Source organism: Leucopleurus acutus (assembly GCF_964270905.1).
Source record: "Leucopleurus acutus genome assembly, chromosome: 19".
NCBI classification, from domain to species: Eukaryota; Metazoa; Chordata; class Mammalia; order Artiodactyla; family Delphinidae; genus Leucopleurus; species Leucopleurus acutus.
Window position 1 is genome coordinate 57613808 of NC_139161.1, and position 71910 is coordinate 57685717.

At 48.8% G+C, this 71910-nt stretch overlaps 1 protein-coding gene across 3 annotated transcripts; it reads right to left on the bottom strand.

Moving 5' to 3' along the window:
• Positions 1-21844: 21844 nt before the first annotated feature.
• PMP22 (peripheral myelin protein 22) lies at positions 21845-44769 on the bottom strand (the record flags this gene model as incomplete). Of its 3 annotated transcripts, XM_082861479.1 has the most annotated exons (4): positions 21845-22103; positions 30030-30170; positions 43351-43450; positions 44692-44769. In XM_082861479.1, 4 exons carry the CDS (start codon positions 44767-44769, stop codon positions 21940-21942), a joined length of 483 nt encoding a protein of 160 aa, XP_082717605.1. In that variant the 3' UTR covers positions 21845-21939. The 3 variants fall into 3 exon arrangements, with proteins under 3 accessions (XP_082717605.1, XP_082717606.1, XP_082717607.1); XM_082861480.1 differs by lacking the exon at positions 43351-43450 and having other exon boundaries at positions 30030-30159; XM_082861481.1 differs by lacking the exon at positions 30030-30170.
• Between the last annotated feature and the right edge of the window lie 27141 nt (positions 44770-71910).

Genomic DNA, 71910 nt, shown 5'->3' on the forward strand with positions numbered 1-71910 from the left:
AATCCGCTTGTCTGATGATGGGTGGGGCTGGGTTCCCTCCCTGTTGGTTGTTTGGCCTGAGGCGATCCAGCACTGGAGCCTACCAGGCTCTTTGGTGGGGCTAATGGCGGACTCTGGGAGGGCTCACGCCAAGGAGTACTTCCCAGAACTTCTGCTGCCAGTGTCCTTGTCCCCGTGGTGAGCCACAGCCACCCCCACCTCTGCAGGAGACCCTCCAACACTAGTGGTAGGTCTGGCTCAGTCTCCTATGGGGTCACTGCTCCTTCCCCTGGGTCCTGATGCGCACCCTACTTTGTGTGTGCCCTCCAAGAGTGGAGTCTCTGTTTCCCCCAGTCCTGTTGAAGTCCTGCAGTCAAATCCTGGTAGGCTTAAAAGTCTCATTTTCTGGGAATTCTTCCTCCCATTGCCAGACTCCCAGGTTGGGAAGCCTGACGTGGGGCTCAGAACCTTCACTCCAGTGGGTGGACTTCTGTGGTATAAGTGTTCTCCAGTCTGTGAGTCACCCATCCAGCAGTTATGGGATTTGATTTTATTGTGATTGCGCCCCTCCTACCGTTTCATTGCGGCTTCTCCTTTGTCTTTGGATGTGGGTATCTTTTTTGGTGAGTTCCAGTGTCTTCCTGTCGATGATTATTCAGCAGTTAGTTGTGATTCGATGCTCTCGCAAGAGGGAGTGAGCACACGTCCTTCTACTCCGCCATCTTGAACCAATCTCTAAACATTCTTTTTGATATTCTTTTCCGTTATAGTTTATCACAGGATATTGAATATAGTTCCCTGTGCTATACGGTAGGACCTTATTGTTTATCCATTCTATATATAATAGTTTGCATCTGCTAATCCCAACCTCCCACTCCATCCTTCCCCCACCCCTCCTCCTTCTTGGCAACCACAAGTCTGTTGTCTATGTCTGTGAGTCTGTTTCTGTTTTGTAAATAAGTTCATTTGTGTCATATTTTAGATCCCACATATAAGTGATATCACATGGTATTTATCTTTCTCTGACTGACTTCACTTAGTATGATAATCTCTAGTTGTATCCATATTGCTGCAAATGGCATTATTTCATTCTTTTTATGGCTGAGTAGTATTCCATTGTATATACGTACCACATCTTCTTTATCCATGCATCTGTCGATGGACATTTAGGTTCTTGCCATGTCTTAGCTGTTGTGAATAGTGCTGCTGCGAACATTGGATCTGACCACCCTCTCCTTCATGGCTTTCCTAGCAGCCCCTAGAGCGCTTACTGCACTGTGCGATCACATCTATCTGAGCGCTCATCTGTCCAGTTGCCTGTCTGCCCCTCTTGACTATAAAGTCCTCGAGGAGATCAGCACCACTGGTGCCTGGTGTCCTCTCTCATTCAATAAAAAACGAGGGAATGAATGAATGAAATGCATCCACTTCCTTCCAAATGCAGCTCCTCCTCACTTCTCTGTATTTTTTTTTTTTTTTTTTTTTTGCAGTACGCGAGCCTCTCACTGTTGTGGCCTCTCCCGTTGCGGAGCACAGGCTCCAGACGCGCAGGCTCAGCGGCCATGGCTCATGGGCCCAGCCGCTCCACGGCACGTGGGATCCTCCCGGACCGGGGCACGAACCCGTGTCCCCTGCATCGGCAGGCGGACTCTCAACCACTGCGCCACCAGGGAAGCCCTCTCTGTATTGTTTAAACTAATGATGCCAAAAGCTTTCCCCATCACTCTGGCTGGACGGCATCGCCTCACCAAACACCATCAAAGCCTTTCCTCTTACTGTGTTGTGTCTCTCCTGTGGGGTAGTTCGACACCACCGTTGAGGAATGAACTCTGACTGCTTTTCGCAGGACGGGGGTCCTCCAGGAAAGAGCGAGCCTCCTTCAGATTCTCTCCTCCCGGGTACCTGGCCTCCTGGAGGTCTGGCTTGATTCAACTTTAGGAAAATAAAGACATGTGACCCCGCATGTATGCTCCAATATCTGAAAGCAATCATCGTTTACAATTTTCTTGTCCTTTCCTTCCACCAGCATCCTGGTTTAGACCCTGGCCTCACGTTCAGACTGTGTAAACAATCTCCTTACCATACATCAGAGGATCTCCCATGGAAAGGGAGTTGGAAATCAGATTGATACCACACGCCCTCTCCTGGATCCCTCCGAGTCCCCGAGCTGTAAAGTGACTTGGGCGATACCAGAGCCTCACGCAGACCCTGGGCTCCTGGGCCCTCAGAGCCCTTCGGGGGTCTTTTATTCTCAAACTCACCCTCTCATCTCTTAAGACCACTTTACAACCTGTCTCTTTCCGATGTTAAGAAGCAGAACTAGGCTCTTTCAAGAACAGAGGAAATTGCACATTTTTAAAACATCAGATTGTGAACTGTGCTGAAGTAAACGCTTCCATTTCCTATAAATCTGTTTCCACTCAGTCCAGCCAGGCCGGGCCTCCCGGGCGCAGTCGGTGGCCGCGCGTACCACCCAGTGGACACAGCCTGGTACTACACCTGTGGGGGAAAAAGACCCTGGCCAACATCTGACTGCAATTTCCTTAAGGCTATTTTCACCGATGAATTTCGACCCACGTTCTTCTGTGTGTCAGTGAGCTGAGCAGATCAGCTAGACTTGAGCGGTGTTGCCACTGGGATATGATGGAATTTCAGGAGAAAATAGGGAAATCCTGCTAGCACTCATGACTGTTCATTTCCCTTTAAAACATGGAGCAGGGGAGGGTCTTTAGAAAAGGCAATTGAGAATTTGCTCATTATTAACCAATGGTACTTAGAACCTACTATGTAGTGACGATCTGCTGACACCTACCTCTAAGTCCCAGACTCCTAGACCTTCATGCACGGTTCACCATTTCTCCTAGCCAGATTTTTGTAATACAACCAGCATTCCTGATTCTCGGATAAACAGAGAAAAAAGAGTTCAAGAAGCCCCTCAGTGACTCACAGAATCTCAGAGGTTCACACTAATAGACACAGGCCTACCTGATGGTCTACAGTGGCTGTAGCACCTTCTAGAAATTCAAGAAATTTAATTTGTAGATGTTATGAAAATACAGGAAATGAAAATACACTTTAAATGACCGTCCTCACCCTTCTCAAGCTGTGAGCTAATAATTATAAAAAAATGAACCGTAAGTCAGACACAGGACACCTATGAATAAATTTAAAAGTCTCCCCCAAATCACTCCAGTTAGCCTATATCTACCCATACTCTTCGTTGTGGGGATTATATCTACCCCACAACTACCGAGCCTGCACTCTAGTGCCCACGAGCCACAAATACTGAAGCCCGCACACCTAGAGCCCGTGTTCCACAACAAGAGAAACCACCGCAATGAGAAGCCCTCGAACTGCAACGAAGAGCAGCCCCCGCTCGCCACAACTAGAGAAAGCCCACGCGCAGCAACGAAGACCCAACGCAGCCAAAAATAAATACATAAATAAAAATTATTTTAAAAAATCGATCATGGCAGAGCAAATTATTTTTTTTTAAAAAGTTTTCTGTGTTAGTCAGAAATGGCCATTTGCTCACGTAAGTGGCTGTAATAATCCATCAGTGAGGACACTTTCTTCCGAAAGTATGAAAAATGGCTGAAAAGACAAGATCATTTGTTATGTCAAACAACAGGACTTGAAAGCAAGACTTGTTCAAAGTAGGTTCAACTTGTCCTCAAAGACCAGGTCTTGTTATTTTCCTACCCCAGCTAGACTCATGGTCACAAAAAAGCACAGGCATCGCTTGTAGACACAAAATCCTACAGAAAGGGCGGGGCCTCTGCGCCGGCGTCTCTTTTACTACAAGAGACCCCGCTCCCAGCAGCCTTCTCCCCGGGCCCCACCAGCCGGTCTTAGCTGCAAGGGAGGTGGGAAAAGACTCAGCAAGCTTCATGCTCAGCCCTCTTCTGGGAGGGGGTCCTGCCGGGAGGCATCGGGGGATGGGTGGCTAAATGACCATTTGGTTCTGGTTCTAGTTTTTTCTCTTTTCTTCTTTCATCCCCACGTGCTCAGCATTACAGCATGAGCCCCTTCCCCACAGCATACAAGGAGCATCTTACTCTCTATCCCACCTTACCCCCCCCACACACAAACACAGACACACACACACAGAGCTTCCCTGCATTCATTCAGCCAACAAACATATGCTGTGTCTATGACGGGCCAGACACTTAGCTAGATGCTGGAGACACAGGTGAACAAGGTAGGCGTGGTCTCTACCCTCTGGGAACGTCTGCTCCGGGCAAGGAGCTCCCCAGACCGTAAGGGAAGGGACCGGCAGGTACGACGGACGCTGAGGGACCAGCAGGGTGGCACCCAGAGGCTAGGTGGGCTGTGGGGCTCCCTGGGCCTCCCCCTCCGCCGACCCTGGCCTGTGGCACCCCAGCCGTGAGCTCGGTGGCTCTGAGCACTCGGGCAGCCGGCCTGCCCAGGGCAGTGCAGACGAGGGCCAGGAACCTGTGGGTGACCTTTAGGGGAGCGGGACGGATGGCGGGTCAACAGATAAACTTGGAGGGTGGAAGAGATGAGTGGGAAGTGAGGCGTGGGGAGGGTGGGAGGGAGTACAGAGGGACGAGACTTTCTAAGAAGAACAGTGTTTCCAATCAGTGTTTCTATCAGGTTAACTTTAATTCTGTGTTGACACTGGGTTTTGGCCACAAGGAAGAGAGAAGGGCAGGAAGCAGCCCTGGGCTCTGATGGAGCGGCCTGTCAGTCATCACCTGGACCCGAAGACAGAGGGCCTGGTCTTGGTCTCCCGTCCCTGCAGCCAGAGCTCTTTTCCCTTGGGATTTGCAGGAAAGAGGACCCACCTGTTGCCATGATGCCCCCCGCCCCCGATCACAGACACCATACAGGGAGTACGTGAGGTGTTCCAAGGACACCTGTGGCCCGGAATGATGACTTTAGGAGTAATAAACAGGGAGGCCCTTGGCCCTAAGCACATCCTACCTCAACTTGCAGATGGAGTCACAGCGTTCATTACTTAACGAGAAGCAAGAACTAAAGACACCAGAGTCTGAACAAGGTCCCACGGGAGAAGCTGGGGTGCTGGGCCTGGACACCTGGTCGGGGGAAGGGCCTAGGGCGGGGGATGGGTAGTCCCCAAGGGTGAGCTTTCGGGTACAGAAAAGTACAAACCTCAGCCATCAGTCAAAGTAGCGCTGTCCTCAGCCAGTAAGGCTTTGCAGAGAGAGAGAGAGAGGTTCAGGTCTGTTCCAGGACCATAGGGCTGGAACTGGGAACCAAGGGGAGGAAGGAGGGCTTGAGTCGTATTTAAATGGGATGCTTGCAAGGCAGCGGAAATAGGCTTTTCCTCTAGGCTTTTTGGTTTTCGGCTGGGTCTCTGTAACAACAGACAGATTGACAAGAGAACAGGATCCACATGCGTTTACCGTGAGCTGTATGGGACACAGGAGCTTTCAGAAGTGAAGACCCCAAGGAGTGGTACAGCCTGAGCGTTTCTGTGCCAGTTCTGATGAAAAGTGGAGGGTCCCGGGAAGACGTGATGGGACCACGGGTATGAGCTACAAGGGACGAACTGGGGGGGTTGGCAAGGCTGTTCCTTCAGATTCCTCAGTTCCGTCCATCTTCGCAGACGAGGACCCTCCTCTCCTCCGGGTACCGGGAGGGCACCTCGCACATGCTTCAGGGGAAGGTCGGAAAGCCCCTCCTGTACCTGCCGTTTCCCAAATGCCTTTGGTCAAAAATATTGCATACGCCCAGCGGCCATGTTTTGGGGTCGCATGTCCTGAACCTCGTCTTGTGTATCCACAGCGAACTATTAGAAACAGGTGCCAGGAACAATTCAGCATCCATTGCCCGTTGCTGTCTTGGTTTCACCGAGGTTTTACCTTTGGGTAAATTATTTCACTTCTCTGCAGCTCATAGATCATCTACAAAGACCTACTGCAGAGCACAGGGAACTCTACTCAATATTCTGCAATAACCTATACGGGAAAAGAACCTGAAAAAGAATGGATATATGTATAAGTGAATCACTTTGCTGTACACCCGACACGAACACAACGTTGTAAATCCACTGTACTCTAATATAAAATAAAAATTAAATTAAAAATAAGTAAATAAAATAAAATAAAACGAGGCTACAGGTATTCACCTCGTGAGGTCATGTACGAGCCCTCGCCTGGGTTACACGTGGTGCGTGATTTGAAGGAACCCTTGCAGGTGTCAACTTTAAAAAAAATGCACAACGTGAGAGTTGTGAGTTAAGTTTTATTGGGGGCAAAATGAGGACTGTAGCCGAGGAGACAGGATCTCAGAGAGCTCTGAGGAACTGTTCCAGAGAGGCAGCGGGGAAGGTCAGGATAGATGTGATTTGGGCGAAGGGGGGAGGGGAGTCCATGCAATCGAGCACATGTTATTCTGCAGCAGGTTTCTGCTAGTCACGAGGAGCAGTCGTCACCATGAAGGTGCTTTTCTAGATCCGAGGAGATACAAGAACTGGGCTCATAAAATCAGCTCCTGAAAATATTTAACTCTCTGAAGACCTGTTCTGCCAGTTTTTCCCAGAGCACAGAGCGCCTCAATTCTGCTCTCCACCCTGAACTCCTTTTGGGGGGGGGGGGGGTGTTGAAAGTCAGCAGCTGCAGAGCACATGATTTAACCCTGGTAGAGGTAGATGGCAAGGGCCAATTGTAGTTGACACAGGTATGGAGGTTGGGGGGCAGTGGGATGTGGTCACTGCTGCTCTGAGAGATGTTGGACTTTTTGCCTGAATACCCCCTTTTTTTTTGCTTTTGTCTTCAGCTCTGGACCTTTCACAGATTTCTCCTGGGTTTGAAGTCTCTCAGCTGGTCCTCTGCTAAGGATGTGACCCCAAGTGGTTCTTTATGATCCCTTGTCATTAATGGCCTCACGCAGGTCAGCGTTCTCCACACCTCACTGAGCAGTTTCTCCTGTCTCTTCCTTAAGGAAGAAATAAGGTTTTCAAATTCGCCTGAACATGTAAAGGGACAGATCGGACCTCTAGGGAATCCCCTAATTGGCAGCTCAGCCCAGGTCCCTCCCCTGTCACTCCCAGGGGACTGCAGCCCATCTGCCCCTGCATCCTCCAGAAGCTGCTTCGGCGGCTGAGTTGGCTTCTGCACGCCTGTACCGCTCTGAACGTACCTGTAGACAGAATGTCTATCTCAAAACGGAGATCATCAATGTTCCCCTCTGTGAGAGGCCTCCCAAACTTTCCCGATGAATGAATCCTATTGTGTGTGCATCTATGTACTATACATGAACATAGAGGGCTCCCTAGTGTTTGACGAATGAAGTATGCATTATATATTATAGCTTTATAAAATTGCATAATACACAAGTATATAATAGAAATGGTTAACAATGAACTATAGGTCTCCCCATAAGTTTGAGAGTTCCTTCAGGATAAAGGGTGTCTTTTCCATGTCTCTGTGCCTTATAACTAAGACTAAATAAATGCTAATTACAGGAATGAATCTATTACACACTTGCTGTGGAAATAGACACCTATTGTTACAAACTTTTTTAATTTAAAAATATTTTTATAAAGTAGTAAAGCCATTTGTTGCCTATAATTAAGTCTTGGTTGGGTGACATGGGACTTAGCATAAGTGACTCCATTTTGGGCCTGTTGTCTTGTTTTTAACAGAATAGACAAAAATACAATCACTTAAATAGGAAGAGGTGACATATATAAATAATGTACAGTTAATATTTGCTTTGAAATTTAAAATTCATTGGTACGGAGGATGTGTCTCACTATGCAAATGACTGACGTAACTTTGCATTTGGACCAAAACATCGAGGCGCTGGATCAACTTGGCTCTCTCTCGAGAGCGTTCAGCGACCGTGCATTTCGTACGGGTCCTCGGAGCTCCTTTCTATCTGCCAGGTTGGATGGTGCCTGATTCGTGAACTGTTGAATAAAGTCAATGAGATCTTCAAAACTAACTCAGTTGAATTTTGTTTTTTAACATTTCCCTCCTCCTGGGTTTGAGGTGGTTAAGAAGGAAGATGGGGAAAGGGGTGAAGGACCCGACAACCAGAGTGGGCTTTTAAAGGGATCCTTCCTTTGCGCCATTTTCTGGCTGAAGGTGAATTGTGTGTCTAATGTCAATAGAAGTGAAACAGGAAAGAAAATGCACTGGAACCATTATTATTATTAGTGTTGTTGTTGTTGTTGTTGTTGTTTTGGCGGTACGCGGGCCTCTCACTGTTGTGGCCTCTCCCGTTGCGGAGCACAGGCTCCGGATGCGCAGGCTCAGCGGCCATGGCTCACGGGCCCAGCCGCTCCGCGGCATGTGGGATCTTCCCGGACCGGGGCACGAACCCGTGTCCCCTGCATCGGCAGGCGGACTCTCAACCACTGCGCCACCAGGGAAGCCCTGTTGTTATTATTATTATTTCCATCTGATTTCTACTAACCTTCCAATAAGTAGGTATTGTGTAATCCCACTCGTGCTACCTACAGTGGCCATCCTCTTACGGACGTTACTGCTCACAGAATCTTCAGAGAGTGAAATAGCAGGATGCCCAGCTCCTTCTGTGTGAGCATGATGTACTGAATCGATATTTGAATTTTAAAAGTTGGCCGTTTTCAGGGCTCCGTGTTCAAGGCATCTGATGAGAATGACTGTAAAATACACAAAAAGTCTCTGACAATTTCCTCAAGTCTGATCTCGGCACCCAGACAAAATGCTCATGACAGGTCCACATTATTTGGTAAAACGCTTGAAAACCAAGAGCTTATCGAGAACGATCCTTCAACCAGCAGTAGTTCTCTCGAGCTGTGAGCGTATCCACATTTGGGTCTTTGCAGGAGAAAAGACAGTAAGAAATGAGGTCAAGCTGGGATTTTCAAGCTAAGTTAGCAGCTCAGAATGAAGGCGTCTGAATCTCTGCCTTTCTGTTGTGTGGAAAATCTGCCAGGGGCTAAACTCTGTTGTTAGATGGGCCTCAATAAGCAAGACAGGTTAGCTGGGGAGGGGAGGGAGGGAAAATGTGGCTTCCTGTGGTTTTCTGAGGGTCACATCAGTCTTAGGAATGAGGGATACTGGGGGCAGCTAAACATATGCAAATAAAATGCAACTTTTCGGAGGGAATTTATTGAGTTCCTTCATTAGCACTGAGGCCAAGGGCGGTCCAGAGCTAATGCAAAGTAGATCTGAGGGTTTCCTTTTGTTTGGTTCAAGGTCCTCCTGGCGGTGGAAGTAATGGGGTGAAAAGGCGGACAGCGCTGTCCTTGAAAGGAAGCAGGACCTGTGAGCAGTCTCAAGTCCTTTTGGCTTGAATACCAGCCTTTGTCTCCAAAGGACCATGGCTTGGGCTCCCCGAGAGTCCCAGTAATGAAGCAGTTGATTAAGACCTCATTAAAAGTTCATTGACATTCATCGCGACCCGAGCCATCACTGCAGCCCAGAGAGATGGAGCAAGAAAGGACTGGGAGCAGCCAGAAGCTTAAACCCTGGGTCTGAATGCCCTCTCTGCCGCGCCATGGCTCTGTGTCCTTGGGTAACCACTTTAGTCTTCTGAGATGCCACTTTCCTCAGCTCGAAGTGACTCCGATTCAACGCTGCCGTCAGCAAGTACTTTGAGAGCTTCAGTCGTTTTGCGCATCTGCGCTCTTACCATCACCCCTTTCCTTCTTCACCTGGTGGCGGGAGCCCCTTTAGGAACAGCCAAGACATTTATTTCTTGCATCGCAGCACTGTGAAGCTTCCTGAGGCAGGAAGACCTCTGAGAGATACAGTCAGGTTATCAGAAAACAAGAGTCTCTGGTCTCTGGCAGGTGCTGACACAATCCACTCGGTCCCCAGGAAGGAGAAAGTGCGGGCAGCTTAAAGCTTCTCTGCCCAAAGGTGTCAGGTGTGCTCTTTTGCCCAAATTCAAGCTCCTGGCCTCAGATCCAGGAACTAGCTAAGCACAACCGCAAATCGCAAAGTGTGTTCTAGGGACCACTTGTTCTAACAGATGTCTGGCCTTCCACCAGGGGGCTGGGGCAGAGAATTCTGCCTGCTTTCCCCAAAAGAGCCCAGGAATCTGCAAGGCCACCTTCTTTTCTTTATTTTTAGTGAAATATAGTTGATTTACAATGTTGTATTAGTTTCAGGTGAACAGCAAAGTGATTCCCTTATACATATATATATACATATATTCTTTGTTCACATTCTCTTCCACTATAGATTATTACAAGATATTGGGCATAGTTCCCTGTTCTATATGGTATGTCCTTGTTGGTTATCTATTTTATATACAGTAGTGTGTATCTGTTCATTCCAAACTTTGAATGTCTCCCTCCCCCACCCCAAGGCCACCTCCTAGACCTTATGGTTCCACGTCAACTTCAACCACTGGACTCAACACGGGCATGTTTTGTTGTGTTTTGTTTGGACTTAGACCTGTTAAAAAATAAAATTTAACTGAGTAAAATTTAAAGATCTTATTGGCTTTACTCAATGATTCCTAAATTGGTCATCATCCAATCCAGCAGAGAGGAGGGAGCTCCGAGGAACTGTACAAAGTCAAAGACTTTTACAGGCAGAAGGAGCGGGAACAGGAAGTTGTACTCGGCCAAAAGCAGGCTGGTTACTGCAAGGTCACTCACTTCCCTTTAGGGGATGCAGGGGTCCACCCGGCAGGTGACCTCACTGGCGCTGATCAGGGGATTCCCGATTCCCTGGTTTAAGATTCCGTTTCTGGGAGAGGCTGAAACTGTAATTAAGTCTTGGTTTCCTGACATGGGGCTCAGCATCAGTGACTCCACTTTGGGGCGGAAATGGCCTCTTCTGCTCTGGGACCCTCCTTCAGCTCCTCTGATGATACTGTAAAAATTTCCATCCCTGACCATCACCTCCAACCTCGAGTACCCTCTCACTCTTCCTTTCTTGCCGATGGTTGAGATCTCTCCTTGTCCTGGCAGGGGAGAGAGTCTTACTTCAGCTCCAATTCTTCTCGTGCTCCGAGAGACGATATATACTTCACGTCTGATTCTTCCGCTTAGAGCCAACTTTCTAAAAAATCAAAGCTTTATTCTCTCTACTCACAGAAGAGCGGTGGCTTTTAATTCTCTATTTGGGCTGCAGATTTCTGAAGGTCTGCTTCAGAGCTCAAAAGGCAATGAATTTTTTTGTTGCTCTCTCTGATTCTTCCCTGCCCAGAGGGCGATTTATAGAGAGTCCCACTGGCTACACGACTGCTTGGTGGTGATGACAGAGCAGTGTCTACAGAAAGAAGGATTAGAGGTAAATGGTGTTGGCATTTTTTTTTTTACTTTTTTTTTACTTTTGTAACTGAGCTCTAATCGACGCATGGCATTGTGTAAGTCTGATGCATTTATATTTTGTCACATGAATACTACAGCAACATTAGCTAACACCTTATCGTGTCATGTAACTACCATTTCTTTTTTGTGTTGAGAACAGTTCAGATCTAGTCTCTTAGCAACTTTGAAGTTTATAATGCAGTATTTTTTACTATCATCGCTATGTTGTGCATTAAATCTCCAAAACTTATTTCTCTACCAGTTGCAATCTGTACCCTTAAATAACGTCTCCCCAAATCCTCCACCCCCAGCCCCTGGGGACCACCAATCCAGTCTCTTGTTACAAGTTCAGTTGTTTTTTTTTTTTAAGTTTCCACATATAAGTGAGATCATATAGTATTTGCTTAAAGACTCGTCTCACTGAGCACAATGCCTTCAAGGTCCATCCATGTTGTTGCAAACGGCAGGATTTCCTTCTTTCTCGTGGCTCAATACTATTCCATTTCATATATACAGACCACATCTTATATATGCATTCATCAGTTGACAGACACTTAGGTTGTTTCCATGTCTTCACTGTTTTGACTGATGCTGCAATGAACGTGGGTCTGCAGATATCCCTTCAGGATAATGATTTCGTTTCCTTGAGATATACACTCAGAAGTGGGAATGCTGGATCATATGGTAGTTCAATTTTTAATTTTTTAAGGAACCTCCATACTGTTTTCTATCATGGCTGCACGAACTTCCATTCCCGTCAACAGTGTAGGAGGGTTCCCTTTTCTCCACACCCTTGATGTTAGCACTTTTTAAAGGCCACTAAATTAACACTGTTCATTCTCCTCCAAAGTGCAGAATGAATAGAAAGATAGAGGAATCAGATGGAGATAAATGTTAGCTTGATTACTGATAAAAACTGGATTGGATGACACGGTCTAGATGCACAGCTAAATGGTCTTGCTAATTTTTTGCCCTTGAATTCAGTAAATTTCCCCCCTGGTCACTGGCCCAGCTTAAAGCCCAGAGGTCTTCCCTGTAATGCTACTCCATGGAGAAGCAGAGGAGGCTTACATTCCATGGAGAAACTCATTCCAAAAGAGACCCATCAGGCCCCGTGTCCTCTTCAACACTCATCAATTAAGTAAGTCATTTCTCCTCCCTTGGGAAGGAGAGAATAAGGAAGGAAAGAGTGGGGATTTTCCTTGAAACATGAAGAATCAAAAACAAAGTGTTCTAAAAATATACATATATGAAATTAGAATAACAGCCAACCCAACTCTAAAGCATTATTTGCTAATAGTATCATTATAAAGTTCTGAATTCAATTTGCTTGTATTTCATTTCAATATTTTTGCATCTCTATTTAGAGGCTAGGTTGTTCTCCACTTGTGTTCTTTGTGCAATGCTTTTCAGGTTGCCCTCAAGGTATTGCAGTACTATGGTGTGTGACAGGACTTCCGCTGGCCCCTCTAGGGCCACCTCCACCTTCCTCCACCTGCTGTCTGCCCTAGGAGGCTGACCCATAGGGACCACATCAATGGACTCCATTGACCTATGGCTTCCAGTTGGGTTTGGCCAATGAGGAGCCAGGAAGGAAATCGGAGGGTGGGAGAAGAAGGGAGTGAGGGCATCTATTCTCCCAGGCCTTCCCTGCGAGTTCACGGGAGGCTGACTGGGTCCAAGGAGCAAAGATCACAACTGCTGCCAGGCCCTCCTGGGAGGTTCTGATAAGACCCTCTCCCCGCCCTTTCAAGCCAAGGGTGGTGAACAGGACTGCACTACCATCTGGTACTTCTGCATCCTTCCCACACCTTAACTGAGCTCTCTTCAAATTAGTCCATGTGAGTGTGAGATCTGTTTCCTGCTGGGAAGCTGATTGATACGTGTGGTTAGGCTAACTTAGTAAAACGAACTGGAAAGCCTTCCATTTTTATCTATGCTCTGGAACACATTAAATAGTGCAAGAATTTTCTAGCCTTTGAAGGTCAAAAAGCTGCTTTTTAGTGCCCCCTTGGCCTCGTAGTTTTGGGATGGGATAGTCCTTTAACAAATGTTTAAACATTTTCTCACGGTGATGGCTTTATTTAGGTCTCTTCCTTGTGTCAAGTTTTGAATTTCCTAGAAAAGCATCCATTTCCGTAACAATTTGCAATGTATTTACATGGAATTGTTTCCAGAATCATCTTTTTATTGTTTGAATCCACCTAGAATCTGGGGTCACCTTCCCCGTCACGCTTCTACTGCGGTGTATTTGTTTTCCCTTATTTGGGTTAAGTTTATCTGGTTGTGTGTGTGTGTGTGATTTGCCCCAGGTCACGCTGGGCATCAAAAGCAGAATCCGTGTTTTCTGGTATCAAGCCAAAATATTTTGCCTGCAAATGACAGTTTTTCCTGAGCCTCTGCCTGCCAGTCGTCCGGGCAAAGAAGCAAAAGCAGCCCCAGATCAACCAGGGTCAATCCCAAAGTGAGAATTTCAGGAATCGAAGGGAGAAGCAAGTGAGTTCTTTCACAGCTCTGCGTCCTTAAAGCCGATTCGTACCTTGATAGAGCCTGTGCCGTAGGTGTTGACTCTCAGCCAGATCAGCAGGCACATGAGAGAGAGGGCAGGAGAACTCCCCACTCTGATCTTCTGGGTGATAATAGTTTTAATTTTCGTCAGCGCAAGACACTGTCCCAAACCAGAAGGGGTTTGCCTAATTCATCATGGTCCCTGGCCACACAATGGGACCCCTGACAAGCAGAACATTGGAGAGTGAGAGAAATGGACATCACGAACGCTCATGAATTGCAAATGTTTCTTCATTAGAGGATGCTCTCTTACTTGGGACCATCTGCTTGATGTAACGGGGCCCGGGTCCTCAGGCTAGAAACATCTGTCACTTTAATCATTTTACCTCTTAATTAAAGCGCAACCAAAAGGAGACCAAACATCGCTATGACCCTGAACAGGTCAGACCTTAGCCATACAGACTGGAGAACGCATCTGCCTGGATAAAGCATGAGTGAGAGCACATAGGTGTGCGGTTCACCCGATGTATGTGCTCCCCACTGAGATCAAACAAATGTGGGCAAATGAATCCCCTTTCCCCATTCACTTCGTGTATCATTTCAAAGACACTCTGTCTTCAAATTGAATTGATCTTCCACCGGTAAGGCCACCTGACCAGTTGTCTGTGAGCTGCTCTGCCCTGCGGCATCTCTGTCAAGTAGTTAATGATCTATAAATAAACACGTTAATACGCAGGGGAGATGCTATTTAAAGGAACCCCATGCTAATACTTTTGCACCACAAAGAATTCTTTTATAATGCAAATAGTCACCCTTTAATTGAGCTATCTTGTAAGTTCAGATTTTCATATGCATTTTCCATGTGTCATCAAAGAAACAATGCGTGGAAACACTCCAGTTCATGCCCAGCAAAGCACTCAATAAGTGGTAGGTGACACCATTATTTCTCACTTTGGGATGTACCCATATTGTTTTGAGCTTAGGTCAAATTGTAAGCACGCCACCGAGATTCTGGGTATACATCTGTCTAACCCGCCTCACTAGTCTGTAGTCTCTCTAAGATTCTAGACGTTTATATTTCTTTTATTTTGTTTCTCATAGAGCTGTCTTGTGCTGAGTTCTGTACTAGTGAAATGTTGATATCAGTTGATACCAGCAAAAAAGTCATATATGCATCTTTTAATACTAAAAATCCTTTCAAAATGCTAAAAAAAATACCTATGTATATATAGTTTTTGGATATATACTCAAAAACACTGGAAACAACCTAAGTGTCCGTCATCGGATGAATGGATAAAGAAGATGTGGCACATATATACAGTGGAATATTACTCAGCCATAAAAGAAACGAAATTGAGTTGTTTGTAGTGAGGTGGATGGACCTAGAGTCTGTCATACAGAGTGAAGTAAGTGAGAAAGAGAAAGACAAATACCGTATGCTAACGCATATATATGGAATCTAAGAAAAAAAAAATGTCATGAAGAACCTAGGGGTAAGACGGGAATAAAGACACAGACCTACTGGAGAACAGACTTGAGGATATGGGGAGGGGGAAGGGTGAGCTGTGACAAAGTGAGAGAGTGGCAAGGACATACATACACTACCAAACATAAAATAGATAGCTAGTGGGAAGCAGCCGCATAGCACAGGGAGATCAGCTCGGTGGTTTGTGACCACCTAGAGGGGTGGGATAGGGAGGGTGGGAGGGCGGGAGATGCAAGAGGGAAGAGATATGGGAACATATGTATATGTATAACTGATTCACTATGTTATAAAGCAGAAACTAACACACCATTGTAAAGCAATTATACTCCAATAGAGATGTTAAAAAAAAAAAAAAAAGAGAGACATGTACCACCATGTTCATTGCAGCACTATTTACAATGGCCAGGACATGGAAGTAAGTGTCCATCGACAGATGAATGGATAAAGAAGATGTGGCACATATATGCAATGGAATATTACTCAGCCATAATAGAAACAGTCCTTTGGTTCATATCTGCCAAAAGAATTCTTGTGCTTAGTACACAAATAGAGCTGGAGTGTGTGGAAGTATAGCTCAGTGGTAGAGCATTTGACTGCAAATAGAGCTGGAGGTGGAAAAATTATGCAAATGAATCCTATTCAAAATCTTTAGTTTCTTAGTTTAACGGAGGTAAAAGGAACATTCTATTCCCCAAGCAGGGGCTCCCTCTGTGGAAATCTACTTTGGAACCCATACATTGTAACTGACTCCTTGAATTACCTACTTGGGAGTGGCGTGAGAAAAGCACCCATAATTTAAAGTTTCAAGACTGACATCCCCTGTCTACGTGGGTAATGAAAGCCTTCCCAGTACTTTTGAAGGTGCGTCACTGATTTCGTAACGTAAAAGAATATTCATCTCCTTCAGGATGAATAGTGCGAATATAGTGCTCTTAGAGAATAGTCTTCTTGTTGTTCTTTTTAATTTGGCAAAGCCATAAAATTATCCTGGGAAATACCTAATGGAAACCAAAGGAGCACAAAGAGTAAAGGGAATGCTTTTTCACTCAGTTAGGAAATGTTTCTTGTCTGCAGTGCTTCAGAGATGTGGACTCACCGTATATTTCTCAGAGATTTAGGTCCTGATAAACAGTGTAGGCGCCTCAAGGTGGTCCCATACCTCTCCCAATCTTAAACCTCCGTGCCTGCCGCATACGGATTGGCCCATTGAAGGTTTTATATTCTAAATCCGAGTGTAGTAATAAAGCTTGGGCATTTTTAGATCTTATTTTTACCTTCTTCTTGGCTCCAGCTGGAATTCCAAAAAGAAAAGGATCAATATCAATCCCAGAGACGATCCACTGGAAATTCTCAATGTGTAGAGTTAAGTTTTAGAGTCCGCTGATTAGATTGTGAAGAGTCTAAACATCACGATCGATTATGTCAAATCAACAGGTCAATCGATTGTGAATTGTCTTACAATGCTCAGCAGTCATTGCACAGAAGTGCACATGACTTCAAAACTGCCAAAAGTGTAGAAAATGAGTCCCCACACAGTCCCCCAACAAAACACGCTGATGTTTTCTGTGTACTAATACGGATGGAGTTCATTCCACACTTCCATCCTCAACACACAACACACAGCCCTCAAAATCAATCTCATTAACACCAAAAATGCCTTAATAAAATACTAGCAAAAATAACCCAACAATATGTCAAAAGAATGCTGCTTTCCAAAAAGTGGACTTTACTCCATTAATAAAATCAGAGTCAATATTAAGAAAACTATTGATAGGATTCACCTTTCTTTTTTAAAGGTATAAAAAAATAAAGTCTTCTTGATAAAGATTGAAAAAAATTGGTAACATTTAATATAAATTCTTGGTTAAAATTCTTATTGAGAATCAGAATTATGTACTTACTGAAATAAATTATTGTTAAATAATTATAAGCACTAGCGTTCCTATTAAATTCAGAAAAAAACTGGAATGATGTCTACTCTCACAGCTATTATTTGGCATGTTCTAGAAGTTTTAGAAAATTAATAAAATTTTAAGAATTAAGAACTGTAAATACGGAAAAGGAAGAAAAGGCACATTATCTCTCTTTTTTTCTGTTCTTGCTATGCTGTGATTATCTATGTGAAAAGCCAAGATAATTAACTAGAGAAATATTGAAAATAATGAGGCAATTCAGTAAAAGAAACGAGTATAAAACTTGAGAAAAATCAATGTTTCCAACATGCCCACAATAACTAGCAATAAAACACCATAGAATAAAAGAAATTCACAAAAGCCATAAAGCATGTAAATGCCTAGAAACAGAGTTAACGTAAAAGTATAGGACCTGCATAATGAAAACAAAAAATGTTACTAAAGTGTGAACAAAGAGTGGAATCATTAGAGTTTATCCAGACTGTGTGCCTGCCCAGGACGTTATCAATGTTCCCCCCAATTGACACTTATACATTTAAATGAACTCTTTCAAAATAAATACTGAATTTTTGCTTTCAAAATAAAAGGGTCTTCTTGTAGAATAGCTCATAGCAGCTTGTAGAATAGATAACTTCTTCCGGCCAAGAACTACTAGAAAATCTGGATTCTAGTTTTTTCATCTGTTTGACAGCATCAAGAGATACCAAGACCTCCAGGACTCAGGCAGCAGATGTGAGAAGAAAACCCCAATGTCCTTTCCTAAATTTCTGTTTTAAAAATTTGCCAATTAATAAGCCACAGACCAAGCGATTGAAAAGCTGTCTTGAAAGCAGTTGCAAAGGGCAGGAAGGCTAAGAGCGTTCTTAGCACCTCGAAAAGTTGGGGAGACAAAACTGAAGTTCAGAGTCGCTAAGATATAAAGGGTTCAAGGTCCTGGAGAGAAGATAATTGCAAAGAAGCCAGCCTGACACCTCCCTGCATTTGCCATTTCATAAACGGTACCCCCCTGAGTGCAAAACACAAAGCAGCTGCTAGGAGGGCAGTTTCGAACCAAAACTCCATTGCTACAAATTCCTAAGATTGCAGTATTTCTCAGAAGAGCTCAAGGACGGAAAATAAATGTCATCAAAACAACCCTCTGGGAAAACCCAAGATTCCGTGAGTGAAGAGCTATGTTAACCGTTCATCTCTAACATCCTGTTTTGCTTTATATCGCTCAGAAGGAATAAGAATCTCATCCCTTTAAAATATACATCTGAAAGCACAAAAAATAAAAGGTGACTACTTTCCAAACAGAAAGAACAGACCCAATGAGAAAATTAGCAAGGGCTAGAGCAAACAGCTGTCCCTTTTCTTTTCTTTTTTAGGAGCTTTATTGAGATATAATTCTCCTACTATCCAATTGACCCATTTAAAATATACAGTTCATTGGTTTTTAGTATATTCGCCTCTGTGAAAAGAGGTACAACCATCATCACAATGTTAGAGCATTTCATCACTCAAAAGGAAACATCATACTTTTTAGCTATTACAGCCCTACATCCTCATCCGCCCTTTCCCAGCTCTAAACAAATCTGTCCCTATCCATTTCCCAGTTCTGGATTTTCATAGAAATTCAGTCGTGTAATATGCAGTCTTTTATGACCGGATTCTTTCACTTAGCATAAGATTTCCTAGGTTCATCCATGTTGTCGCATGTAGCAGTACCTCATTACTTTTTATGGAGAGACCATGTGGATAGACTACATTTTGTTAATTCATTCATCAGCTGATGAACTTTGGGGCTGTTTCCATCTTTTGACTGTTACAAATAATGCTGTCATAAACATCCACGTACAAGTTCCTGCTCAGACACATTTGTTCATGTATCTTGCATAAATACCTAGAAGAGGAATTGCTGGGTCATAGGGTCATAGGGTTGCTATGCTTAACCCTTTGAGGAACGGACAGTATTCTCCAAAGCTGCTGAACCATTTCCATTCCCACCAGCGGTGTATCTGGGCTCCAATCTCTCCACCTCCTCATTAACCTGTGTTATTATCAGACTTTTTGATTTGAGCTTACCTAGTGGGTATGAACTAGTATCTCACTGTGGTTTGTGTTTGCATTTCCCTGATGACCAAAGATGTTGAACATTTTTTCCAGTTGCTTACTGGCCATTTGCATATATACCTTGGACAAAAATCTATTCATGGGCTTCCCTGGTGGCGCAGTGGTTGAGAGTCCGCCTGCCGATGCAGGGGACACGGGTTCGTGCCCCGGTGCGGGAAGATCCCACATGCCGCAGAGCGGCTGGGCCCGTGAGCCATGGCCGCTGAGCCTGCGCGTCCGGAGCCTGTGCTCCACAGCAGGGGAGGCCACAACAGTGAGAGGCCCGCGTACCGCAAAAAAAAAAAAAAAAAAAAAAAAAAAATCTATTCACGTCCTTTGCCCACATCTTAATTGGATTATTTGTCTTTTTAATATTGAGTGTTAGAGTTCTTTATGTATATTCTGAATACAAGTCCTTTTCCAGATATATGATCTGCAAGTATTTTCACACTTAGAATAAACTACGGCAGACGGGTTCCCAGATCAGAAAGACTGGCCCGTGGACGGGAGATCCATGACAACCACTTGCAAAGGAGCTGGTAGCAAGTCCCTGTTTCTACTCAAGATTTTTTAGTTTAACATGCCTCTGTTTGGGGCAGCCCCCATGAGTTACGTGTAGAAAAAGAGCACAGAGTTGGTCCAATTTTTCTGGAGGCAAAGTTGGCCATACCTATTATACTTTTTAAAAATATGCATGCCCTTTGTCTTGGTAATATCCTTACCAGGAATTTAGCACTTGGATGTACTCTTAAAATGCACCAATATTCATGTGTAAGCATGTTCACTGAAGCATTTTGGGTAATAATAAAAACCAGGACACAATCAAAGTGTTTATCATTGAGGGACTGGTCAATAAATGTGCAGCTACACAGTGAAATACTATGCAGATCTGGAAAGACTGAAACAGAGCTCACTAAAAATAGAATAAGGTATATGTTCCTATAGAAAGATCTCCAATTTATATCCTTAGGTGAGAAGAACAGCATGGTGCAGAATAACGTGAGTATTTTTCTCCATTTTGTGTAAATTTTACACATACTTGAATGGATGCATCTGTGTGGGCACTGCATTTTTTCCTGGCAGAAATCATAAACTATGTCTTCTGGTTACCTTTGGCGAGAGACTATGGAAAAGAGGGGGAAAAGAGGCTTTCGCATGTCATGATCCTGGATGTATATTACTTTTTTTAATGCCAAAAGTGTTACCTAAATGGTGAGATTTGGGCCATTTCTGTTCTTCTTTGTTCTTAATTCTTAATTATTTTTAGTTAAATGCTATAAAAGAAACCTTATGAAATAAACATGTGTAGTTTCAAAGTTCAAGCATGTAAAGTGAAATTCCCAGTTTTTTCAATCACCTTGTGGCCATCTGTGCCACTTTACCCAATCTATCCGAGTCAAAACAGAGAAAGCGGGTCTCTGCTGGAAACCTTGGAAGGGAGAAGCGTTTCCATCACGGATGTCCAAAGACGCCAGAGCAACCCAGATCATCTGCCCAACAGCGGCTCTGTGACCCTCTTCCCTCTGGCTCCGACACGCACCTCGCACCCTCACCCACAAAAACCCACAAGAGCTCAGTGAGTTACTCTGATGTTTATTTTAAGGCATCTTAGTCCACACAGTTGGTATAAAATCAGAAAAAGCTAAGCAAAAAATATAAAAAAAAAAAAAAAAGGTCTGGAGTCTTAGCATCAGAAGGGCACCGTATATACATCTACAGTTGGTGGCCAGTACGAGTCATTGCCAGACAGTCCTTGGAGTCAGAGGACAGTCTAGACCATGCTGCATCCCAGGAACCACTGTCCCAGGGGGTCTAGAAGCTTGTCCTGATGCTCCGACCATAAGGAAAACATGGGAGTGATAAAGGCGGTGGTTTGTTATTCATTATAGTAATAACAGCAGCCTAGCTAGGTACAAATGTGGTTATAAACCATTTATCTTACACAGAATTATTCAGGTCTCCGTTCGACTTCATGCTGTAAAATGGTTAATTGAATTTCCAGTGAGGCGTTTAGACGATTAGTGATCACAAGGAATGGTAAATACATAGCACCACTTCGTAGGTTTGCTGTCACCAACTTCTCACCTAGATGCGTGACCGGGACACCCCCCTTCAAGGGCAAGTATTCCAAAGCCACAAGCCGTGATCCTCCGAGGGCTCCAGTTTGGGGGTTCTGTCCGAGTGCAGGTAAGGCTGCACACAGAGGCGTGGGCAGTGCATGTCTGTGTGTGACGCACTGGGTCACCCACAGTAAAAGGGCTTTGGGCCATTTGGGGTTTCTATCCACACTTTGGTTTTCTAAATGAGGTGGAGTGGGAGGGAGGCATCTTCTTTCAGACGAAAGGGAAGGGGCAAGATGGACTTATTTTATTTCTGGGCAAAACAAACAAAAACAAACAAACAAAAAAACTGAGCTTGATTATACGGTTAGGATGTCAAGTTCCTTAGCTACTTTAAGGTTCAACCCAAGGCTGATGGTCAACACATAAAGCAAACAATACTATGTACATATATGTAAAAAGTGTTATAAATAGGTTTTATAAACCGTCGATATTATATACATCTTCAATCAACACTAACCACCCCCCGCACCTGCTCTCTGTTTGGTTTGGTTTGAGTTTGGGTTTTTTGGCTAGCTCCTTTTTTTTTCCTGGCTTCTGGTTTACTTCCTCCCTCCCTGCGTGCGCTCAGACCCTCGGACGTCCTGTCCCGGTGCCTCATTCACGTTTCCGCAAGATCACATAGATGACGCCGCTGAGGAGGGCCAGCGGGAAGGCCACCCAAGCCAGGATGTAGGCAAAGCCGTAGGAGTTCTCCGAGTTGAGATGCCATTCCGGGTGCCTGACCGTGTAGATGGATGCCGCGCTCATCACACACAGACCTGGGAAGGAGAGGGACCAGCTGGGGGCAGGAGGGGTCATGGAGCGGGGACCCTGCACCACCCCCAAACCAGACTCCATGGGACCCGGAGCACCTGCCCCACCCACCCTGCTCTCCTCCCAGACTCGACCCCACCTCACACAAACACACACACACACACACACACCAGGGCACCCTTTTCTCTTTCTTAGGGAGAAGGATACGGGCTGCAGGAAGAGAGGGCACGTCCATCTCAGGCAGGAATCTGCCACCAGATCCAGAACTGACAGGAGGGGCTCAAAGGTACCGGAACCCAGGAAACGATCTGCTCTCTGCGTCCAATCTATGTGACCCAGACCATGGCTTCCAAGGTCTCCCCTCCTCTTTCCTCCTCATTCCCTTTAACCGTCACCCATTGCCAGTTGACACGAGGGGCCCAGCGAGAATTCGGGTGGCAAGAGAAGCCCACCTATGTCTTTGCAAGGACAGCTGGGTGTGGGAGCCCCTGGAAGCCTGTACACCACTCCACAGATGGGTGGCGGCATCCTCTGAAATCAGGGAAGGTGACACCTCACCGTTATCTGAGCGGCACTCACGCCGAGCACAGGGGCGGAACTCCACGATGACCTCCTCAGCAGGATCGCTACATCAGAGACCAAGCAAGCAACGCCCACGGGCACCACTAGGCAGACAGAGAACACGTGGAGAGGAAAGGGAGGAAGGACGCTGCAGAGAGAGGAGGTGGTCACGGCCAAGCTGCGTGGTGCCTGGTCCCTTTCAACTGTTCTTGGTCCCCCAAGGTTGGTCTAAAGCCCAAACAAAGGTGAAAGGGTATCAGATCTGCAGGCAGGTCAGGCAACCCCTTCCTTGTCTACCACAGAGCCTTGGTGGAGGGACAAGAAAATCCTCCACCTGAGATCCCACAAAGCAGGCAAGTTCAAGCGTGACGGTCCATGCCCACGGTGACGGTCAGCATCCCTGCAGGGAGGAGTCCAGTGACGTGAGCACCCCAGCCCAGAGCGGCACAAAGCCTGCTCTGTCCGCTCCTGAACACAGGGGCTTTGACAGGCTCTGACTGACTCTATTATAAGTCCAGAACGCATGTGGGATGCCTGTGGGTCCAGAGCCCCCCAAGGCCCGGACCACCTACATCTAACCTCACTGCTATTTGGGTTATTTAACTGGACACTGCGACTCTGTTTGAACAAAGTGCAGAAGTGGGACTGTGTAACATTCACTGCCCCGATAAGATTGTCCTTCTGCAAGTCAGAGAGAGAAAACACCCACTCCATTGGCCCCCATCGAGAGAGCCACACAACAGTCTTGGGACCACAGGGGCATCAGCTCCAGGACCTGCCACCTACAGATAGCCCGGGGGACGGGAAGACATCTGTTTCCGCGGGGAAGTCATAGCTGGCCAACGGTCACAGGAGGGAAACTGCGGTTTTGATCTGCTGGACCTCAAGGTCTATAGCTCACCTCTCCAAAGTGCTAATTCTTGCCTGTCTCTTAGGCTATATCTGACCTACCTAATGATGGCAGAGCCTCAAAGGCGAGGCAAGAGCAAGGGAGAGAGTGAGATGTAAGCAGAGCATCTGAAGGGCAAGACAGTGTCCATCATCTTCCAAATGGGGCGTGTGTCTAGCCAGCAACAGCATGAGAAATGTAGTGATAGCTGCGTGGACCAGCTGTGTCCAGATTTCCCCAGCAAAGAGAAAATAGCAAAGAAAAAACACGTTGTCTATGACCTGGGGGGAGCGAGAGAGACAGGACACACAAGTGCAGTGACTAACTCAGTGGCTTAATTATATGACATTCGCCCTGGGAGAATCTCAGAAGTAAAGGGATTTATGCTTCACTTCAAGAATCCACACGCTTGTACACTTGCAAAGTCAACAAGAGGATACACACTTTATAATTACTGTTGTCGGGAGACTGATGCTTTAGGGAATGTATCATTACAAGGCTGTCTGTATGCAAAGCAAGAGACGTGCCCCGGAATACAGAGCAGGTAGTGAGTCCCGAAATGTCAAACACTTCTCCCAATAACGGGACTGTGATTCGCGTTCTTGGCCACCAGTAGGTGGAGATGCGTTTTTGAAGGTCTCCGTGGAGAAGGTAAGTGAGGCCACCGACTACATGCAGGTGTGCTGCCCTCCCCAGAGATGAGCAGGGAGGGGCCTGCGTCTGGGAGCAAAGGTCAGCTGTACGTGGAAAGGCACTGACCCTGTCCAGACAACACAGAAATGCTGGCCACTCAAGACTTCCCAAGAGATCCCCCCTGCCTCAGCATGGCTGGGTCCGCATCACTAGACATGCTCCCCGAAGACCAGGCCTCGAGCCCCCTTTAATGGTGACAGCAGCCACAGGTGAACAATCAGAGCCCGGCATCTTTAGAAGGGAGTCCCCAAGAGACCAAAGGCAGAGGAAGGAAGGGAGGGGGTCCTCTAGGCTTCCTCATCTCCATTCTGTTCGGTTCAGTCAACATGGAATGAGCACCTGGCATGTGTGGGTACCATTCTGGACGCTGAGTGCACCGAGATCCACAAGACGTGGTCCCCACCTTCAAGGTGAGTGTCATCCGGAAACAGACACGGCAGTAGAGACTTCCAAGAGAGTAGGATGTGATTCCAAGGAAAGGAGAGAGAAACACACCGGATGCCCTGAGAGCACAGATCGATCAGGGGCCTGGGGAATCCTGAAAGGGGACACGGGGCTTGACCGGGGTCTGAAGGATGTGGAAGAGGTGGCCAGGTGCTGAAAGGTGTGAAGGAAATCCCAGGTAGAAGGGCGACCACGAGCGCGGCAAGGAGGACGGAGGGCCCCGTGGACACCACCAGCGGGTCCCACTCAGAGTCTCTGTGATGGAGGCTGGAAGAGAGGGCCGCCGGGGCACTTGACGAGGTTGTGGAGGGAAGCACAGCTTTTGTGGAGGAGAAACAGGATCAGAGGTGTGTCCAGAAAGACCGCCCCAGATTTAGAGGTGGGGACAAGATCGGGGACAGGAAGGTGCGTGAGTTGGTTTTTGCCCAGCAATGGTGTTTGCAAGTGAAAGAAAAGAAATGAGCACAATGTCTAGGTGTGATGCCACACAACGGAGGAGCCGGTGGGGGACTGGGGTGGGGGTGGGCGGCTCTGGCATGACTGCCTGGTGGGTTAACTTAGGGAACTTGGGGAAATGGTCTTGCAAGCTGAGGAAGTACAGTTTCAAGGAGAGAGACGGCAACAGTATCGAAAGCAGGGGAGGGCGTCAGCAAATGGTCATCCGTGTACATCCATGACCTCTGCCAAAGCAGCCCAGTTAGAGCCTGGAGCGAAGCCAGGAGCCTGGGTGGGGCTGGCTAGGGAGTGAGCACTGGGGGAGCCCGCCGAGATGGGCAGTGGGAGTGCCTCCCTGGAGCTCGTTTTGTGAGCGAGGCCCCTGTCTCTCCCCACCTCACCCTTCAGGCCACAAGGTAGAGAAGGAAGAGGCTGGAAGGTCCATTACCCGGAGAGCACTGGGCTCTCTGTCCCACCCACACCGAGCCTCCTCTGTGGCGCCAGCCCCCTTTCCATTCTCAGCCTCCGTGTGATTCCTGCAGCCTTGCAAATCGCCCACAGCATTACTAGATGCCCATCTGGGCCCAGCCAGGGCAACATCTGGGATGATTCGCCCAGAACCGGTGTTTCTTAACGTGGTCTCCGACTTAAGCTGTCTTGGAACCACTCAGAACAGGGAGGGCACTGGGCTTTTATTCCTCCCCCAGATTTTCATTCGAAATGCTCTCTACCCACCTCAGCGTGTATGAAAGAAAAGGAACAAAACAAACAGAAAAAGTAAAAGTCGCTTTTAAAAGGAGTTTCCTACCATCCTTGCTGTTCCTCGTAATCACAATAAACACAAATTGCAGAAACTACACAGGTGGCCTGAGTTTAATTCTGCCAAGGGAACACATTACCCAGTCACCCAACAAGTGGGACATTCAGGGCATTCTAGGAGGTGTGCGTGGAGCTCGCCACTGGGTGTGACTCGTGAAATAAATCAAAACATAGTCTGTATCTCCGTGATGCTGTCCCATCCTGTGCCACTCAACCCAACAGAGCCGGGGCCAGGGTAAGCACTGTCTGGGAACAGATGGCTGCAGGTCCTGAAAATAAGAATGACTCCAAAATCCAGATACAGGATCAGGACGGTCCTTCTCTAAGAAGAGGGTTTAGAAGAATTGATGGCTCGTGGATAGGATGAGCTCTGTAAATCATCCTAGAAGAACTTACAGTGGGATTAGGGCAGGTTAATGGCTGCAACAGTGGTGCCCAACTCTGGATGGACATCAGAGTCACCAGGGGGCAGCCCTGCCCAAGAACTCTTTTTTTTTTTTTTTTTGCGGTATGCGGGCCTCTCACTGTTGTGGCCTCTCCCGTTGCGGAGCACAGGCTCCGGACGCGCAGGCTCAGCGGCCATGGCTCATGGGCCCAGCCGCTCCGCGGCATGTGGGATCTTCCCGGACCAGGGCACGAACCCGTATCCCCTGCATCGGCAGGCGGACTCTCAACCACTGCGCCACCAGGGAAGCCCCCAAGAACTCTTAAATGAGACTCTCTGGGGATGAAGCCTGAGCACCAGCGTTTTTTAAAAGCACCCCCTTTCTCACAAAAGGTGATTCTGGTCTGCAGCTGAGATTGAGGAGCACCCAACTAGATGACGGAGCCTCTCAAAACATCTTCAAGAAGCAGCCAACCTGGGCTTCCCTTGTGGCGCAGTGGTTGAGAGTCCGCCTGCCGATGCAGGGGACGCAGGTTCGTGCCCCCGGTCCGGGAAGATCCCACATGCCGCAGAGCGGCTGGGCCCGTGAGCCACAACTACTGAGCCTGCACGTCCGGAGCCTGTGCTCCGCAACGGGAGAGGCCACAGCAGTGAGAGGCCCACGTACCGCAAAAAAAAAAAAAAGAAGCAGCCAACCTAAGAAGTATGTAATCAAGGAAAGACAGTTCTTAAAGGTGAGACTCGCAGCTTATTATAAATGGAGAAGAGATGATGCAGTGAGACAGGCAGCCCCACAAGCACAGGCAAGTCAGTCATCTAGAGCCAGGCAGAGACGGCTCCCAAGTCTGCAATCAGCCAAAGAGCCCCACACGCCTTTCACCTGCCCTTCCTGCATGCTCACGCGTGTGTTTAAAAAGTCCACAGCAGGGCCCTCCAGAAGGAAGCTACGCAGAGACGATCCGGCCCTGACAGCCCCTGGGACACTCAGCATAGTTTGGAGGCTTCCACACAACAGGCTTCAGTGTTTGAAGAAGCATCTGCCCTGCGTGGATCCCAGATACGGTGGCCACAACCCACTTGTAGATTGCACATCCCATGATGGAAGGGCTCCTCCCTTCCTTCCTTCCTTCCTTCCTTCCTTCTTTCCTCCCTCCCTCCCTCCCTCCTTTCTACTCTCCTTTTTGTTTTCTGATTGTTTTTGCTTTTCTGATTTGTTCCTTGATATTAAGGGGTAATTTCTCATCCCCAACAACCCTTCCCTAACTGTCTCTCTAGTTACCGAATCCTTCATAGGCTGTGAGATAGGAAACACACATGAGCAGGGTTGTCAGACACTGAAGTTTGGAAATCTCTAAGGGAAGTCCCCACTCTCTTAAATCCCAAGTTTAGTGGGAAGACCCTACAGCAAGTTCAAATACAACATTCTAGAGAGCTGAGGTTTCTAGAAGACTAGCTTTCTCAGGTCCTTTTGACCGGACGGAACAAGCACAGAACATTCTTAGGACGTACAAAGTACAACCGCTACTCTGGATCAACACTTCAACCTCCAGACAATTTCCTATTCACAGATGGACCGCTAAACTGACAAACCGATAACCGAAAACTGGGTCTCGTGAGAGATAAGAAGCTAGATTTGAAGGGTGATAACGCAAGAACAAACCATGTGCTTCTATATTCGGAGGTTTTCAAGGCAGAGTTCTAGAAGGCTTGGACTGAGTTTGGAGAAGAATCCAAACAGTGAAACGAGGAGGGATGAGTAAACAAACTTTGGAAGATTAGCAAATTCTCAGTACCTAAGAGCGTTTGGGTTGAACGAAGTACTTATCTCTGGACTTTGGTTTTTGACCGAAAATGACCTTGCTAAAAAGACAATGGTAGAGAATTTTAAGCTAAAATATCTCAGTTGGAAAAATGAAGATGAGGCACTCCCTGCCCTGAGATGTCCCTTCAAAAGTAAGTTCGCTCTGTCCAATGTTTCCAGTCTGACTAGTCCTGGTGGTATAGACTCATTCATCACAGATGTTTGGGAACTTGAGAATCATAAATGGGGTAGATTTGAACTCATCTTCCACGGTCAATCAGGTTCAATGAAAGATCATATCAAAAGCAGAGTTTCTGCCTTGGATGTTGTGTTCCTTAAAAACTCGGGTGGATTCTGAATCTATAAATATATTCAGTCCACGTGGGATGGGAAGAAATGGGGGCACCCGGTGTCCTTGCATGAGCTACGTGTTCATTTAGCCCTCCCAGTCTCAGTTTCTTTATCAGTAAAATAACGAGTGTGTATAGATCAAATATAAGTATTTTATATCACTTTTTCTTGAGGATATAATCATTGATACCATGGACAGGATCACCATTGATATCAAACTGCAAACAGGGAGCCTAAAAGGAAATCCCAGAATATATTCTAGTTTTCTGTGCTACTTCTGGACATGGGGTGAATAATGATCACTGCTCCTAATGTACTCAGAAATGATATCTCACTGAAGAATTGGTAATTTAGCAAAGCTGGCAACACTCCCAGAAGCTTGGCTGATATAATAAAACCTTGATAAAATCAAGTAGCAAAGCACTGTTTGGTTTTGAAATTCCAAACTGTGCACATTGACATGTTGTATTTAGGAATCTGATGAGAAATGGTTCTCTAGTTTACTTACTTTATCCAGTAAAGCATAAGTCTCTGGCTTCTAGAAAAGGGTCATCGACATTCAACGTCAGGTTGTGTCTTGCCATACAAACCTATGTAAGCCATGAGCTCTGCCTGCCCATCCATCCACCCGTCTATCCATCCATCCATCCAGGACTTGTGCGCTGTTTTCAACCCTCCAATGACTGCTCATGAGTCATGGTGGTGCTTCAGCAACTAAACAAGAGATGCTACACCCCTGCCCACTCAGGGGCCAGAACTGAGAACATTTCACAGTCCCCAGACGTACTCTGGCACATACAGATTTTAAGAGTTATTAGCCTGGACTGTAGAATCCACCACACCTGCTTCCTATGTCTCTCCAGTGCTCTGCTGACTCAGTCCACTGGCCATCAACGGACAGAAGGATAAAAGGAAACAAAGTGAGACAACGGCCAGAATCCAGAGACAAGAGCTGAAAGGCGTCACGTCTAGGACTCTGCACACGGTGCGTGTCGATAACCTGGAACCGATGGTGTGTTACACATGCCGAAAGGAAGACACCAGTAAGTCGGAGGCTGGTGGACTCCAGGGGCCAGAGTAAAGGAGAGTAAGAATTTGTCAGGTGACTCCATCACTGCTTAGAGGTAGGCGACAGGTACCTGAGAGCAACCTCGGCAGCAGATCGGGGCCATTTCTGTGCTTAAGCAGGGATGGTCCCGGGGCATAATGTGAGCTACAGAAATCCACCCTCAAGACTGGCCTGTGCTCTACCGACATCCTCAGCATTTACCTCTGATGCTATGTCCAAACTGTAGCTCCGCCCCAGGTTAGGGACCCTCCTTCCAGAACCCCTAGCCCTGTTTCCAATGCACCCCGTTCCATGGAGAAGTGGAGAGTTCCCAGATTCACACACACACACACACACACACACACACACACACCTGTGCTGTATGATATCCATCCACGGGGAGGACTCCTGCACGCCAGTCATTCTGAGCCACGCCCTTCTGACGGATCGTGCTGCAGTCTGGGGGTGCCCAGCCCCCTCATGGACTCAGTCATCTCCGACTTACCAGCAAGGATCTGGAAGACTCCGGTGATGTAAAACCGGCCCCCCTTGGTGAGGGTGAAGAGCTGGCAGAAGAACAGGAACAGGGACAGAACGCTGAAGATGATGGACAGGATCATGGTGGCCTGGACAGACTGCAGCCATTCTGAGGGAGGAGACACTGGGTTAGGAAAAGCCCGGGCGCGGGGCGCTGGGCGCGGGGAGGCGGGGCTCTGCCGCGGGGGCGGGGCCCGGGGCACCAGGACAGCTGAAAGCCACTCCCCACCCACCCCCACCCCCCGCCCCGGGCAGCAGCCGCATCCCTCCTGTGAACAGAAGTCGGACTATTCACCTTCCCGCTCTTAAAAGTCACTTTATTTCCTGCTTTCTTTTGGAGGGGAAAAAAAAGGTATTAAAACGTGTTTAATTGTAGACGTTTTAAGAAAAGGCTCTAAGACACTACCTAGTCCCACCGCAAGGAGTTAAACTCCAGTTAAAATACATTGAACTCCCTTCCAGTCTTCTAGCCAAATGTGTTACTTACACAGATGTGCGTGCGTTCAAGGGGCTCTGAGCCCCGCCCTCTGCCTCCTCCCTCCCTGCCCTCGGGGGTTCGAAGGGCTTCTTGGAGTCCCTGGATTCTGAGAATAGTTCCAAACCACTGTTCAAAATATTAGCATCCCCCAAGGAGACAGAGAGACCGTGGGGATGGCTGGGAAGACGCAAATGCTATTGGAGCCAAGACTAATTCTGTAGAAAGTCGCAAGAAAATGCTGATGGGAAGAGCATGCTTTATTTAGCTACGAACGCCTCTGCTCTCCCTCAGTCACGCTGATCTCAGAGCAGTGGGTGCTCAGTCCGACCATCAGATAGCACCACGGATGACCCTTCCTCATCTTTGCTGAACCCCCAGCCTTAGATCAAATCTCCAGGCACCCAACTGAAATTCAGGCAAGGAAGGGAACTCTGTAGTTCACCATCTACTGCAAATGAAGGTCATTTCAGGTAGGAACGGACAAGAGGCAACAACCTGGGCTTAACACCAGAGAGGGGAACTTGCAGTGTGCCCCCAGGAGACCTCCAGGGGCCCTGCCAACCTGTCGCCTGCATCCTTCCTTCCAAGCACCTGAGAATCGCTGGGGCGGGCGCTGCTCTCAACAAGAAAGATCAATTAGAGAAGACCCAGGTTTGATCCTCTCCACTCAGTAATGGATTAATGGGCCTTGGCTTAGAAAAACACACACCAGTGCTCAACACAGTAGAAAAAGCTGTGAAATCGCGATGGTTTATCATCAATAACTCGCGAAGATGTTCCCTTTTTTTTTTTTTTCTTTTTGGCCACACCACGCAGCATGCGGGATCTTAGCTCCCCATTCAGGGATCGAACCCAGGCCCCCGCAGTGGAAGCACAGAGTCTTAACCACTGGGCTGCCAGGGAAGTCCAATAACTCACAGAGGTGAACGTGGTTTGAGCTGCGAGTGGCTCAAGGCAGAATTTTAAGGGTACTGGTTAGGGTAACTGTGACTCGAGTTTCACAGACACAGACATTTTTCCAGACTGAAACCGGAAGCATTTTAGAGTTGGAAGAAGCCTAAGGGATCAACTAACCCACCCCTTTGTACTGACCGAGATTTCCAGAGATGTCTGGATGAGCCCCACTGGCACAGCCAAAGCTGGGAGGCCCCTAATTCTAGTCTAGTGTTCTTTCCACCGTGACGGACTATACGCTGCTTTTATCTTTGCAATTTCTTTGTCAATTAAGGTTCGAAAAGGATGTCTAATGCGTTGTGAGCCATCCCAACTTCATTTTTATATCTCTAATTGAACCACTATGCCCAGCGTAGCACTTCTTCTGGAGGAGTAGTCTGCAACAAAGCCAGTGCTGCCATAATGTCATTTTTTTGTAATAAAGCAATTATCCAGCACTTTGGTAGGTGAAGCTGGAAACAAAGAAATCTGAGCCCCAAATCTAGAACTAAAACAGTGATTCTATTTTGCTGCGGAGTGGCCTTCAAGGCACACCCTCAGAAGGGGCACAGCTGGTGCAGGTGACATCCTGGATTTCCCTGTCTGATTCTGAGATCTTTCCCTAAAGTCTTTACCTATCATTAACACCAGGAACTTCCGCCAGACCTCATATTTAGAGAAAACTCAAAATCATATAATAATAGCATCAGGCGGACGGGATTCAAATTGAAAAAGAGGAAAATGGCCAGTGAGGAAAGATCCAGTTTACCATGAAGAAATAAAAGTCATAAATTTCTATGCATATAATAGCATGGCCTGGAAAAAAAATAAAGCAAAAAATAACTGCAATTTGAGAAGAAATTGATAAAGCTAACAATCATAGTGGAAGATTTAAGCATAGCTCTCTCAGAATAGATAAATCAAGTAGATCAAAATACGGTAAGATATAGATTATTTGTATTACAGCGTTAACCAATTCAGTTTAATAGCTATGTAGATCATGTGTGTCCCTTTAACAAAGACTACGAATTATTTTCAAACACACATGGGACAGTCTTGCCAACTGCAGCAGGCAACAACCAAAAAATCTCAATAAATCTCAAAAAAAAGCAGACACGATGTAAACACAACTAAAGGCAAACAGAAAGTAGAAATTCAAAACAAACCAGCCAACATAAATTGGGACATTTTAAAATAGTATCCCAGATAATCCCTTGGATAAAGAAATCAAGATGAGAAGGAAAGATTTCTTCAGCAAGGAATGATATTGACAGTACGTGTGTTAAACCCACAGGCTGTGGTCCCAGCCGTGCTCAGGCCACGCCCTCCATCAGAACAGGCCTGGGTACCCCCGGCTTAACTGGCTACTTGCATATTTTTGCCCCCGAATCCCTCTCCTGTAACAAGTGGGATTAACTATCTCAGAGGGTTGTTGTAACGATCAAATAAAAGTGTTGATATAAAAGCTCTGTACAATACAAATAACCCCACGAAAAGGCTGAGCTGAGGGGCAGGGTAAATGAGCACCTACAGACTGTTCCAGGATGGTACCTGGGGCATCTCCACCTGGGCCGCACCAAGGACATGTATAACGGGGACAGCCGTGTCCACATAAGCCATGTTATTATAAGGTGCCAACAGGAACACCAAAAAGTATTTTAATACAACTCTGCTATCATTTCATACGGGATCTTCAGCGCAGAGGTTGGCAAATTATCTGTGACGAGTCAGGTTGTAAATAGTTTAGGCTTCGCAGGCCATATGGTCTCCGTGGAAACTACTCAAGTTTGCCACCTTAGCAGAAAATCAGCCTTCGTCGATATGTAAATGAGTGGGTGTGGCCTGTTCACCTGATAAAATCTTATGTACAGAATCAGGCCGTGGACCCGACTGGACCTGCAGGCTATCGTTTGCCAGCCTCTGCTACAGACAAGCACATCCGACGTACAGAAAACAATTGTTAGAGTGGAGAGACCTGGACGGAAGGGAAAGCCCCGTCCACTGCAGTCCTGTTTCATACAGATCAACCTTCATGTGAGACCGCCGTGCCCAGTGGTGAGTCTGAACTTCTACCCAAGCCCCAAGGCAGTGATACTCTTTTCTCCCAAACCACAAGTTCAGGGTCGTTAGCAGAGCCCATGATCAGCGCCCGAGAACTATTCGTGGAATCCCCGGGGGCAGCGTTGTAACCTCCAACGTTGGTGCCAAGCACAGGAATTAAAAGCCTTTCGCAGACCTGCTGTTCTGATGCGCATGCCAGGTAATAGGGCTGCTGACAGCTCTCTGACGTGGGCCAGGCCGTGGCTGCCAGCACACCCACTCCCCCCGCAGAAGGGAAAGCTGGAGATGCCCAATGACCAAAGGTCAGATTCCTGCCCCAGCAGCAGCTAAGCAATGAAGGAAATACATCTGCCCCCTCAGCTGCATTCTTAGCCCAGGGCCTAGATCTGGTGAGCTAAGAGCTCAGAAGGGATGCAGCCCTCTTCAGTGCACCAGCCCCTCCGCGTTCCTGTGCCTCTTTCACTCCCAGCCTGGAGCCACGCCCCTGGCAGCCCCTCCCCACCTTGCATTCCACTCAGGCAGTTCATAAAAGCTCTCTGACTCCATAGAGAGAACAGGGTTTCCGGAAGTGAACGGAAGGACGGTGGCCGTTGAGTCAGAGGATAAACTGGGGGTAGCCAAGCTAGGAGGAAAGAGGCCGTGGGGGTGAGTCACCACTGCAGGAGTAAGTGCCGTCCATTTGCATAATGCTGTGCTGCTTCCCAAAGCCCGCGACCCGCCAGGCCTCGATCCCCGCCGATCTCCACCCCCAAACCTCGCTACCCTACCCACCGCCATCCCACAAACCACCGCTCTCCTTCCTCCTCGAGATGAATGTCATCCCAGAGACGGCTGACTTGCCCAGCGGCCTGCCTCCTATCCAGGTGGCCTTGGCTGTTAAGCTTCGCTCACCGGTGCGAGCCTATACGGGGCCCCGCGTGGTCCTCGCCCAGGGCTCCAGCTTCTTCCCATCCAGTCCAGCTGGGAGCTTTGAAATCGGGCCCAGGGCTCAGGCTAACTTTGCCCGTGACCCACGCAGGATGCTTGCCAGAGGGGAAAGCTACACAGGGGCTTTCAGCTCCCTCTGGCCAGGAGCTCACGCGGAAGAGGAAGGCCACGGGGGAGGCTCTTTCAACTCACAATCACGAGGGCATTTCAACTCCAGCAGAACCTCTGGCTGATGACTAGTGAATAGAAGTTCAAGGCGCTCTGGCTGCACCTGACACCATCACTCAATTAACTGCCCTCCTAACCAAGAGGCTTCCTGATGGGCACAGGAGCTAGTTTTCCAGAGTCTAATTTATATGTGTGGTTTGATACCACAAGTCTTATTCTCACTAGTCTTTAGATTTGAACGGGGAATATAATACAGCCATTGAGGTTCTGAGGTTACTGAAAATATTCAGCTGTTTCAGGCTTCCTCTATTCCCTGGTTGGAAAACTCTAGTAACAGGAGAGCCAGGTTAGGCTGTGTTTCCCAAAGACTTGTTGCTGATTAAACAGAAAAACAGAGGGAGTGGCTTCCATGGTCAAGTATATTAACCTCCCTCCTCAGACACTGCAATGTACAACGACGTACTCAAGGCTCTGAGAAGTCTTACCATTAAAAAAATAGCCTGGGTAACTTTTAAATGGTGTTTTCCAAATTGACTTATTGGAGAACCTTTTTTGTTGGTGTTGTTAAGAACAGGCCACCTGGACATGCGGGTTTTGGCCACAGACAATGACAGTGGAAAGGAGAAAGGCATTTTAACTGCCCGATCACAAGCTGTGCTGATGGAAATGTACAGGGAAGAAGGGTATGCCTGGGGGAGGGGGCTCACGATCTTTGGCTTTAAAAGGCATTCTCCGTATAAAAATAATCAGAGGTCCCCTCTCCTTTTTAATCCTAAAATATAAAAAGGAAGCCAAGCATCATGGAAATTAAGAGCCCCCAGCCCACCAGTCATAGTAAAGCACCCATGCTTCTCTCCTCCCCATGCCTACTGACGTTCTACCCAATTTCCCAGGCCCGGCTCAAAGGTTCCCCTCCCCGCACCCGCTGTCACAATTATATCCTGAACAGGAAGAGGCTCCAGGACACATGGGATGCGATGGGTGCCTACTCAAGGTCCCACCTCCACGCTCACCCTATTACGCCACCAGGGCACCTGCCCCAGGTAACCAGCTCGTAAGAGGCAGACCCAGTGCAGAAAAGCAGGGACTCCAGGTACCCACCCACTGGGGTGCTGAGGAGTTGAAAACCATGTTTGAAATCTGACAAATTAAAGGATCCTGCTGCCCTTTAGGTTTGGCATCCACAGAACATAGGGAGGAAGGAGGAAGAATGGGACAGCAAAGGGAGAGAGTTCCCCCTTCTCTGCTCATCCACCTGCCAAGCCAAACCAAGAGCCATCTGCAGAGAAGCAGAAAGGGGCCGATGCTTGCCGTCCAGAGGCAGCACGTTAGCCAGCTGGGACAGCCAAGGACTGTCACCAGCACCAGAAAAGCCACTGCAAGAAGAAGGCATCACAGAGAAAGGAAGACCCTGGGGAGATAAAGCCACAGCCTCCAAATATTTGAAGTCAGTCTGGGGACACGATGGGCGTTTAAACTCCTTGAGGACAAGCTTGCAACCTGTAAAACCCAGGTCCAGCCCCCCAGGCATGAATGAAGACATCCAGAAATGACTGGAAATTCAGAGGACAGTCGTGGCCTCAGCTATGTAATTTGTTAATGACAGCATCCTAGGGCATTTCCCCCGCATCACCGGCCCCTCCTCCCCAATCTCTCTGCCAACTCCCTCCTGTACCCATCAGCTGCTGGAGTGTCACAGGACTCACTCTGGACACCTCTGCTCCTCTGCCTCTCCTCTCATCAACTCCCCGGCACCAGGACGTCAAATACCCTCCGTAGACACGGATGACTCCAGATCTGAATTTCCAGCCCAGACCTCTGCCCTGAGCCACAGATTCCCAAATCCAAGTGCTTTGCTGACATTCTACATTCTCAGTGTTAACGGTCAGGATGAACTTTCAAAACACAAGTCAGGTCACGCCACTCTTCTGCTCCAAACCCTTCAGTGTGGCTGGGCTGTCCTTCTCAGCATCATGGCCCGAGCCGTCGGCCCGTCCTCTCCTGCCTGTAGCACACTCAGACACGCCAGCCTGGCACTGGTGGACACACCAAACTCTTCCTGCCTCAGGGTCCTGGCCCTTCCATCACCTTCTGGAATTCTCTTCCTGCAGTTCTTCACACAGCTGGTCTCTCCCATCTTTTAAGCCTCCATCCACGGGACTCTGGCAGGAAGAGGCCTGCCATGACCAGCTGCTTCCTCCCCAGTGGTGACTTGCTATTCCATCGCTCTCTCTATCTCCTACAGAGCGCTGCCCACTGCCCACAATGACTCATTCATTGTCTATCCTCCGTCTCCCCTGCGTAACTGTGAGCTCCATCCGCCGGGGCAGGGACTGGTCTTTCTTGTTGAGCTCTGTCTGCCCAGCACCTAGGACACGCTCCATATATTTGAAGAATGGATGAATGGACCACGCTGCCAGCTCTGAAAATGAAAGACGTTCTCTTGAAAGGTAGTGAGTTCCCCATCACTGGTAGGATGTGCACATGGTGGGCACATTGCAGACAGTCTGAAGCTAGTGGGATGGGAAGCGGGATGAATCTGATGACCTCCCAGGTCCCCGCCAAGGTCAGAGTCTACGTGTGTGCTGATGACCGCATACTCAGAAGCCTTCGTGCCAGACTTCCTCTTCTCAGGCACCAAAGACCAAATCCACACCCTCAGGCCACCCCACGGCCAATCCCTGCTCCTAAACTACAAGGGATGCTTTCTTGACTCTGGTAAAATCCTGGAAATGCAATTTAAATTTTTTTTTTTTTTTTTTTTGCGGCACGCAGGCCTCTCACCGCCGTGGCCTCTCCCGTTGCGGAGCACAGGCTTCGGACGCACAGGCTCAGCGGCCATGGCTCACCGGCCCAGCCGCTCCGCGGCATGTGGGATCTTCCCAGGCCGGGGCAAGAACCTGCGTCCCCTGCATCGGCAGGCGGACTCCCAACCACTGCACCACCAGGGAAGCCCAATTTAAGTTTTTTAAAAAGCAAAGCCTGAGCTTCAAGGGCCATATGGTACAGACACAGGTCTCAACAAGCGTTCTGAATTAACTCATGGATGCTGGCATCTGACGAGAGACTCCAAGGGTTGAAACATCATCATTATGACACCACGTCCCACTCCCTGCACCTCCCTCGCCTGCCAGGACCTCCTCATCCCACGAGGGCCTGTTAAATCAAGAGTCATTACTGGGTCAGAGCTTGCGGGTTGGCCCAGGGAGCCACAGAGATTTTAAATTGCAAAACATGAACCCATAAGTGCAGAGGGCCTCCTGTGTTTTCTAAATTCTGACCAAAAGCTGAGCCTCAGATGAAGAAATGGTATGATGTCCTTGCAGAAATGACAATGCCACCAAGTGGATAAACGAGATAAATCTGAGATCACAGAAGACACAGACACAGGAGACCACCGAGGGCTCAAGTCAGGGGCTCCTGAGATTGGCAAGACTTATTTTTTTCTAATTTTCAATCCGAAGCATTGGTCTAATGCTGCCCACAACCTAACGGCCACGAGGTCGCTGCTGCTGGAAATAGATAGGTGCATTTCTACTTTGTAAGATTTCTGATGTATTCTGCCTTATAAACGCACAAGACTTTTACTCCATCTTGGAATAAAACAGCTGAGAAACGCATATAAGACAGAGCAGGTCTAAATGAAATCATAAAAATTAGAAACCATCCATCTGCACCAAACTCCTTTCTGGGGTCTAGAAGGCTCTACAGGCTGGCCGCTGCTCCATCTCCTGTGCTCTCTGTTCGTCAACTCTGCCAGGCTCCTTCCCGCCCCAGAGATCTTGTCCTCGGGAGGTCCCGCTGTCTAGAACCTGCCCCAGATGTCCCTGTGGCTGACTCCTTCCTGGTCATCCTCAGGCGGTCATTTCTCCAAGAGGACAGCCTTCCTCACCCAAGTCCCTCATTACACATCACCCTTCTTTATTCTCTTTGTCTTTCCTATCACTGCCCCCTGACTATCCACGTTTCTTGACTGTTCCGCCCGGTAAGACGGAAACTCTTGTCCACTCTTGCAGCCTTGGTGTCTGCGGTGGAATCTTCTACGGGGCAGGTGTTCAGTGAATAGTCCTGCATGAAAGAACAGAGGGAGGGGGGAAAGGAGGGCAGGGGGAGTCCCGAGGTGGGAAGTTCAGGATCAAGGAAGTGAGAGAAGGCTGAAATTCCAAGATGAAGGGGAGGAGAGATGGGACGTGAGGCTTAATGGGAAACAGGAACAGATCATTCAGGTATGGACCTTAGCAAAGACGCTCATCTGAAGATGCAGACCAGTAACGGACCTCTGAGAGGTTTTAAACTGACAGTAATACGATGAGGTTTGTATTTTTAAACATCATCCTTGATTCAATATGCAAAACGAGTTACAAGGAAGGAAGAAAGGTCAGGAGTTAGGAGGCTGCAGCAGCGGCCCTGACAGTAACTGCAGGCATGGTGACGGGCGTGGAGATGAAGAGCAACCAGTGGGACCTAGGATGCTTCTGAGAGGGGAGAGAAGGAAACACATCCAGGCAGACTCTGAGCGTGAAGCTCACTGGATGGTGAAGCGGCATCCGCTAAAACACTAGAGACCATCAAAGAGGGAGATCGGGTGGAGGGGGGCAAAGTCTGGCCGGTTTGGAGATGCCTCTGGACATCCCAGCCAAACTGTCAGGTAGGTAGCTGTATATGCTCATCTGGGGGTCAGAAGAGAGGTCTGGACAGGAAGGAAACAAGGATTCAAGAGACATCATGAAACAGTAAGACTTGTTAATGACTTGGGAGGTGGAAAGAAAGAGAGGCAAGTCGAAGGAATCTCCAGTTTCCAATACGGGTCACTGTCTTGCTGATGGCGTCCAGGACACAGCAGAGATGGGCTATTTGGAGAATCCTAAAGTAATTGGGCTCTGCTCTGAAACTGCATAGGACACAGCAGAGATGGGCTATTTGGAGAATCCTAAAGTAATTGGGCTCTGCTCTGAAACTGCATAGGACACGGCAGAGCTCTCGTGAAAGAGTATGATTGGTATGGAGAAAGAGTATGATTGGTATGGAGGGGGGTAGTCAAAGCCCTGAAGGGAAGAGTCTCAAGCCAGGCTTACTGGGAGGTGCTCGCTATTAAATTTCTATGAATCGAGAAGCCATGCTTCCCATGAAGCCAGATGACTCCATTCTCAGCCTCCCTTGTCACTAGGCGTGGTTCTGTGATGAACTTCCAGGAAAAGATAAAAGCAGAAGTGTGTGGTCTATCCGGGGACGTTTCATTAAAAGGGAGGGGGACACATTCTTCTCCTCCTCCTTTCTCTACCCTTGCTTGAAGGGTAGAGAAATGGCTGGTGCTCTAGCAGCCTTTTGGTCCATGAGGATGGGGACCAAATCTGAGAGATGGCAAAGAAATAAGCTAGAAAGTGCCTGGGGCTCTGACAATTTCCTGGACCAGCCATACCTATCTCAGGCTGCCTACTTCCACACTTCTTTTGAAAGAGAGAGAAATAAACTATCTTATTTAGGCCACTACCATCTAAAGATGTACTGTTTTATGCAGTCAGTCTTAATCCCAATCGGGACGCTAGCCAACTGGTCTAATGTGTCCTTCCATTGCCCTCCCCTTGCTTTAGGTCATCATTGCCTCAGTAGGGAATCGCTTCCTCCTTGCCTGTATTTATTTAAATCCTGCCCATCCTTTGGAGGGTGGATCAAATCCCCCCTCCCACATGAGACCTGCCTTCCACTTCCTCCCCTGAACTCTGGCGCTGCCCGCCTGTCCCCACTCCTTGGGTATCTGGCCTATGCTGCCCGCACAGTGATTCATCCCCCTGCACAGAGCTCAGCACTGTCAAGGCCAACGTGCACATTCTCCAAGTCCTTATATCCCTCAGGCCGAAAGGCATTCAAAACAAAGTCATGATAAATATTCCCCCACTAAGCCTCCTTCACCTCTACCTGCAGACGGGATCAGGATGGGGCCAGAGGGTGTGTAAATACATTTAGAAAATGGAAAAGCAGACAGAGTTGAGGGCATTTAGTGAGGAATCTAAAACTACTCTAATATCAAGAAAGAGTTTGAGGGAAAAAAATCTAATCTGTTTCCTTCCAACCGTATAACGTAGGCGTTTGACTGTTGTGCAGTTAATGTGGCATAAGCACCATCCGTATAAGAAAAACAAGGGAATGACGCCCTGCAGAGGCGCACGGCCCCAGCCCCGCACGCGCGAAAACGAGCCCCTTCAGCAGAAATAGCAAGTCTCGCAAACCAACGCATTTTCACATACCATGCTTGCAACGTATTCTTCACAAATTGGTATCTGTAACGAATTACTTTCAGTTACTAAAATAAAAAGTATGTTTGAAACCTTCTAAGAGCAACTACGCACCGAGGTGACTGGTTTACAACTAGCAGAGTTCATCTGTAAAGGCAGTCTAATTGTTTTTAATTCTGTATTTTTTTCACCTCTTGTTTGGCACAGAATTGGTTAAACCCAATCGAAAAGGCAAAGGAGTCCCAGAGGCTTCACCCCCATCAGAGCTGAGGTTGTAACACAAGCTGACCCATCAGAAGATGAGAACAGAGATAGCGACCACTGGGGAAGCTTAAATGGGAAGTTCTGACTTAGCATCAGCCCAAGTGCAAACAAACCCAGCTTGTCCAGAGTTCCTCAGAACGCCCTTACTGGGAGAGCCGAGAAGGCAGATGCGGAGGAGAAGCACGATCTGGGACCACCCCCCCACCCCAGGGAAGCAACCACGCGGATTTGGATAAAGACCCGCGATGCACACGCCAAAGTCACTGTCAACGAACCCAGGAAGGTGAGCTTGTACACAAAGAGCCAGCTGAGCGATAGGAATAACGCTGGTGCCTCTTTGAGAGCTGCTGCGAGGGCGGAACAGCGGCCACTCCCGACCGCAGAAGATGCAGGAGGCAGGTCCGCAGCAGGCAAACATCACCGTCCAGCAGGTCGGACAATTTAGATCACTGCGCCTCTGCCGACTCATCCCTCTTGAAACCCAGCCGGGTTGGAGTATGCCTGCCAAAACTGCTCCTTCCGGGACTGAGTCGAGAATCCCCTGCCAGCCCCACGTGGCCAAACGCCAGTTGGGCAATGTCCAGGTGGACACCTCGGGGGGGGGGTGGGGGGGGGGTCTCAGGGAAAGCCGGCCCTTGTGGGCGGAGTCACCACTCGTGGCCACCAGGTGTCAGTAGCGAGCAGGGAGCCTCCCATCCTGAGCTTCAAGGAACTCCAGCCAAACCCTGCCCCGGAGACCGGATGCTGTGGCTTTGGGGCCAAGCAGTGCTGTGGCCACATGCGCAGACGCTCCGAGTGTTTCAGTTATTTGATTGCCAACTCACAATGCAACCTCTAGGGTGGTTTGAATTCAATATCCTTCACACACTCCGAGAAAAGTTTAAGGACTGCTCCCTTCAACAAAGACTGGTGTCTTTTCTTTTCTTCCCCCCAGGAAAGTGGAAACATAAAGCAGGGTCTTCTAGTCCTTGCCTATCCTCCCCATATAAACTACAGTAGTTCGAGCAGTTTCTCTTTATACTGAGGTTGGAGATATTTCGTTGGTGATACTTCAGGGACAGCTTGAGTACTGCTGGGTGCAGAGCCCTGAGGGGAAAAGTCCCGCAAAGAAATTGGACCGTGCACATACAGAACGAAGGGCCACCGCCCTTCCTGCTTTGTTGAGCTGCGTCTGAACTGGTTTCTCTCACTGAGAGTAACATCTTCAACAGAAATACTTGATCTAGGGGCGGCTGCAGCCTCATCAAAACGTGTACTTTGCTGGTCTTTAAACCCAAGATGTCAGGAAAGTTCTGTCACATCTATAGGTATTTCCCTCTCCAGGCTAAGGACATGTCCTTTGGAACACGAGACCATGCAGAGCCTGGCCCACCGTGTCCTCAATGCCGGGCACCGTGGCCCCTGCCAGGGTCCACGCTGCCACCAGACACCTCCCAGTCACCAAAAAGAATGCATCCTGTTTCTCTCTGCCTCTCCACATCCAAAGACACCAGGTCCCCGCTGAGCCCTCCTTCCCTCTGGGCGCTGGAAGTAGCTGGTGTGTGCTTCCATGGCCAATTAACCCCTTAACCTGAACCCAAGAAAGCCTGGTTTCCAATATCTCACAGCAAAGATGCTAAGGACAGAGCAGAAATACTCCCGGGCTCAGCTTGGGGTTGTGCAAATAGCGTCAATGCCCCATCTTGCAACGAGGAATCGCTCAACAGCTCTGATGCTAAATGGTACCCCTGAGGCCCAAGATGCAGAGAGGAAATCCTATAACTGGAGACCAAAAGCTGGCCCGTCTATCCTCAGGACAGCCCCTCCATCACTGCACCGGGAAGACACAGGACATTCCTGGATATCCTGCCACCAAACCAAAGACGCTAATTGGATTGAAACTCCCAGTGGGGTCTGCCTGAGGTTTTGCATCATCACTGCTTATGTGTGTCCACATTTCTTGGTTCACAAGAAGCCTTACACAAGTGATGGGAAGCAGGGGGTGTGGTGCTCTAGGGCTTCTCTGTAGGTAGAGAGAACGCACAAAGACTCCCCAGGATCTCAGTGTAGCCAGTGAAGCGACCGCCCCTCCCCTTTTGTCTTGGGACGTCTTGGCCATGTCCCACCCCACCCTGGCAACAACTCTCTAGCTTATGTCTTCCAAGAACAAGTGCTTCCAGGTCTGGACAGAGAAACATGCCACGGACAGATCAGGACGAACCTGTGGAGCAAAAAACCATTCTCACCGTTTGCTGACGATGTGAAACAGTGTTGGACGTTGCCCAGTGAAGAGGTGCTACAGTTTTGCCAGAGGTCGGTCGCGTGTCCATTGCCCACCATCCATTGCTGGAGAGAACCAGACGTGGTAAATCAGGGGAGTCCGTGAGGAGTGACGGAAAGGGGTAGGGAGAAGACCAAGGGTAGGCAAAGACCAACCTCCTCAACCTGTCTACGGGGCCTGCCCCTGCCCTGCCCCGGGGCTGCCTAGCCAGAGTCCAGGGTCGTGCTTGAGAAAGGGGAGATGTGGTGGTCTGGCCCAGACAGCCAGAGGGGAGGGCCGGGGCTTTGCTAGTGAAAAGCACTCTGTAAGTGTGAAAGTACCCCACACACACATAAGTTGCTCTGCGCCGAGGTGTGTGCTGTAGTAGAAGGAGCCGTGGACTCAACCCAGGACACCTGATTCCAAGCTCCCCCCACCCCCCATCTCCCGGGTATCATTCCCAAAGCCGCAGCCCCTCTGAGCCCATTTCCTTACTTACAATTCCTATCAACCTGACAAGATCGCCATAAGGCACACTTAAGATGTTGGCAGGATGCTGGTAAACGATGGACCAACTCACCAATCCCCAACATAATTATTTCTCAACCTTTGAACCAGGCCAGAACATCACGCCTGGGACTTGCTGTATATACAGAAGTTAAGGCCACGGTCGCATAACTGCCCGGGTCTGGGCTTAGCTTCAAGAAAATAAGTTTAAAAGCTAATGAGCTTGACGTCTGATGGTTTTGCAACACAAGTTATCCCAGTGACCTGTTTGTACTGGAGGAGGCTTTTCTAAGAAGGTACCATGTCCACAGCGCAAAGCAGACCTGGGGCTGTGAACTCTTAGGGAAAAGCCAGCTTGAACTTTCCAATTTCAAGTCCTAAAGGCTGTTTTATGAACTAAACCGCCCATCTGACGGATGCCATTTGGAGAAAAAACAAACCTTCCTAAATACTCCACTTCCTTCCTCAACGACCCTGCATTAAGGAAAATGCTACACAAGCTTATCAAATGAAGGACCGGGGGAGGGGGACCCCTGGATCTGTACCTAAATTCTTTCTCTGGCTTAAAGAGAGGCCTGCGTGGCTTCACCTAGCCCCGCGCTCGCTTCCTTCCTCCCGCTGAATCTGCTCTGGTTTTCGCAAAACTACTTTTGAAAAGGCGCGGATTGCCAGAAACTGCAAAGGGCCCTGGGATGTCTGAGACGCTTTGTCTGCAAACTGGAGGGGGCACAGTTGGAACCGCCATCCGGAGGCCGAGCTCGGGGTGAGCCCCGGGCGCCCCTCCCGCCCGCCGCCCGCCCGCTGCCCGCCGGAGACTCACGCTGACGATCGTGGAGACGAACAGCAGCACAAGCACCGCGACGTGGAGGACGATGATACCCAGCAGCAGGAGAAGCATTCTGGCGGCGAGTTCTGCTCAGCGGAGTCTCTGCCTGGCCGGAGAGAGGGCCGAACTGGACGTGAGGCCGAGCGAACCGGCCTGACCGAGCGAGCGAGGGAGGAAAGGAAGGAGGGAGGAAAGAAGGGAGGGAGGGACGCGGAGGGAGGGTCCTGCGCTCGGAAGGCCCGGGCCTGGCGCCGCGCCCGCCCGCCCACCCCGCCCGGCGACCGCCGAGAGAGGGCAGCAGCCGACCGCGGCATCCCCGCCCCACAGTCCGTCGAGCCCGCCTGCGACCGAACATCTTCTGCTTTTGGAACAAAACAAGTGGTACGCACGACGCACGTCGAAGTCACCCCGGGAGGCGAGGTTTTTCCGGAGTGCCAAGCAGAGGCCGCAGCGCGCCTCCACCCACCTGGGGGTTCCGGGGGCAGCCCAACGAGGAGAAGGGGGGTGGAGGGCGAGAGGTCGCGTTCCCCCGTGGGGTGGAGCTGGGGGTGAGCGGAAGGGGCCCAGATTTCTGCGAGAGGCCCGGGGACACCAGCGGCGAGCTGGGAGGGAGAGCGCGCGGCGGGAAGCCGGGTTCCCAGACCCCAGGGCGCTCCGCATTCCGCTAGGCTCCCAAGTTTCCACCCAGTTCCTCCCGCGCAGGGGAGCCGTCCCGGCCCCAGCACAGCTTGGCATCGACACCAGCGGCCCCGGAGAGAAGGCTGGGTAGAGCGGAGAGGAAAGAACGGCCGGAGAGAACTGCTGGGGCCGGCGCCTCCTGCCCACCGCGCGCGCTTCCCCCGGCAGCCCTGCGGGCCGGGCCGTTGCGCTCCCGGGACAGGGGCCCAGGAGCCTGGATGGAGGGGAGCCAGTGTCCGGTGGGAAGGAGAGGCGGAGGGAATGGGTTGGGTCCCAGGAGAAGCGCAGCCGGACGGAGCCGGCAGGACATCTTCTCTCCGCCACGGCGTGGTCCTAGCCCCACATTTTGCAGACCTTAGGGACTGAGACCCGCCGACCTGTGGGAGGATTTGCACGTCTGCGAAGATGAGCTGCGTTTGGGGGGCTACTTCAGGACAGAATCTTGGTCCAGAGACATCGTTTCAATAACTCGGTTTTTAAAATACCCAATCGCAAACCTCTCCGTTCCTCCCCTTAAGCAACACGTTCAGTGAAACTCTGGAATGTGCAGGAGGAAATAAGCACGATTTTCTGATGTCTCCCAGAAGGTTTAAATTAAATCCAGTGACTCCAAATGCCGAGGGCAGGGGGTGGGGGTGGGGGGCACGGGGGTCCTGTACCCCGGCGATGTCCACCGCAGGGACCGCTTTGCCAGTGAGTCCAGCGAGGCGAAAAGTGCTCCGCCCCTGCCCCATACCCGGACACCAGCACCCGCGTCCCCGGCGGTTTATAGACCACCAGGCACCCCGCAATGGGTCCCTACAAGCCCCGTAGGAAGGACGGGAGACAGGCGGTGGTCTACCCGCGATCGGGGACCGCGCCAGCCCGAGGCCCCCTGCTCCGCGCGTTCTGTCACCGTCTACGAAAGATGCCCACGTTCCTCTTCCATCTCCTCCACTTTCCCTGCCAAAAGCACTTACAGCCCAAAGGGATAGCTGTCCCCGATCCTCGGAGATCCTCAGAGTGGCCTCGGGCACAGACCGCGTGCGTCCGCTCGGCGGCTGGCGTCCGGAAAGACAGCTGCTCTGCGGGGCTGCGTGCGCCGAGCTAGGGGCCGGAGGGAGGCTCCCGGCGTTCCCCTTTAACGGGAACAACGCCCTGTCTGCGTCGCTGCAGTAGGGTGTGTCCCCGGGTCAGCGTGTGCAGGGGGGCGGGACCCGGGGAGGGGAGAGGGCAGTGAGGAGGGAGGCAGGGCAGGAGCCAGTTCCTCGGCCTTCACTGCGCCCCGGGAGAAAGTCGATGACTCCAAAACAGCGGTGGCTTGTCCTCGAAACCAGGAGGCAGCGAGCTTTCTCACCTCCGCTTCCCTGGCTCCGCGGAGGTCACGGAGACCAAGAGTTCACCGATATACTGGCCCTTCTGCCCACGTGGGAAAGCCCGCCAGAGGTCGCCTCCGTGGGTGACCAGCGCGGGGCTCTGGGGCGCACGCAGTCGGACCGCGCCCGCGGGGAGAGCCAGCCTGGATGCCCCTGCCACGGGTAGGGGGAGATGGCACTTAAGCGCTGGCAGACCTCCCTTCCCTCGGGTCCTGGCGTCCCTGGCCTGCCCTACAGTCCTAGCGGGGCGCACCCGCGCCAAGCCCGCCTGCGCGATCAGCGCCGGGTGCCTCGGATTCCCGGGACCGATCTAGCGGGTCTGCTCGGGTGAGGGTTGGGGGAGGAGGGAGAGGCCTGCCCACTGCAGGACAGCGCGCCCTGGGGTCGCTGGGGAAATCCAGACCACAACCCGGAACGCTCCAGGCGAGTTTGCCTGGCTTGGCGCCCGGCCTCGGCTCGCGTCCCCGGCCACAGGGTGGGGAGTTGGCCATTTGAGGTGGGGGAGGCGCAGCCAGGGAAATCAGCTGATTCACAGCCGCCTGAACGGGGTCCGCCCAGCGTCACGGGGAGAGAGGATAGCCCTTCCGGGCGCACGACAGGCGCGCCCCAACAAGACGCTCTGGGGGTCCAGCCTTGAGGCAGGAACCCGGAGCCGGAAGGTGGGTATTAAACGTCTGCCGGCTAATGCAGCAGGTCGTACACGAGACACCTACACCTGCCAGCGTTTGTGTCACAAAACATCATCGCTCTGAACGAGTCAAATACTCCCATGCTACTTATTTTACTATATGAAAGTAGCTGCTTATTGTAGCTAATTGTACATTCTTCAGGTAAAAATAATTTGAAAAAAAATCTTCCAACAATGGGCTTTCAAAAATCCTTAGATTAAAAAGAAGACTCCTTGTAAATTTTTCGCTCAGTGCCCATGACACCTCTGTGAGAGGTGGTGTGGTCCAATGGTTAGGCACGTTGACACTGGGCTTAGACGAACCCGATTACCCTGCTTACTCAGGGTTGTGGATTTGGGCAGTTAGCTGAAGTTTGGGGTGCTTCGGTTTTCTCATCTGGAAACAGGACTGAGAATGGCCATTTTAAAGGGTTATGGTGTTGATTAAAAGAGTGTGTGAAGCAATTAGCATAGCGTCTGGAAAAGAATAAAGGATCAGTACCCAGTAAATTGTCACTATTATTATTATTAATTATTTCACATTTAATCCTCACAACAACCTTTTAAGGAAAGCCTGACCCCCTAAACGAAAATTGCTTATCAGTCCCATAGCTTGAAAGCACATATGTAGGTAGAAGGACTACCTTCTACCTACCAATGGGAGTGACCTCTCGCCTCCTGGGTCATGGTCTAGGCCGGGTTTGCCCTGGGAATTATTGCCCCTCTTCATATGCCATTCAGACATTTTTATTTATCTAACCAATGTTCACGTGATCACCATGTACCCGGGACTATTCTAAGCACTTTATAAATATTAGCATATTTAACTCAGGAGTTTCTTTCCCTTCCTTTCTTTTGTTCCAACTAAACTTTTAAATGAAGTATATACATTTAGAAGAGTGCACACGTGGCCAGATATAGCTCATCTCTTCCTTTCTTTTGAATCCAATGTTTTTATCAATAACCAGGTCACACCGCACTGTGGGACACCTGAACCCACCCGTCCCTGGCGGTCACCTCACTGCCCCTTGCCTACGTCCTGCCTACTCAGCCCCGAGGGGTGGAAGACAGGATACCACCCAGTGTGGCTGGTGTCACCAGCTCGGCCACACCCAGAGCCCAGCCAGGGCTCCGCTACAGGTGGAGCAGAGGTTAGGTTTCTCCCTAACCTGCTTACCAATCCAAGGCCACCTGCCAGCTGTGTGTGCAGAGCTGTTTCCCACCAGGGAAGGCGCATCTGGTCCCCTTTCTCCCTTCCACTCTGGGTACACTGAGGTTTCTAGATGCTCCCAGAGGGTCCTTCTCGCCTCCCCAGCCAGAGTATATATCCAGCTCTTAACCAAGGATTTCAGAAATCCTCTGACTCTCCGGTGGATTCCAACACACACGTGCCACCTCCCCTGCAACGCTTTCCATTTGTGGTTGGCAGGACGCGGGGCTGGGCAGCTCTCTGCAAAGCATAAGCACACACCATCCAGAGGTAGAGTTTGCCAAGACAACTCACCAGGCCAAACGGTGTAACCCCTTCCTCCCCGCGGCTTTCTTTGCAGTCAAACGTGACGGATGCCCAGGCGAGGCCCCCCCCGGAACAGGGCGGTGGAAAGACCGGCAGCTGGCAGATCTAGCCCCGCTGCTTCCAGCCAGGCTTCTCGAGATGTGCCCTGGTGGTGCTCCCTGTAACTGAAGCCAGACCGGGCGTCCACCCAGTTTATTCAGGGGCTGGTCCAATGCTGGGATATGTCATGGTGGCCTGAGAGCCTCTCAGCCTCTACTATTTAAAGAGACAGCGCCCAGCTTTGCGTATTTGAGAGTAAACACAATGATCCCAAGAGGCCCTGGGGGGTGTGGAGAGCCTGGACTCGGCCAGGAGAGGAGCTCTGGGTGTGCCCGTTCTCACCGCAAGTGGCAGCCTGTGTGAGAACAAAGAGGTCCCCCAGTCCTCGGTCCCATCCCCCTCCCCTCCCAGTGGAGTCTGCAAAGATGAAATACACTGTGTGTACAACACGTGTGTGCAGGTAGGTTCCATCCTTTATCAACAACATAATTTTAAGGGGCTCAGACATTGCACAGGTCATCTCTTCACAGCATCTCTGCAGGGAACCAAATCACGTCCACGGTCCCAGCCCCCAACAGCAGAAGGGCCCTGCTACCTGCCCTGTCTGTCTAGACCCCTCTGTGCTCTACCACATGGGCGGGTACTGGAACACAGCTCCAAGAAATGGGTTCTTTCAGCTCTGTCTTCCATGGGCCTTTAATCGAGTCGTGATTAAATGTTGACCTTCATGAGATAATTCAAATAAGCAAAGCTCTGTTGAGAACATTCTAACCTGTGGGGCAGGACAGGCTGGAAGGACAATTGAAGAGCTGCTGCGGAGAGGTAGACAAATGAAAGCAGGTGTTCCTCGGGCTCTTTGCAACTTGTCCCCCTTCGAGCTCGGAAAGCATCCTCCATCTCTAGCAAGTCCTCCTGGGTGGAAGCTTCAAGGCAAGGGGACTTGGTTTCACTGAATGAGTTTCCTGGATTTCTGGCAGTTTCTCCCCATCTTATGTCGAGGGTCCCCCATCTGGAGCGCCCATGCACGCGGGGACGTCCCTCTCTGCCACAGACGCTTTGCGTTCTGTTGGCCTCCGCAGTCAGGAGGTGGCCTGCTGGCCTTCCCCCGTCCTACCCCCAGCCGGCATCTTTCCAGGCCCAGTGAAACCATTTAGCCTCTTTTCATATCTCAGATCTCACCCTCAGCTGTTCCTCAGAATCCCCCGAGAGCCTGGGAATATCCTCGCCCGGGCCCAGAGCCGTGGACGCGGCGGCCTGGGAGGGGGCTCAGGTGTGGGTCATTTCTAACGGCCCCGGATGTTCCAGCATCCAGCCAGCTTGTCATAGGGTGTCAGGCGGTCCCCAGCTTCCTTCCAGCTGCCTTCTCTTGTGGAACCCAAGTCGAGGTAAGCCCTAGTGTGGGCTGCAGTGTTACACGAGCTGTGTTCAGAGTCTTGCCAGGCAAAGCAGGGGCGTGTGTGTATATTTGGGGTGTGTGTGTGTGTGTGCATGCGTGTGAGACAGACACAGACAGAGGAGATTCCCACAATCCACGGTGCTGATGGGGACCGATAAGCATGATTTCCCGGCCTCCCCAGACAGCCCCCTTCCTGGGTGCCCCCATGATCTGACTCTGAAGCCTGCATGACGGAGGCCACTGCCCCTCAGGCCAGGACTCAGCCTGGAGACGTCTGAGAAGATCTTCCTGCCCCAAGCCCTAAGGATTCAGAGGAAGGAAGCTCGGGTAGGGTGGGCTGTGGGGAATGGACCTTGCTTCTGGCTGGATTGAGCCAGTCTCATCAGCCCGCCATCCTTGTGTGAGCTCTGCATCCGGGACCTGCTCTCCCAGCCCTGTGCCTCCTTCCACGTGGCCCCCTGCAGCCAGGCCCCGAGGGCCCGCTGGCTTTGGCTGTGACCTGTTTGACATGCTTCTGGAGGCTTCGAGGCGTGGGAGCCGGTCACCGCTATGCTCTGCTGGCCCCTTCGTGCGTCGCAACACGCTGTCCCACCAACCTGGGCCAGGGTCTCTGCCTCCCCACGGTCAGCCGAGGAAAAGGCCTGCCGAGACCTCTCTCCCCGCTTCTGGAGGCCCCTCTTCAGCCAGATGGGACCCCACTCCAGGCATCTGTGTTGAGCAACGTATCCTGAGGACCACGGAGAGTATCCGCTGGGCTACTTGCCATGATAATTAATAGAATAGTCACCAGACCCCATTTATTATTATTATTATTATTAAATTATCTCCTCCCATCTTCTAGCTAGGGAAAATGAGAACTGGGCAAACTCCCTGAGGAAAGAAAGTGAAGACACATCGGACTAGCTCGTCCCGACTGGCTGCACTGTGCTACCTCAGCTCACTAGAGATAAGTCACCCACAAGTCACTCACCAACGTAATAACAACAAGAATAGCTCCTATTTACCTGGTGCTTCCTGCGTGTGCGGCATCATTCTGAACATTCTGTGTGAATCAGATCATTTTATCTTTACAGCAGTCTTTGGAAACAGGCACCCCATCAGCCTCTTTTTTACAACGGGGAAACCAAGACACAGTGAGACACTGAGTGATTTTCTCAAGACACCCCGTGAAGAAATGGCAGAGGCCACATTCAAACCAGGCACGTGGCAGCAGAGCCCATGCTCGGTACCCAGTACTGTTTGGAGTCTCTTATTGGCGTCCGACGCTCATAGCACATCGGTACCTTTTCCGTGGCGCTTCCATAGACGTTATATAATCTAATTCCCTTTTCTCACCAAAGATACTGACACGCTTTATCCATTTACACACCCAGGTTTCTTTTCTCATTAAAAAAGGAAGAGAATGTCCCAAAGCCTCCACCAACTGCCCCAGTCCTGTGCGTCCCCCTTTCCAGCGCCCTGACTTACCCTGCCTCGGAGGTGTCAGTTTCACTGTCCCGTGAAGCCAGCCCCGGGTGGAATTAGCACGTGGCTGACAGTTGATTTCATAAGACCATCACTGTTCTCTACGGGGAGGAGAATCCGAGCAGATTCTGAAAGGGAGAGGCAGCCCTTATTTTCTGCACTTACGGTGGCGAAAATGCGGTTTCATATAGTCTCTTACCTGAAGGGGAATCATGACCATTTTTCTAGCTGGAAACTGAGGCTTGGAGAATTGACAGTGTTTCCTCCAGGGGCCAGCGAGTACCTGCTGGGGCTGGGCCTTGCAAGCAGCTCCTCCGATTTCCAAACCTGTGATTTTTTTTTTTTCCACTATGCAGATTTCCCAAAGGAAAAACAGAGGTGAGTCTCAACTGGGCATTTGTCCAGTGGATGAAGTTGTTGTTGGAGCATCGGCCCCTCACCAGGCGCTCGGTCAATATCTGGGGAGTGTTTTACTCGACCAGGGAGGACTTTCTTGTTTCATGGCAGCCAGCAGCCTGTGTGGGCGTTCCTGGCGAGGCCCGGACTCAGCTGGACTGAAAGGGTCCTCCAAAGGCCGGTTACTGCCCCATCCAGACTCTTCTGAGCAGCTTATTATTAAGAGAGCTAGCAAAGGAGGGGAAAGAAAGCAGAGCAGAGGGAAGGAAGGAAGGGGAGGGGGGAGGAGAGAGGAAGGAACGAAGCCGGTGTGACTTCCGTGAGCAGATCCCGCTAGAACTGGATGTGTCTGAAACTATGTCATCTCCAAGTCCCTGGAAGACGTTCTCAATGAGCAACAGAGAAGCAGGTGGAAAGCAGCCTATGAGACACAAACTCTGGTTGGCCCAAGGCTGTTCCCTAAGTTACACAAATATACAATGTATCATGGGATAAACTGTACCTTTAGCTCCGTCACCTGTGGGAGAGAGAAAGCACAGACTGATCACGTGGAACCAATGGCATGATACAAAATACAAAGAATTCTTTGTTCCCAAATGCACTGTTGCTTAGGAAGGCCAGATTCCATAGATGCAAGCGGAGGGGGGAAGGCAGTCTTTTCTCTGACATCTCACGAGCTGGCAGAGCCAGGATGCAGAAGCAACTCAAGCAAGAGAGGGTCTGGATGGATTTGTACCTGGGATTGAAAACTCTGAAGCTTTCCTAAAAACTTTTACTCCGAGGGACATTTTTCTGCTCTGGGTGGGGAGAGGCTCCCGGGGGTGGGGAAGGGGACAATCTTGCCACATAATGATGATGGGCTAGGAGAGGCGTGGATGGAGTTTCCAAGCCCCGTGGAGACCAGGTGCGACAATGCCAGTGTTGGTAGTTGTTGAGGGAGGTGGACAGGGAAGTCCACTAAAAGCCGAGGGAATGCTTGATTCAGGCTGTGGGGCATTCATCACCAGCAAAACACAAAAAAAGCAAAACAAAACAAAAAAAGTACACCTGCAACTAACACAGTATTGTAAGTTAACTATACTCCAATAAAAAAATTTTTTTAAAGAAAGGGTGCACGCAGACCATCCCGCAGGAGACCTGGAGGGGCGGGGGGGGCACACCCGCGAAGCCTCGTTGCCTCCACGATGCTTGGTTCTGTCCCATGAGCGCCTCTGAGCTGGAGGAACGAGGTTGCACTTCAAGTGAACTTGAGAGCAGAAGTTTTCCTCCTCACGACTCCTCAAACCACTTACCCAGCGTGAAACCTCAGCGGAAGCCAAGGATGTTCACAGATCGAGGTCAAAACTTTGCAGAGGTTCAAGGCAGGACTGGGCAAAGCTTCAAGTATTTTTACTCTTCACTGTTAAAGAGTAGGAAATTTCTCTCCAGGGGACGTGGGTGATAAGGCCTGGGCTTCATGCGGCAATTACCTTAGATTTCTGATCTAGAAATTAAAATGCTAGAAATGTGGATGTGCTAAACAAAAAATGCAGCTATATGTTTCAGCACTTTTATAACGAAGGAAAACATGAACATCCTAAATCTCGAACAATAGGGGAGGGACTGGACAAAAGTCGGTACAGTCCTCGGATGAAATGCTGTGTAGATATTAAACATAACGTTGAGGAAGCTGATTTAATGAAATGAGGAAAAGTCAACAACGCGTGGTTGGAGGGGGGAGTTACAAAATACCATCCCTATAATTGATCGGCACTCCCCGGGTGCTATGCTAAAACCTCGCATTTAATACCTACAAAAATCCCAGGATGGGTGGACCGCTGTGACCCCTGCAGCCCCACAAGGCTAACCGAGTGCCCAAGGGCACAGAGCTGGCAGATGGTGGAGCCCAAGTGTAAACTTGGACCATACGTCACTAAATTCCATCAAATGTACCATCTTAGACTCATCCCAGGTTCCACAGCGACAAAAATGAAAGACTGCAAATCTTGGAGAATGACAGCTAACGTCTGTGTTTCCAGCTTGTAACAGAAAATGGGAAAAATAAGGTTGCATGCAACGGAACATATCACAGGGTTATTCATGATTAATAATCACAGATCTTAGCCTCGTGCCTCCGACACGATGAGCCTCTGACTTTTCTGGTGTCAGTGGAGGAATTTGCACTCGGCCCACCCCAGGGAGGGGTCAGCAGGGCCTCAGGCCAGGCCTCGCGTCATCTTCTGTGCTGTCTCCAGATGGGACTCACACACCCAGGCACGGAGGTGGTAGGACACCACTGAATTACAAATGAAATACGATGCGTATCTTACGACGTTGATGGTCAAATGTAAGCGTTTACGTGGACCGTGAGTTTGGCAACCTTATGTTGTTCGTGTTTAAATACATCAGGAGGCTCAGAGAAAAAGCGGGGGAGTGGCCTGGACTTCGGTTGTTCTTTAGGAACCCTGAATAAGCCAACAGTTCTTTAGTTTAGTATGTGACTTTGAATCTGAGATTCCCTGCAACCCTCAGCAAAAGCAAGGTCAGACATGCTTCAGATGAAAACTGTGGTTCATTCGACCAAGGGCATTAAACTGACCCCTTATCTTACTAGCTTATTTCTCAGAACCTCCCTCCCTCTCTCTCTCTCTCCCTCCCTCCCTCTCTCTCTCTCTCCCTCTCTCTCTCGCCTCATCTGTCCTTTATGCCGTGCAACCATAATGAACTCAAAATACTCTTAACATCTGAATTTCAGTACCTTGTGAGTCCCTAAATCCTTGGAAGACCTCAGGGCCGTTTTGAATTTTCCTCCCAAGTGATGTATCTTCAAGAGTCTCCCCAAAGGATGCTCTACATGACACACTCACTCCTCTATAATCTTGGATCCTTGAACTTATAATCGTGTCTTGGGAATCCCTAGGAGGGAACTAGGTGATGAAGCGTTTTCTAAATGTATGGTACCATGGAACGTTTGTTCCCAGATTTCTTCCCGAGACTTAGATTCCCTGGAGCTCACTACTGGAAACACTGGGCTACGTGACCCTCCCCGGCCCTGACGTTCTAGCCTCAATCAGTGGAGACAAATGGAAGAGATGGCATTTCCTCAGACTGGCTCCAGGCACATCAGGAAATGAAGAGGCGATGTGTAGGTAGCAGGCATCGGCTAAGGCCCGCAGGCCAGCTAACTTCCCCCCAGCAGGGAAGAGACAGCTTCCACAGGGGCTGTGATCCTGAGTAAGGAATCGGCTGGATGTGGTCTGAGGTCATCGGAGCAACGTGGTTCCCAATCGCCACTCAGGCTCTCCCCTGTCATACGTTTATTCTCCTTTTAGGGGGACCACAGCATCTTAACTCGGGGTGGCCTCATCCTGGTCTTCAGAAGAACACCCCAGAACCCAGTTATGGGGTTATAGGAGTGATCCGAAGGTGGCCTCTGGGTATTGGCCCCTCAGTGGTTTATATCTTAAGCATAGCTGAGACCCATTACCTGAAAGCTTGCTGGCATCTAACGCCAATTTTTACACAGCCAATCAGTTTAAAAATAGCCGGAATGAGTAAAGTTTTAGTTATTTAGAAGCTGCCTGCTTTGCATACCCCATGAAACCTCACCTCACATCTGAAGGCTACTGATGAGAGCCTTGTGGTTGTAAGACCCCCAAAGCGCTTCGGTCCTTCAGTCCTCTGACCCAGAGACGCCCCACCGGGCAGCTGGGCAGCCTCAATGGGACCCCTCCCTCCTGAGGAGTTCCTTTCTTCTTCCCTTTCTGGATGGTGGTCCCTATGCAGAGTCTCATGCGGTGACAGACCTTGTCTCTCATGCAACCCTGTCCAAGAGCCTAATGAAGCTTGCTGTGTGTTACAGCTTCCTGTGATCATATCTTTTTTTCCTAGATCAGCCCCAGGCCCCTCTGATGCACCCCAACGTATAGAGAGAGGTGATGCGTGGAGGAATATTGGAGCTGGTGCACAGAAACCCAGCGATGGCCGTAGGATGCAGGCTGCAGGGGAGGGCAGGAAATCCTCCAGAGAAACAGAAGCATCCTGGTCGTATCATCATGCAGACCACCCCAGCTTCCTCAAATGACCCAGCTGAAGAGCTTCTTCCAGAGAATCCAGGCTGAGAGTGGTTGGCATGGGTTGCCAGTGATGGGCCCCCAACTGGAAGACCTTCTGACAAAGAAGCTTCACTCGATCCAGCTGAGGGAAAAGACCTGTTATGGGGCTGGATGCCTGGACCACTTGGCTATGGAGCTATGTAAAGGAAGAACCTGGTCCATGAACCTGTCCGTAAGCCTGGTGGCACCAGAGCCCCACTCTCTGCACGCCAGTGGGTGTGCGTCCACTCAGATGACTGCTGGGGCCATTTTCCTTATTTTTTTTTTTTCTGGAAACGTGAGGTTTACTAGAAAAGGCAAGAAAACTTTTTCTGCAAGCTCAAGTTTCTCTATTCATTTTTTTCTGTTTTTTTATTTTTATTTTTTTGCTGTACGCGGGCCTCTCACTGCTGTGGCCTCTCCCGTTGTGGAGCACAGGCTCCAGACACTCAGGCTCAGCGGCCATGGCTCACGGGTCCAGCCGCTCTGTGGCATGTGGGATCTTCCCGGACCAGGGCACAAACCTGTGTCCCCTGCATTGGCAGGTGGACTCTCAACAACTGCGCCACCAGGGAAGCCCTTCTGTTTTTTTAAATTGAGGTATAGTTGATTTACAATGCTGTGTTAGTTTGAGGTGTGCAGCACAGTGATTCTGAAAAATCTTTTTCAGATTTCTTTTCCTTTCTAGGTTATTACAAAATATTGAGTATAGTTCCGTGTGCTATACAGTAGGTCCTTGTTGTTTATCTATTTTATATATAGCAGTGCGTATCTGTTAATCCCAAATTCCTAATTTATCCTCCCCCCACCATGTTTCCCCTTTGGGAACTATAAGTTTGTTTTCTATGTCTGTGGGTCTATTTCTGTTTTGTAAATAAGTTCATTTGTATCATTTTTTTAGATTCCACATATAAGTGATATCCTATGATATTTGTCTTTCTCTGTCTGACTTACTTCATTTAGTATGACGATCTCTAGGTCCATCCATGTTGCTGCAAGTGGCACTATTTCATTCCTTTTTATGGCTGAGTAGTATTCCATTGTATATATGCACCACATCTTCTTTATCCATTCATCTGTTGATGGACACTTAGGTTGCTTCCATGTCTTGTCTATTGTGAATAGTGCTGCTATGAACATTGAGGTGCGTGTATCTTTTCGAATTAGAGTTTTCTCCAGATATATGCCTGATGGAGCCATTTTTCGCCCAACAATTTCACCAGCTGAGCCCTACTCCCTATTCTTTATGCACAATGTTATGTGTGAATACCTGTGTGAATAGCTGAAACCAGTTGGTGTTGTCTTAACAACCACACAATGAATGAAGATCGAGTTCCCAGTCTACACCAGTGGTTGCTTCTATATGGGAAACAAAAGCCATACAGTTCCTCTTACTAAGGTCACTGGACTTTACTGGCTTCTTCCATGATGACAGAGTAAACAGATGACTAAGCGTGTTTGGCATCCAAGGCCATCGACAGTCAGAACCAGACTCTGGGAGCAGTGTACTTTGAACATCTTAACCTCAAATATGTGAAGAGGAGGAAAACTGAAGGCCTCTTAAAAACATATTCATTCACGGCTTCCCTGGTGGTGCCGTGGTTGAGAGTCCGCCTGCCGATGCAGGGGACGCAGGTTCGTGCCCCGGTCCGGGAAGATCCCACATGCCGCGGAGCGGCTGGGCTCGTGAGCCATGGCTGCTGAGCCTGCGCGTCCGGAGCCTGTGCTCCGCAACGGGAGAGGCCACAGCGGTGAGAGGCCCGCGTACCGCAAAAAAAAAAAGTAAACATATTCATTCAGTAGCTCTTTAGTGAGCAGTTACTATGGGCCAGGAGCAAACAATGTCACTTGGTCTCTTCAATCTTGATTAGATGCAAAAATAGCCAGGAAATCTTCCCGTCCCTGTATGCCCGCCTCTCTGCAATGTAGCTTTTCTGTTCCCTCCATGAAGAGGTACCGTCTGTTTCTCCACTGTTTGAATCCGGAGCTGACCACATGACCTGCTTTGGCCAATGGGACATTAGCAGGATGACATCAGCAGAGGCTTAACCCCCACTTGCCCATTGGGGGTTACTCTCCTGCTGCTGGACACTGTTCCCCATCATCCCAATAAGCCCAGGGAGGCCTGCTGGCTATCGAGAGACCATACGGAGCATGAGCTCAACCATCCCGGCCAACACAGCAAAGGCCCCAGACATGAGAGCCACCCCAGGAAAGAACAGCTGATGCTGGCCCAGACCAGAAGGGATGCCAAACAAAACCCAGCCAGCTCTCAGCATCGTGAAAACCAATAATGTGTCATTTTAAGCCACTGAGTTGGGATGATTTCTTACACAGCAGAAGCTAACTGATACATGAAGAATCACAGGGATGGGGTTTGGTACCACACAGGTTGTATTCAGAAGCAGGACTCTCCACCAGGAGAGCAGAGGCAATGTCCTCGGGGGTAGTGGATAGACTTGGTGGCGCTCTTGGTGCTCTGGGGCCTGGAAAACGGGCTTTCATTGCTGGCTCAGCTGTGTCCATGAAGAGGGAGAGTGGTAAGGTCAGAGAGACTGAGAAGACTCCTGAGCCTCTGTAGGATCCTATAGACACGCCAGATGGACGTGTCCCCTGGTCACGCACTGGATGTCATGCCACGTAAAACTGCTCTGAAACCTTCTAAATTCTCACTCTCAACTTCTCCTTACTCACAGCAGCCCGGCACTAGTTTTTGAGCCAGCACCGGTCCCATGTGTGCACAATACTTCCAGCAGCATCGCTGTGGAGAAGGCTGAGCCCAGCCCTGCAGTTGGTACAATCCCTGGCCTGGAACCGTGAACTCTCATCTGTGGCATAAGCTTGACTATTAAAATGTTTTCTTTGAACACCGAAACAAATGGTACTTTTTCAATCCCCAACGCAAGGCCTATGGAAAATCAAAACACAGGAAAGTTTTTATGAAGGACAGAACCCTTGCTTGGGAAGAGCGCTGAATAATGAAAACAATAACTCTCAACGTTCAGCACTTCCTTGGCTAGAAAAAGTAGTTGTACTGGGAAGCATCGTTCTACCACCTGTGGGTCACGGTTTCGATGGCAACGCTGATCTGAGTGCCGGCCCTGCCCCGAGCGCTGGTACAAGCACTGCCCAGCGAGGATCAGCTCTCAGGGCTGCAGGAACTGCACTCCAGCCCGCGGAAGGATGCAGCCTGCTCTCTGAGCGGCCACTCCCCTCCCCGGAGCTACCACTTTCTTAACAACCTGCAGACACCAGGACCACGAAGGGTGTCGTTTCCAGAGAAATCTGCAAAGTACTTTAAAGAGTGTCCCTTGAAGCATCTTCCTGAGGGAGGGTCTTGAAGCCTTAAGATTTTCCCTTCATGGGTGGAAACAAAGCTTGACATATGTTGAACTGTTCTTTGGAAGGGGGGAAGATAAGACTTGTCAAAGGGTCAGGGCTGCTGCGGCTCCTTGGCAACAAAACTGCCTGGAGTCCCAGGACATTCTAGAGCCAGCTTTCCTCCATCTGGAGAGGATGGTTATCTCTGAAAGGTACCAGCATCTGTCCATTGCCAAGACCAGAAGCTGCAGCAGCATCCCAGCCTCTTCCCCTTCTCTCAACACCAGTTACCCACTGGCCACCGAGTGTTAGCAGCTGCACCTTGGAAATGTTTCCACCACCTTCATTCTCACGGCAACTACTCTATTTTAGGCCCTGGTTTAATTTCTCTGAATTACTGCCAAAGCCAAATGCTCTGTCTGCCTCCATTTTGCCACTATCTACTTACCATTAATAATAACAATCATCACCAACGTATTCTGTTCTGGACACTGTGCTAAGTACTGAAAATTTGACCTGAGAAATAGTTACTATTCCTTTTCACCAACATTTTATTATGCAAAAAATTACCAAAAAATTCGACAGAGTGACCCAGTGTACACCCAAATTCCTACCACGTAGAGGCTCTATTTGCTCCCTTTTAGCGGCATTTGCTTTATCACAGAATTATCCATCTACCAACCCATTTAACTTTTACTCATTTAAAAGTAAGTTGCAGATGCCAGGGTATTTTTCACTCTTAAATAACGTGGCATGAAAAATCATTAAAGTGCAATACGTGTTTAACTTTTCTGAGGTAAGATTTACATACAGTACAACGTGCACATCTCAAGGGCACCACGGGTGGAATTTGATAATTGCATCCACCTGAGTAATACAGAACGTTATTGTCAACCCAGAAAATTCCATCAAGCCCCTTGCCAGTCCATCCCCAGCCCCCAGGGGCAACCACTGTTGACAACTATTATTTTTGGAACTATTATTTGTGTTGTTGTTTTTTAACCAATGAGGGAAACAAAGCTAGAAAAAGTGAACAATTTGTTCATAGAATCAGTCAAAAAACCTGGGTCTTTCGATCTCCAGAGACCACTTTCTCAGCCCCGTTTTGTCCACGGAGCTTCAGCCAGGTGCCTCTACCGAGGTAGCACTGCCCACTAAGGGCTCCATGGAGCACGCTAAATATTTCTTGGGAAAAAAGTCCATTGGAGGATTTCCTGATGGACATGAGCATCTAGAAGAATTCTAAAGGTTCTGAGAAGTCCTGCAATAAAAAAAAAATCAAAACAGAGCAAAACGAAAACCTGGTTATAGCCTATTTATTAGCTGACTTACATCCTTTTCTCCTGTAACAAAACTTGCTGTGATGGTGCTTTGAAATATCCCCGACATATTCCGTCCCAGGTGACAGGTGGGCTGCACTTTGCAGCGCCTCTAACGAACATGTGTGTTCTGTCCTGTCTTCCAAGCCCTGCCCTACCCCTTCTCACGGCCTGGAATTCTCTCGACCTCCTTCTCCTCTCTGACTTGTGCTCATCCCCCAGCTCTCAGCTTATTGTTTCTTGGAAAGTTCCCAAACGCCCTGAAAGGACCGGTTAGGAATCCATCCCCTGTGTTGCTACGGTCCCCACTTCACCACCCCCGCATCCCGCCCAAATAGCACTCCTCTCCGTTGCCTTGGAGATTCTCTTTTTATTTGTCCGTCTTCTGCACTGTCTCCGAGTTGGGCCAAAGCACCATTTCTGACTCACAGCAGGTGCTCCGTGGATGACTGTGAATTTTAACCTTGCAGCTTGGAGCAGGGCTGACCTTGTTGGTGAGTCCCTAGTATATCACAGAAATGAATCTGTGACAAAGCGCTGTTGGTCGGGCTCCTGTCCCACAAAACCACAAATGTCACAATCCTGCCACCAGCACCCCGGGGACTGTGCACAGAGGTAGTCGCGGACCGTAATGGGGGCACCCAGGCTGGCTGCTGACCCCTGTCACATCTGGCCCTGGAGGATGGGAAGTGAGTGAGATGGAGGGGCCATCGAGTCCCTGAGGCTGCCCGGGACGCTGGTCAGCTTTGATTCCAGTTCAAGTTCTCATATGTTCGTACGAGCAGCTCCTTTTTCTTCCTCTGTCTCTATTTCTGACAACCAGAATAACTACCTGCACATCAAGATTTTTAACACTTCCTGATTTCATTGCCGGAGGGTCCTTTTAGGTTAGGAATGTTGAAACATGCATCCGTTTTTTATCAGATGCTTCCAAGTGATGGAGGTGGAATCTACTCCCTGGAGAGGACCCCATGGACCACAGACGGACCAGTTCTGGGAGGAGGCATCGCCCGGGGAAGCGGGAAGGTGCAGGCTGCTGAAGGGCGTCCAGACAGAGGAGAGCATCGGGCAGCAGGTGCTTGGAGCCGGGGTCCCAGGAGCGTGTGGAAGGAAGGTGCTAAGGACTTTTGGTGAGCACCAAAATGCACCAGGCTTAAGTGCCTAACACACTACTTCTGTGTTCTTCAGAGCAACCCTATCATCCCAAGCCAACTGAGGCTCAGAGAAACTAAACGAGATTCCCAAAGTCACACAGTTACCATGTGCTTACAAAGAACTACCATCACTACTACGTGAGCCCCCAACAAAATCACTCTTTTCCATTCCCTAATGATGCAGTTCTAGAGAATTCTTTTCCTTAGATCTTTTTACGCCTAACGTGGGCCCTATCCATGCTGTGCCCCAATACCCTCACATCCCATTTTAGCATTTCTCTGCACCTGCGCCCCCAGCTGCCCCCATCACTGTGCTTCCAATGGCGAGTACCTGCAGGTCTTTTTGAAGGGCTGCCCTTGGGCTCCGGGACCACTCTACCTGCAGGCTCGGAGAGCTGGTGGTGCCTGGTGTTCACATACCTGCCTTGCATCCCCACCTGGGTCATTAGCCAGACTGTCCGGTTGAGGAGAATGAAAGCACAGACCCCTTGCTTTGGGTCGGGACAACTCGGAGGTGTAACTAGCCCTCCAAGCTTCCCCATAGGGTCAGGACAAGTTCCCTTCTGCAGGATGTTGCCTGAGATGGTGGCATCTTTGCTTGGCTCCTCCCCTTTCTCTCCCTGCTCTCTCCATCCCTAACCAACCTGCCCTGGGAGCATCTGCTTAGCAAATCACTTGCTCTTGAAGCCCCATCTCAGCATCTGCTTCTGGAGAACCTGACCTAAGGCACGCCTCACATCCTTTATGGAAGGTGGTGGGAAGGGCAGGGAAGAGAGGAGGGGAGAGAGAAGAAGCAGAAGAACTTCCTCTTTGGGTTACCTTCCTTGGCTATGACCTCGTACGTTTTAGCTTGAAGTTTCTGAGACATTTATTTCCCCGCCACTGATCCCCGCAATTGTTGCCTTTAAGTCTGAAATTAGAATGGTAACAGGACATTCAGTTTGTAAAATACTTAAATAGGCTGGAGGGACCTCAGAGATTGGAAACTGGCCCCTGATAAGCTGAACTCAGCCCACCGACATGTTTGGTCTACACAGCGTAGAACCATGGTGTTTTCAAGTTGAATATATCGCCAGCATTTCAAACCCGGAGTCACACGAAAATGTCCATTTCTGGCTTGTTTTGAAAAACTGGGATGTTAGGCAACACCAATCCTGCATTATGTACAGCAGCAACCATCTGGCTCAGACTTAAATAGTATATTAGTCAAGACAGAATGGGCTCTGATGACATAACAAATAAAACAAAAAAAAATCCTAGCAGCTTAACCCAACGAAAGATTACTGTTCATTCACTCAAAGTCCACTGAGGGTTGGTGAGGGCTCTGCTCCAAGCAGCAACTCAGGGATCCAGGCTTCCTCCTTCCTGTGACCCATCATATAAATTAGTAGCATCCGAGATTACTGGGGGGAGGAAGGAGAGGTGGAGGAAGCACCTTGGCTGTTGACCACCCAGCTTGACATTTCGCTTCAGAATCCATTGACCAAAACTTATCAGGTGGACCCAACTCAGCTACAAGGGAGACGGGGCAACGTAAGAGCCGACAGAATACCCGGTGAGTATTTTCTCTGCCCCACAGGAATATGTGTTCTCTGTTTTGCTAAATGTCCACAGACCCTATTACCTGCTGATCATTGACATTTATTCGCCATTTATCATCTCCCACCACTCCTTTCACTCATTACATTACCTGGGTTAAAAGGAGCTGTATCAAGCTGGAGAGCCTCTGGGTCCATAAGAATTCCCCAGTTACCCTTTCAGGGCAGCCCAGAGCCTCGGACAGCCCTCCCCACGGAGGAGCGAGCCCTCAAGTGCTTAGACAAGATCTTCATCCACTGACCAAAAGACGCCTAACTGTTCCCAGAGGCCAGACCTCTCACCCACACCTCTCCATTTCCATTTCAGCAGGCACCTGGCAGCAGGTAAAAGGGCTTTTGGAATAAACATGGTTTCTTTGCTCTTGTCTCCCAAAATCTCCTCCAGGAAAACAATGTATAAAGTGGGGACTGTGTCTTCAAACCAGGCCACAAAACCTACTTAACAGAGAACGCAGTTGAAATTCCGTCATGTGGAGGAAACAAGCTTTTGTGGGTTAGTCCGGAACGAAAGTACCACTTAAAACTGATGCTATTGGAAACGATATTTCAAGGGCAAACAACCAGCTTATGACCTTTTCCTGCCATGATCACTTTTGTTTGTTTCTGGTCAGCGGTTAAATCCCTATCACCCTCCTTGGCCAGCAACAGAAGTCCCTTTGTTTGATTTTTGACCAGTATTTTCCGAACAGGCGAGGGTCTTTCTCTTCTTTTGATTTTAGTCACATGGTCGGTACATGACTTATCTTCCAAGAATCTGCCCCAAGATCACTCCCTTCGTGAAGCTTAACCTGACAGTTTCCCTCTACCACTACACATTTTGTATAGAATAGAACCTTTCTATTCGTGAGGAATACATTCTGAGCACTTCGTGAGTTCCTGCATCGGGGCCCACCAGTAAAGCACCCTTATTCTCTCTAAATGCTCTGTTTTCTGGACAAGAGCAGTCGTGTCCTTGGAGGTCTTTCATTTCTCCTCTTCTCTATCATTGTCACTAGCAACTGGAATTTTCTCAAGGTTGTTTCTCACTATACTGAGAGTTTTTTGTTTGTTTTTTGTTTTTTAACATCTTTATTGGAGTATAGTTGCTTTACCATGGTGTGTTAGTTTCAGCTCACAACAAAGTGAATCAGTTACACATATACATATGTTCCCATATCTCTTCCCGCTTGCGTCTCGCTCCCTCCCACCCTCCCTATCCCACCCTCCCTATCCCACCCTCCCTATCCCACCCCTCCAGGCGGTCACAAAGCACCGAGCTGAACTCCCTGTGCTACGCGGCTGCTTCCCACCAGCTATCTACCTTACGTTTGGTAGTGTATATATGTCCATGCCTCTTATGACGCTGTGAAGGTAACTGTGCCAGTCCCCCCATCACCGCCCCAGAAGCCAGCATCTGTTGGTGGGAAGTCAGCTGGTGTCCTCATTAATTTGGCAACATGTTCTTGTCCACACACTTCACACTGTGCCCTCAGCCAACCGGGTCATACCGCACCCAGCAAAATTAAAATCACTGCATGTGTGAATAAACTACGGTACATCCCAACAATGGAATATTAGTGAACACACACAATGAGCGATCCAGCTGTGAAATGACGTGGAGGAAATATAAATGCATATGACTTAGTGAAAGAAGCCAAACTGAAAAGTCTACACACCGTTTGACTTCAACGCTATGACATTCTGGAAAATGCAAAACTATGGAGTCAGTAAAAAGATCAGTGGTTGCCAGGAATTTGGGGAGCAGTTAGGAATGAATAAGCAAAGCACAGAAGATCTTTAGGGCATATCCGTATGATATAATGATGGGTAGATGTCATTATACATTTGTCCAAACCCATAGCATATACAACACCAAGTGAACCCTAAGGTAAACCATGGGCTTGGGATGATGATGCTGTGTCAGTGTAGATTCATCAGTTGTAAAAACTGTACCACTCTGGTGAGGTACGTTGATAATGGGGGAGGCTGTGTATGTGTGGGGCAGAGGCTATATGGGAAATCCCTGTACCTTTCTCTCAATTTTTGCTGTAAACTTAAAACTTCTCTTTAAAAATAGTCTTTTAAAAAAATCAATGTAAAGGGCTTCCCTGGTGGCGCAGTGGTTGAGCGTCCGCCTGCCGATGCAGGGGACGCGGGTTCGTGCCCCGGTCCGGGAAGATCTCACATGCCGCAGAGCGGCTGGGCCCGTGAGCCGTGGCCGCTGAGCCTGTGCGTCCGGAGCCTGTGCTCCGCAACGGGAGAGGCCACAACAGTGAGAGGCCCGCGTACCGCAAAAAAAAAAAAAAAAAAGAAAAATCAATGTATGGCATAGACCTATGTAAGTACTCAGAGACTGCTGACACCATGAATACCAAGTCCACTTGTTGAGAATCTAATTATACTTCATTGCATTTCTTCATTTATTTCCTTAGTAGAGTCTTCCTTCTAGGCTATAAGGCTTGGAAGGCTGGGACTTGTCTTACCATTTTCTGATTCCTGTGGCTAACTACAGTCCCTGGCATAACATAGGCACTTTATTAATATTTGTTGAATGCATGCATGAAAGGGTTGTTGGAGAAACACACAAATCTCCAAACTTCCATGTATTACTAGAAAGCCTGCACGTGAACATGGGGACCCCATGTTTATATATGCACCACACTTTGTTAAATATTGCTTTGAGTTGTCTTACAACTCATTTATTGATGTTACTTCAAGCATTTTAAATTTCCAACCTAATGATTCATCGACTATCCATTCTGTCACTTGGACTTCAAGACAGGTTTAAGGAAAATAGAATGTGGTACAGCAGAATCATAGGATGTCACAAGAATGCCTAGGGTAGTGATAAACGCTTCTTTGAAGGTCTTTATCATCTCACCATCATTCTCTGTGACGCTTCCTGAATGCTAATGTGTATAGGAACTTTGAGAGCTTTCCTACAATAAAGTAGGAACCCTCTTTGCTTTTTAATCTGATTAAAAACTTAGAGCATGTGGGCTTCCCTGGTGGCGCAGTCGTTAAGAATCCGCCTGCCAATGCAGCGGACAAGGGTTCGAGCCCTGGTCCGGGAAGATCCCACATGCCGCGGAGCAGCTAAGCCCGTGCGCCACAACTACTGAGCCCGCCCGCCCTAGAGCCCGTGCTCCACAGTAAGAGAAGCCACCGCAATGAGACGCCTGCACACCACAGCCAAGAGTAGTCCCCACTCGCCACAACTAGAGAAAGCCCTTGCACAGCAACGAAGACCCAATGCAGCCAAAAATAAATAAATAAAATAAATAATTTTTTTAAAGAAACACGTTATAAAAAACAAACTTAGAGCATGTATGTGAAGACACACTATTATTATTATTCCCATTTTAAACATGAGGAAAATGGGGTTCCAAGTATAGAGAAACTTCTAAGTCCGCCGGAGTTGGACTCTTCTGCCACCAGCTTGATCTCAAACTTCAACTTTCTCCGGGGCTCATTATCCCCAAGGATAAATACTTCACGGCGTTGGGTGGCTCTAACAGCGGATCTGATAACTCCTGACGAGCCGCTGCCTGGAACAGGCTTAGGATTTTATGTGAACTATTTAGGGGCCTCTGATGAAAGGCTGTGTGGTATGAACACTCAGTCATGGTCCAAACATCTGAGGGACTGAGCTATGTTTATCCAGACCTGGCAGATCTTACGTTCAGAACTATTTTCCTGGAGCACGCTGGAGGGGTTTGTCTTTGCCAGAGAATGTTCCTATATCATTTCTCTCGAGTGAGAGGAGAGCATCGCCCCTGCTGTGCACGGCAGGGAGGCAGCTGCCTGCTCTGCGGCCCTCCCAGGGGTGTGGGAACACAGTTTTTATCAGATGCTTATAAACACTTTGTTCATTACACAGCCCTCTCAGCGCATGCGTGCGGACACCACGGCCAGACAGATATGCGGGACGTCCACGCCAGCTTGTAGACAAGCCCGGGGGTTGTGACGCCAGGTTCTTTTCTTGGCCACGAACTCCAGCCTCAGGCCACTTGTGGTCTGAGTCCTAACCCTGCTCTCAGCACGTGTGACCACATGGCTCCGGGACAAAATGACACAGCTGTGCTGTTGGGGATCCCCCTCTGGGGGCAGGAGATGGCAGTAGGACCCAAAGGCATCATCAATCCCTGGACAGATCCTTTTGTGAATCGGATGACTCGTTAGCATCTTTAAAAGCAAGCCATTTCTTACAAGCTTGATGACCTAGTTTTACCTTAGTTTGGGAGTTTGGTTCCTTTTTGCTGTCTCCCAAACTTTACAGAAGCCTGCCTTAAATGCCTCCTCTCAGCGGGGCTCTAAGACATCAAAGGAAGTCACTTTCCACTCCCACTGTATTAGTTAGCCAGGGTGGCCCCAACAATGCCCAGAGAAGACGGCCAACTTCTCCCTGCGTCTTCACCTGGCTTTCCCTCTGTGTGGGTCGATGTCTAAGTACCCTCCTCTTGTAAGGACCCCAGTCCTGGTGGATTAAGGCCCACCCACACGACCGCATTTTAACTTACCTCTTTAAGGATCCTGTCTCTAAATACGTCACATTCTGAGGTACTGAGGTTTAGAACTTGAACATAGGAATTTTAGGGGGACACACATAACACGTAACACATCCCTACAGAGAACAGTGTGGTGGAGCCTTGGCGATTAATGAGGGATTCTTCAAAGGGAAGACAAATTTGAGAGGAGAGAACTGGAGCCCCACGCCTGAACTCCCTTCTCCCCAGAAAAGAGCAGGCTTGGAGTTTCTGGGTTTCTTCCTTTCTTTCTTCCTTTCTCTTTCCTTTCCTTTCTTTTTTTCTTTCTTTTTAAATTTTATTGGATTAGAGCTGATTTCCAATGTTGGGTTAGTTTCGGGTGTACAGCAGAGTGGTTCAGTTACACATATACATATATCCACTCTTTTTTAGATTCTTTCCTCATACAGGTTATTACAGAGTATTGAGCAGAGTTCTCTGTGCTAAGTAGGTCCTTATTAGTTATCTATTTTATATAAAGTAGTGTGTATATGTCCATCCCAATCTTCCAATTTATCCCACTCTCCCTTGCCCCCTTGGTAACCGTAAGTTTGTCCTCTACATCTGCGACTCTATTTCTGCTTTGCAAATAAGTTTCATCTGTACCATTTTTCTAGATTCCACATATAAGCGATATTATACGATATTTGTTTTTCTCTTTCTGACTTCCCTCACTCTGTATGACAATCTCTAGGTCCATCTACGTCTCTGCAAATGGCACTATTTCATTCCTTTTTATGTCTGAGTAGTATTCCATTGTGTACATGTACCACATCTTCTTTATCCATTCCTCCGTCAGTGGACAGTTAGGTTGCTTCCATGACCTGGCTATTGTAAATAGTGTTGCAATGAACATCAGGGTGCATGCATCCTTTCGAATTCTGGGTTTTTTCTGGATACATGCCCAGGAGTGGGATTGCTGGATCATAGGTAGCTCTATTTTTAGTTTTTTAAGGAACCTCCATACTGTTCTCCATAGCGGCTGCACCAATTTACATTCCCGCCAACAGTGTAGGAGGGTTCCCTTTTCTCCACACCCTCTCCAGCATTTACTGTTTGCAGATTTTTTGATGATGGCCATTCTGACCGGTGTGAGATGATACCTCATTGTAGTTTGGCTTTGCATTTCTCTAAGGATTAGTGATGTTGAGCATCTTTTCATCTGTCTCCCACTTTAAACCTCACCCCCTGTATTAAGCTTTCCCAGATCCTAAAAAGAGCCCCCACCTCCATCCTTACCTCCTTACACCACTTCCTTCATGTTTCTTGAATGGCGCTTATCCTACCTTGTCTTCCAAGAACTGCCCCCCATGACCCTGCAAGCACAAGGGCAGACCTGTCTCCTCTTCACTTCGCTGTGAAGTGCCCCTGCGTCACCTGACCTTTGAGGATCCCACACAAGTTTAACTGGATAGAGTTACCACCCCTCCTACGTGAGCCTTGACACCACGTTCAAGTTCTTTATTGCTACCATTATCTTCTGAGTCAATGTCTTAGTCCGTTCAGGCTGGTATAACAAAATACTGCAGACTGGGGAGCTTATGTACAACAGAAATTTACTTCTCACAGTTTTAGAGGCTGGAAGTCCAAGATCAAGGTGCCAGCAGATCTGGTGTCTGGTGACAGCCCGCTTCCTGGTTCACACACGGCCATCCTTTTGCTGTGTCCTCACGTGGTGGAAGGGCAGGGGAGCCCTCTGAGGCCACTTTCATAAAGAAGGCCATTCATGAGGGCTCCGCCTCCCAAAGGCCCCGCCTCCTAATACCATCACCTGGTGTGGTGGGGGGTAGGTTTCAACCCGTGAATTTTAGGGGGACACACATTCAAACCATCGCAGCCAATGAACACTAGTGCCTGAGGGAAGGAACATCTTCCTTTTCATATTTTGGTTCACAGAAGAATGGACTTTCTCTCCCCTCCTTATGGAACACTTTTGAAGGCAGCATGGCTGGCCTTTCTCTACCCCCTTCCAGGGCCCTTCCCCAGGAAAGACCGGGGATCACTGACTCACTGCACCGTGAAAATCATCACAGCACTGGGGCCACTAGGTTCAAGCCCCCGCTCAAGGGCCCGACACTGTTTTGGGTATTACTAGCGATGTAAAGCCAGCTAGTTATCTTCACTCTTGTGCGACAGTCAGTAGCTGAGTCAGGAATTCTCCTGGGGCCCGATCTCTCTCTCTCCATTGCCATCTGAGAATGTGGTCCCCAGATTTCAATTCTGGGGTAAGAGCCAGGAAATAAGAGGCCCCCGTCTTGTCCCAAACTTGAAAACCCTCTTCTAATTTCCCACACTTTGCACTGGGATGTTGGGCTCTGAATTGGTAGGCCCAATATCCCATTAAAAAGGAAGCATGCAAATGAAAATGCCTCTCTGTTGCTTAGTGAGACCTGTGTTTACAATCAAACAGCAGGAGGAGAGAATGTCCTTCTAAACCTCTATTCACACCGTGGCAATTAGTCAGAAGGTTAAAGGGGGATCAATTAAATAATTGGGGCATCTCTTGCCATCAGGGGAAAACAATAAACCCCATACTTGGTTGAGGGTATTTAGAGGAACATTGTCTGATAGAATGGGGGGATCACATTCTCTGGGGAATCACACACTTTGAACTTTTCAGATGATTCCCATTTCCTGAAAACCAAAGACGGAAGGTTTTCTACATTACCTGTCCCTAGGGATACTGAGTTTTGCTTATACTGTTTTCACAAGCCAACTTTTACTGACTATATATCCATCCTGTACAAGGACATCTATCTAATTCATTTAAGCACTTAGTTTTATTTTCTTTTTAAATTATCCTTTTTTTTTTAATTTGTCATTTTTTGGTGTTGTCACTCTCCGTTGTTTTAAATCCCCAGTTCGCAGAAAAGAATCAATGGCTCAAAAGTGATTTGTTAAGAATAAGAGTGCAATGAAAATAGTAATACAAATACTAGAGCTCAAAATAACCTCATAAATATAAATAGGAAAGAGGAATTCAGTCTAGTTCAAATATAGACTATGAATCTGCATGTGCTAGAACAGTGATAGGCAAGCAGATTTCCTGCAAACAACTCCAACTGGAGAGTTGAATGAAAAGTCTGACAAATGAATTTTTAAACTGGATATCACGGTACTTAGGAATTTCTTTCTTTCTACTCCAAACTGATTTGTCCTGTTCGGAAGTTTTGTTAAGTAGGAGTATGAAGAGTTTGCATCATTTTCCAACAGTGACCTTTTCTAAATAAACCCACTGAGTATTTTTTTTCTAAAACAACCTCAAAATATTGCTTTCCAGTCTTCAATGGAATATTTTCCTCTAAGGAGTCTAAAACTTCAAAGCCAACATTCAAAGACTTCTCCAAAGCATAAACAGGTTTGAGTCAAAATATTTTCCCCAAGTTTTGCAAAACCAGTTTCATAGCTTTTGACACATTTATGCTCAGAGAAGTCGTCGAATGAGCATGTGGAAATCGTTAGGACCATTCCCTACCTATTTCCAGTTCTCTGCCTTCCGTGTGCCTGACAGCACTGCATCTCTTTGAAATCAGGCAGGGCCATGTGACCTGCGTCAGTCTGAGAAATGAGGGTGGATAAACAACTTTCAGAGCTCTCTCTCCCCCGCTGCCATGACAACTTGTCCATGTTCCAACAGTGGCTTTTCCACAAGTCTGGATCCCAGAGTGAGGATGATGTGCAGCAGAGCCTTCAACTGTCCTGTGCTGGACATGAACTTTGCTGGGCTAGCTC